Genomic DNA, 72,089 nt, shown 5'->3' with positions numbered 1-72,089 from the left:
TCGAGGATTGCAAGATCAATGTTTTTTCACAACCGAAGGTTTCAAGGCCAGCAAATTTTTAAAAACCTATGGAAATAGGGAAGGGGATGAGAGAACTATCCATCAGGATTGATTTCTCCAAAAAAGAAGTCCCACAACAAATGGAGGAGCTTGACATTCTCTACACCTGCTGACATCGTTTGGAGTTTTACAAACTTTTGCTCTCACTGTTGTTGGAAACAAAATGACTACCAAGGAGACAGAGAACCCATATACAGAGTATTTTGCTAACACTCCTTCTTGGCCCACTGGTTTTTCCAAGCAAATGAAACGAGCTGAATTCTTTATTAAATTATTTTTTTCAGTCTTCTGCCTTTTTATGAAAATAAAAGACAACACTTTGTCATTTTTAATCATATAAGCAGACAATAAATCTAATTTAGATATTGATTTTTTTTCTCTAGAATCAAGTAATTTTTGCAGTGTCTGTTATGTTTACTTTGGCCAATAAGAGCGGTTTTCTCAGAGACTGTGTAGTATTGGAGCTTTGTCTTTATTGACAAAATGAAGCCGGGCGCTGAACAATTATCAGAAATATTTGCTTGATCGGTGTGGACAACCAAGGTGAATGATTGCGAGGAGAGGAATTTGCTTTCCCTCCCCGCCTCCGCAGGAGCAGGTTGTGCGTGGGCGTGTGTGTTTGCGTGAATTACCCGGATAATTACCCCCGATGGATAACCACTTCAGTATGTCCATCGGATAATTCTATAATTCCTTGGTCCTGAAGTGGCTGATGCTTAGGTCTATTATAGTGAAGGGCAGTTCTTTTGTTTAAAAAAACAAACAATCCTCTTTATATTGTCAGAGATTAAAAATCCACAATGTAGTTGAGTGTTTGGGGATTTCAGAACAAAGCAGTAGAAGACTGCTTTAGAAGGCAAAACTCTCCCGCTCTCAATAAAGTTCTTCTAGAGCAAATGTACCAGATCGTCCACCTAAGGCAGGAATTCAGGAACGCTGAAAGTAAAGTTGACCAATTACCATCGAATTTAGGCAGCCTATAAGGCATCCCAAAAACCTTGCAAGAGAGGAAAGTAGCTCCCTACACCACCCCGAGTTCTCTCTTCGCTCCTCTCAAAGAACAGTGGGTGTTTCGGAATCAAAAAGATCTCTTTGGAATCTCGAAGGCTTCCAATCTCACTCCCATCCAACCCCCATTTCACAATTACCCCAGATTTCAAAAAGAAACCTGTTTGTCCGAATTTGAGGTGAGGTGCAAATGCCCTGTTTTGTTTTGTTTAAGAAGCTAGGTTTTCTGTTTTTCCAGTAATCCTAACCAGAACTTTCACTATATCGCTATCCTTGTACATATCCTTGAAGATGAAAATCAGGGCAATTAGCATGCCTTTTGTGGTGATTTTTAAAGAAATAGAATAAAAGAAAACTTTTTCGCGAATTTTAAAGCATCAGGGAGCAGAAACGAACACTTCTGCCTAATTGAAATGTTCTGAAGCCAAATGTTGACCAGTTGTGTTCCTCAATTTAGTTGCCATCACCGCCAAGGCCGTCTATTGCCTAGAGCTACAAGACCGGGTTCTGGTTTGGGTTTTGTTGTTGTTGTTGTTGTTGTTGTCGTTTTGGTTGTTTTTTGTTTTGTTTTGTTTTGTTGGGCTTTTCAATTGTTGTTTTGTTTTCGAGAGCGGCGATATACGTTTTGTTTTATTTGTTTTTAGATCTTTTTGTTTGAGTTTGTGAGAGGGGAATCTACATTGGTTGGCGTCAGGATGAAAGAAGAGAAATGGTGAACTCATTTTCCAAAGTTGGTGAATACATTCAGGTCCATCTGAGATCAGAACTCTAGGGATTAGGGTGTACGCTGAGAATCAAGAACTGGAGGCCACTGGAGTCCAAGGCACTGCTGGGGGAGGGGACCCAGCAGTGCTCTGGAGAGCTAGAAAGCAAGCGGTGAGGGGAGTTCAGGGGCCGCTGATGACCCCCTGGGTCTGACCTTTCCTGCTGTTCCTCTGGGGTCATTATTTAACTCTTCGTTCTCCACAATCCGCCTGCTTAGCAGTCAGAAGCCCTCAGGGAGAATACTGGGTCGATACTTGGGGTCTGCCTTCGAGGACAGAGGGCAAAGGGAGAGAAGAGTAGCTTTCGGCACTTTCTATGTAGGGAAAGAGGAGGTCTCGGGTTGCCAGAAAGAGAAGAGGGCCCTGGGATCTGATGAAATGGGACAGCGAGGCCAAACCTTTCAGCAAAAAGAGTGAGAGCATGTGGAGAGGGAACCATGAAAAAATAAGTCAGGGTTAGTGGGATCCGAGTTTCCAAGGCTCAGTTTAGCCAGAGTCCTGTGACCTTGTGAGGGAAGTAGGTTGTCATGGTGGACGAGCCCTGGGGAGGTTACCTCTTAATTTTCCTCCCTTCTTTACAATGGTGCTTCTTTTATCTATTTTTCTAATTATCAACAGTACTATCCCCTTCATTCGCCCCTCTCTCTCCCCGCAAAAAAACACCCTCAAAACTCTCCTGTGCAGAGAAGGCAACAAAAACCCGAAGGACAATGAGGAAGTTAGTAAAATCAGAGCCAAGGGGACTGGAAGAGGAGGTGCAGTTGCAGGGTTGAGAGGGGAGTCATCCAGGGATGATTTTCTTTTATCTGGTTCTAAATACGTGCTAATAACCCCAAAACTACTCCATCTGAGAGAGTAGCGCAGCTCCGAGAGCGGAGCCCAGGACAGATCAAAACGCTGCAAAGACTTCTAGAAAACGTGCCTCCCGTAGGATGATGTGGCACTGACGAGGCGTCTCTCTGCTCCCCTTTGGGGTCGCCTTCCATCTGCTAGCCCCGGCTTCGCTCCGCAGGCAGCACACAGATTTAAACTTAGCCGCGGGGTTGCAGGGCAGCTCTTGGGCCTTGACCCCGGCCAGGACTCCTCTGGAGCGAGCTCAACTAACTCTCTCCGTTAGCTTCACACTGTTACTCTTCTTCTAAAATGAGGGAATTGAAATCGGGCGCCAAGAGAAGGCTCCCGATCTGATGAGTGCTTCTTACTGTGAGAAAGGGGAAATAGAATGCCCTGAGTCCGAACTGCACCAGCTGACCGTTCCTTCTCCTTTTTTTTTTTTTTTTTTTTTTTTTTTTTACCGGCCGCAGATCTCCTGCTCAAACACACACCCCTAGGTCCCAGAAGGCTGGGATTTTAGTAGTCTCCCCAGCTGAAGGCCGGTCAGGGAGGAGCCGAGAGCGTAAAGTTCAAATGCATCAGACTCTGAAGTCATTTATCCGGTTTCATAAATAATTTTCTTATTACACTTAAGCCCCTTAATTCCTGCCCCTTCCCACTTTATTGCGGGGTTTCAGCAGATAAAAAGTTTCTAAGTCGGCTCGGTTGTTGTTTTCCTCTTTCCATCATTAACATCATTAATATAAGCTATCAATAACCCTGTCGTTTGGAGCATAGTTTCGCAGTATTGATCCACATAGCTATTCATCTCTGCCATGCAAGACACGGAATAATTTTCGCATTACAGTAGCTTGGATTTGCTTTTAATTCATATTTAAAGCTGCAACTGGCTCTGTGGAGCTCTCTGCGAAAGACTAGAGGCGCCTAATTAATAATAAGTTAGAAACGAAGGAAGGCACCGGCGAATAAATAATTAATACAGACATCTATGTCTCTTTGAATATTGCTCCTTTAAAAATTTAGACTTACCAGGACCATACTGTAAGTCTGCAATTTATATTGTGGGGATGATTTAAGAAAGCTATTTTTTTCCTTGAAATACAATACTAAATTATTTACAGTGTTTTGCAAACCTCCTAAGTTCCTTCATTACCTAACCCCTCCGGTTTGTTCCTTCCAGGTGGAAAACACCAATATAGAGGGGTGGGGTATAAACTCTCCATAAGAAACCCTAACTGGACTCCAGCTGTGTTCTGTACGAATCTAGAAAGCAAAGAGAACAAAATGAGAGTTGAAGGCAAGGCAGGATGTCAGGGTCCAGATATTTAGGCACCTCATCTTAATTAGAGTTCAAAGCTCAAATCATCAGATAGAGCTATTTTGTTTGTGGGCAGGGAGGCCAAATGTTGTGAGGGACCAGAATTTACTGACAATTGAACACTGCATAAGTCCTTTGGGTAACCTTGTTCTCCCCAAGAAAAGATTGAGGGGGGGAACTTAGAATTGAAGACAAACTCAGGGAAAATCCTAGAAAGAAAACTTCATCATAGGGAATTCAGTCCTTTCTATCGGGATGCAAAAATTCTTGGATCTCCCAAACTGGGTTGGGGGAAAGCTCTGTTGTAGGAAAAGATCCCTGAGGTCAAGGAGGGAGCATCAGGACTGAAGAAGAGAGATGGGCCAAAGAAAATGAAATAACCAAATAAAGGAGATGACAAAGAGTAAAAACATGGTGTTTGGGTTTTTCTTTCTTTCTTTGATTAGTTATTGTTAGCAATATTGATTTTTGTTGTTGTTGCTCAGATTAATATATGTTTAACATAAAAATACTGGCATTAGTCAAGTATATTGTAATCATCTTGTTGAAGGAGGCCTTTCTTAGTTTGATGACAATTACCCCAAAGAAATCTCTTGGGAACAGATGAGAGAACAGCAAAGAAAGCCCAAATTCTTTAAGATCAGAGGCTCAGATGAAGAATCAGCCTACAATGGTGATGATAGTGACAATGATGGTGATACGGCAGGGCTGATGTTCCTTTTTAGGTGCATCTCACTGAAAGAGAGCCAAACATTTAACCAACAATTTGTCCAAAGCTATCTGCTGTCCAAATTGTGGCTGTTCTAGTTTAAGTGATCATTACACAGATAATTATTGCTGTTCTTACCACCATCGTTGCCATGGTATTCCCTAAAGTTGCAACCAGGATTAGAGAGGAGGGGAAATTGGTCAGTAAATCAGTGTATTGCCTTGGAGGCTGTTACCAATAACTCAAATACAATAATCCCTTTTTTCTTTCTTCTCATTGTCATCCTCACATGTTTACCTGAATTCTTTCTGATGTCTGGTCATAATGGTACTGGATTGCAGTTTTAAAACTCCAGGATTTCAGGGATCAGAGCCCTGAGGTCCAAAGGAGTGATATCTGAAGGTCCTCATCTTATGTCTCACTTTTTCCCTATCCCATCCCATTCCCCCTCCACCTAAAGCACAGATTCATATTAAAGGCCTATGGCTAAGGCCTCCTAAGTCCCGCATTACCTACTCCTTTGAGGTGCTTCACAGGCACTGACCACACTACCTGTCATCCATCTAAAAGAATGCATGACTTAAGTCAAGGGTGGGAAATCCAACTCTTTTCTTCACCTAGGAGCTAAGAATTACAGAAATAGAAGGATGAGGTGGATAAAGAAAGAAATCGCAGAGTACAATTCTTCCACAAGGATGTAGATATAGGATCTATCTGTTTAGTCACATCTTCAGCCTTGAATATGGGGTGAATAAGGAAGACCTTGTGTATGAGAAGTCTTCCATATAAGGAAACCAGAAGAAAGAACTCAAATCCTCTTCCCATTATTTGTCTCTCTTAGAAGAAAAGCATAAACTAAGTATACTTTTTCCTATTGTGTATCATTAGGTATCTAGTTAATATAAAGATCCTCTGTGGTTAAATTGTAGGGTTCTGTTAGTCTCTTTGAACAAATGAGGTCAAATTGCAAGCATCATCGCCTTATAAGATTAGAAATACAGTACATGTAAGTGCAATCCATAGGTCCTGCTCTGAAAGACATTTATGGACATCAGTTTTCCTGTGTGAAGGTTAAAAAAAAAAACAGTCTTTCTTATGTAAGAACGTAGCTGATTGCTTTAGGTACCGGTTAAAGGTGCAGTCCTGTGCATTTTCTATCTCTCTCTTTCTCTCTCTCTAAATAAGGTCAGATCCTAGGTGGGCTCTCTGTGCTGGCCACCTAATTCTTGAGCTTGTAATGCTGAAATTCTGCTAGCCACAGAAGCCACTCTGGGACCCACAGGGTGTAGTTTAAATAGGATTGGATATACCACTTTCTGGGGATGCAGGCGCCAGGGAGTCCCACAGACTGAGTAAAGAGCATGGTGGGGGAGAGTGGAAGGTCGGTGAGGGAAAAAAAAAAAAAAGGAAAGGTAAGAAGAGTGAGAAAGGGGGAGACAAAGAACAACAGGAAAGACAGGAATGAAAAGTGGGAGAGGAGAAAAAAGATGAGGAGAGAATGAGGGGGGAGAAGAGAGGAGAAAGGAGAAAGAAAAGAAAAGAGGAATGGAGGAAGATAATAGAGAGTTACAAAACACAAAAGTTTCATTTTTAAATCTTCTAGGTGTCTGCGGGTCAAATAAAGACAAGGGTGGTTAACGATTATTCTGTTAAATCTATGGCACTTGACTACACAAACACTAATTGATTAGACACCGAAATGATTTGTTTAAAGAGTTTTTCCCTCCCTAGTGCAGCTCCTCCAAAGCTTCCCCTCTGCGTTACCAACTGAAGCTGCTGGAGATGATCACAGAAGGGAACAAACGCCCACCCGGGAAGAAGAGACAGGGTCTTTAAACACTGGAAGCTTCTGAATGGGGCGCCTTGAAACCCTCTCTACGTGAAGCTGATTGCCAGACGTTTGATTACAGCTGTGGACCCCAGTTTCTGACGTCCCAGAAGCCTCTGGGTCTATCTGGGAGGTAGCTCACACTTTGAAAAAACGTGAATAGCTTCCTACCTTCTCTCGACTTCATACCCCTTTTAATTCTTCCTTTGCTACGGGTTTTCTTAACTGTAGGGATTTCTGCCAGGGTTAATACCTCCAAGATCTCATTAAATCCAGGGATACTTCAGATTGTCCACCTAAACAGAAGTTTATATGAAGGCTAGATTTGAACAGGGTCGCGAAGGAGAAGGAAGAGCGGGAAGAGTGGACTGAGTGAGAATATATGGGGTGCGTTTCATCGAATCTATCGTTGACAGCAGGAAGGGAAAAGGTCGCTTTTTTCCAATATACAAATTTCTAACTATGCCTCAGCACTAGTCTTACCAGGTAAGTCCACAGAGATCAAGGCGCAGTCCTAGTAAACCTTACCACTGCTCCGGCTCCGATCCTGACCACCTTAGACTCTTACATCTTTAGGGCATCTTGGAGTCAAATTATAGATATTGAAAGGAGCCCAGAACACAATTTTCCTTCCTTCCTATTTTACTTACTTCAGTTCCTTCTTTCTTCCTTCCTTTTTTTTTTTTTTTTAAATAAATCAGGCCGGAAAAGTTTCCTCCCACTGGATCTATATCACTTTACAATTCAACTCTAAAGTATAACCCGGAAAAAAAAAAAAAAAAAGACATATTGGAAAACATAGTGTTGTCTCTAGAGTTGAAGGGAGCAGAGCTCCATTCACCTAACTCCTCGTCTTTATTGCTCTTTTACAGGAGAGCCACCTTAGAACATCATCTTATCCTTGGCAACATCAAGGCCATCGGATAGCCAATCAGATCTTGGCCATATAGTGTTTACTTCCAAACCTGAAAGCTATCTTAGGTCAAGAACTGAGAATGGTTTAACCTGGAAGTACAATAGATTAAACCTCAATTTGTCTTGGAGATATGGGAATCTTAAGCATCAGTATACAGAGAATAAGATCTCTAATGATAACCCTAAACAACCCTAGTTTGAACAATGTGTTCAGGCTTCTTCTTTGCCCCTGAGAGACAGGAACTTTCCAAAATGGTCAAGGTTAGGGAATAATTCTCTTAAATTAGCTCCCTAGCAGAATGGCTTTCTTGACCCAGATCAGGAGGTGAATTAAGAACTTTAAAGAAGATATTAGGTCTGTTTCCTTGAACATGAGGCTTATGACTTAATATGTATGACAATACCTCTTTTCTCACCACCTGAAAATGGAAGCCGAAACTTAAGGGAATTTGACTAAAATATATTCCCTTGCCTGGTGTTTTCAAAAGGAAGGAAGAAAAAAGAAAGAAAGGGAGGGACTAAGGGATAGAGGGAGGGAAGAAGAAAGAAAAAGAGAAGAGGAAGAAGAGAAAAGGAAAACAAGAAAACTAATAGAAATATTGATAATAAGTTAAAAGAAAAGGAAAAAAGTTAATGAGGAAAAAAGCTGGGAAAGATTTCATGTGCTAAGCAAAATGGAAAACAAGAAAAAGAAAAAAAATCAACTGAAAACCTGCCATCCTTCATTAATTGGTTTCTATTGCTCCTCTTTTCTATCAGAAGAAAAGGTATGTGGAATAATAGTGCTTTTCACTTTCAAAGAGAGGAAATAAATAATTTTGAACTACTTTTAAGGAATATTTTTACACTAACAAATTATCAGTGTTTTTCTCTTTACCTGTAAATTTATGTATTCTCTTTCCAAAATTTTCTGAATATCTACAGTAAACAGAATTGCAAAAATTTCAGAATAATTAGAAGAATTCTGGGTGAAAAAAGATCCAGAGATGATGGTATCAAGCTTTTAGACCACCATAAATTATCTCTCTCACACACACACATACACACACCACAAGTTTTACTGAAATGCACTTGACTCTCAAGAATAGAACCTAGTAAGGCTAGAAATTTGAATTCTTGACCTTTCTTCATCCCTTTCTCTCTCCCTGCCCACACACAAATATCCCTAACCACTAACAAAGTATGAAAGTAAATTTGCCCATTAAAAGAATAGTTTGTTTCTCTTTGGAAAAATAGCAAAAGCATAATAAAATCTTAGTTCCCAACATACCAATCCAATCACATGCTTAATAGTGATTACAGAGTAACATCTTAATGACTGCAAAGTCACTGATAACTTCAAAAGTAATATTAAAAAGCATCAATTCCCATCCCTTGATAATCAATAGTCATTGAATGAATGTTGTACCCTAGTCAGCTGTCTACTTTGCCCACCCTCAGTCCCTGTACTGCCCATGCGGCATTATAAAGAACACAAAGAACTGGAGTTTCTCTTAAATTTGCATTCTTCCATTGTAGAGAATCCAAGAACCCATGTGCTATATGATCTTCTCAGTTATTACCCTCAGGACAAGATTATTTTCTGTTTCTCTAAGTCTACTTCTCCTTTTGATGTCTCTATTTCTATCTGTGGCACCACCATCCACACAGTCTTCCATGCTTGAAATTCTGATGTTGTATTTTAGTCTTTTCTCTTTGGCCTCTAACATTCAATTGTTTATCAAGCTTTATTAATCCCTCCTCTTTAAAGTCTCTAACTTAGAAATCTCATTTCCATTAGCATTTCCAACACCTTGTGAATCTTTACTGACTTAACTGTAGCAGCAACCTCCTATGTAACACATCTCCTTGCCTCTACTCTCTCCTAATTCCAATTCATTCTCCATTCCTCTGCCAGAATAATCTCCTTTGTTGCTGATCTGTTCATATCATGTCTCTGCTCAGAAAGATTTAGGAGGCTCATATTACCTAATGAGTAATATTCATAAACTTCTGCTTGCTATACAAGTCCCTCCATCTGACACCAGTCTACCCTTCCATTCTTATCTATTACTACTCCCCTGCCCACACTCTGTGCTATAATAAAAATGGACTACTTGCTCCCTTTCATTCTCTTGCTTCCATATTGTTCCTTTCCTGCTTTTGTTCATGCTATTCTATATTATTAGAATTTCTTACTTTCTTCTGTTGAATTTCTGCCAATTCTTTAAAACCCATCTTTAGTAAACCTTTCCCTGATCCCTACCTCTAATAAGGTTAGGATCTTCACTCTCAGATCTCATTTATAACTTTGTTTTGTACCTCTCCCATGTACTCACTATGTAATGGTGTTAAGTATTCTTTTCTCTACTAATCTGTAAGCTCCATGAGGGCAGAAATCTATCTTATCTAAATTTGGTCTTCTCCATAGCCACCACTCAGTAATGGACTTTTAATATTACATATTTCTGTGTCTCTCTATTTGTTTGAATGAATGGATGGGTGCTTTAAAAGTCTGCCTAGCTTGTCTTTAAACTCTAGAGATTTCTTCCTTAACAATTATGTTTTTCATACATTCATATGAATACTAAAGAAACATTCATGATGGGGATAGATAACAACATTTCTTCTGAGATGTTCTGAAATTTGGCAGTCAAAAATATATTGAATCTCAATGAACTAATCTTCTTGGTCTTTCCTAAGGTAGAAAAAAATTGGTCATTTTCAGAAGGAATCAATGTGTGGTTATTATTTGGTGAAATGTTAGCCCCTTTATCAACTATTAACTCCTTCCTATTTTTCTCTTTTCTATTCAGGTTTCAGAAACATTGAGTTTACAATCAATTCTCATCACTTTCGTGACCTGGTATGAACACTGTGGCTTGCATATATTCCCCAGGAAAATTATCTTCTATTATTCACTAAATGTAAATACATAACTTGTTCTTATTGGTTCAAAACATAAACTGTGCTAGTATCAAGAGCTTAATCATCACAATTCTTTTTTTCTTTTCATGTTATGAATAGTTTTTAAATGTGGAGATAAGAAGGGAATTGTTGTAAAATATTTTCTTTTAATCTGTTTTGGTTATGAAAATGAGGTTTCTTCTAAATAAGATTTTACACTTACATAGTGCTTTGTCTCATATTCATTATCTCATTTGATCCTTAAAAACAGCTTTTTGATATAGATTTCTTATCTTTGTTTTATTGACAGAGACCCAGAGGCCAAGTGACTTGCCCAAAGACATATAACTAATCAGACACCAAGGTGGAACTAGGACCCAGATTGATAGACTCTTCCTTTTAAGTTAGCTGCTTTTTCTGAAACGTTTTGTTAACAAAAAATTCAGAGCCCTAGAAGACTTATCCACCTCAGGAGAATCAACAATAATATCCCCTAGTCACACAAATTTACAAATTTAGTTTTCATTATAGAAATTTTTCATCAGAAGAATTTGAAACTTATGGAAACTGGTGATTGGAAAGATATGGAGCTTCTAGAATAATAAATACTTTTGAGTCCCTTCTCCTTTTCTCTAGAAGGATTGCAAAGAGTATAAGGAAAAGATAATTTTAGGGTTCAAAGGATATTGAACTTTCAAAGAACATGTTTAGAGCTGGTAAGGAATTAAGAGATTATTAAGTCCAACCTCCTCCACTTAAAAATAAGGACACTGAAGTTCAGAAAGGGTAGTTGATTTGCTCATGATTATATAGATAGTAAGTGATAGAATCAGAATTCGTACACAGGACCATCAAATCCCAAAGCAGACTCTACACCACAATGCTTTACCAGACTTAGATAGACCAGAAAACATAGATTAATTTCCTCTCCTACCATTTTTTCCAGGTCATTTTAAGGAGAGATAGGAAGGACCCCCTCCTTATTCATCAGAAATATTAGTGATAGCTTCTCCTCAAAATTTGGAGCAAGTGATGGTTTTTTAGGCCTGGACAAAAAGTCCCTTATTCTCCTCTAACTATAGCATGTCAGTGATTAAAAGAAATATTTAAATAAAATATGACCAACAAAACTTCAAAAATGAAACTAGTCCTAAGCTTATAATGTGCCCTTTCAGAGGAGAAATCAAATTGAGTAGGATATATCCAACAGTTTAATTTGGACAGCCACCCTTATGAATATATCCTTAAACAAAATTTCATATATACAGGTATTGGGATAGGGTTTGAATCACATTGTTTCACACTTTTCCAGATAGCTCTGACTGAATATAATTGGGGGGCTTTGCATGAGTGTTTTCAGGATCAAATCTTAATTAACTATTCATAAAGAAAATTACAAACAATTTCTTCACTTAGTATTTGCCTTTTCCAAAACAATTTTTTGGAGGGGATAAGAAAAGGATTGAGACTTTCCAAGATACATGACTGCAACATTTGCCTTTAGAAATTCCTTTTCCCATAATGAAGTAAGGAAAACATACATAAGGAACATATAATTTTCAGAATGTATTATTCCACAAATATCTTTTCACCCACAATGTAGTTTGTCTGTAGATGGTTTCTGAAATGATTTCATTATAGCAAATCAGGAAACCTATTTCACACCTTGTCATTTGTTTCCAACAATAATCATGATTATATTGTGAGGGGCAGTGCTTTGCAAACCTTTAAGTGTTTTATGGGTCAGTAATTATTTTCCCATTAATATGACAACATTATTTCATTGTCACTTTTATTATTTGGATTTTGGATTATCATTTGTCACTATACTTCTATTTCAATAAGGGCCTGGATAACATTATATGGACAAGATGGGGTTTTCTCTGAGGTTCTAGCTCAGCAATCCTATTAAATCTTTGATTCTATTAAATCAACTAGAATGATGAAGCCCAGTAATTTCCAATATCGGAAGATTGACTGTCCCTGACAGAAACACATCACAAACTATTCTACCTGAGCACAGAAAAGAGGCCCACTACCTCTATGATAGGCTGTCTTCTGTTTTCATCCAAGTTTACTCAATCCTTGTGGTCTCGGGTGGGGTAAGGAGGGGGGAGTCTTATCTATGCCACCAAAAACCATCTACTACTCACAAAGCTTCCCACATCCCATCTCCTAGAACCCTTCCTCTCCCAGATGTCGGGCACATCTACCCTACACCTACAACGTGGAGGAGGTGATCTTTGGTGGGCTCTATCTCTATGTGTTCCAGCTTCGAGTGATTTTTCTAGCACGGATTTCAGATGGATCCTCAGTTTTAAATCTAAGGTCAATCCTAGGTCAATATATATAACCCAGAATGGAGCACCAAATACAGTAAAGGAGACGAGGATTTAGCTCGCACCCACGTGTTCCCAGACAAGATATAGGAATTCTGAATCTGGGTTCTATTTAAGTTCCACCCAGCCCCCCTCCTCACTATTGGGGGGGGAGAGGGCGGGAGTGCCTTGCGTCCCTAGTGAGGCCTTTATTGTTCACAGTCAGACAATGAGCACATCTGTCCATTCTCCAGGGGATAAAAGCACCTAAGCGGACACAGCTCTGCCTTTTGTTTTGTGACACCCCCCCCCCTTCCCTTTTGTAAACGAAAGAAAACCTCGGCATGTGGTGAACTGGCGTGCTTCCAGCATCTGAGCCAGCTCTGTGTTTTGCTCCCTCCCCCTTATAGAGTCCCCCACACACCTCAACTAAAGCCTAGATCTATCTCCACAGTACAATTGAAATTGGTGTAGAAGAAGAGAGCAAAGGCTCATCTGAACTATCCTATTCGTACAAGGATCGGATTCCTTAAAAGATCTGAGCTTATGGGGAAAGTTTAGGGAAAAAACTGGAATCTCTTTTCAAATCTTCACTCTCTGAAGCTCCTTTCAGAAAAAGAAGGATGACTTTTTCCGTTGGACTTGGGCGAGGTCTGGCCTGGAGCAGAGACCGGGTCAGGCAATAGTAACTGCTTAGAAGTGAAGACTGACTGGCACCCGGTCCGAAGTCCTCCACTGTCTCCCTTTTTCTATCCTTGAGCTCCACGGAATCGCCCCTTTGTGAGGACATAGGCTAGCCCAGCGGTCGGGGGAACGGGACAATAGCCTAAGGGACTGCCTGGATCTCCCGCCAGAGCAACTGAGGGTTTGGTTGCCTCGCCAGGACCCGGAAGTTAAAAATGAGAATTCACCGGGGGTGGGAAACCAACACCCTTCCCACCCCATCTACCCCCGAAAATGCCAAGTCATTGGAAGGGAAGGAGACACCCAGCTGTCTATAGTGTTAATTACTGAGAAAGGGTGGAAAAAACCAGACGACTGGGAAGAATTAGGTGCGTAAAGACGTCCTGCAACCCCACACTCGACTCCAGCCACCTGAGTCCCCAGGGCCTGGCGCTCAGCCAGTCCTGGCACTGCCCCCCCAAGGCCATCTTCAGGAAAACTTTGTCCCACTTTCCTTTCACCCTTCCCTCCTAGGGCTGAGATGGGGATTGGATGTGGTAGAAAAAGTGGATTGCCAAAAGTCTTGGTTAGAGGTAAGGAAGCTGAAACCACCGACTCCTTTCTCTCTCTGCCTTCCACTCAGCACTCTACCCCCAACCCATTGTCAAGAAAAAAATCTGGCAGATTTTAGGATCAGTTCTCTATCTGCACTCTCCGTCCGGCTCCATTCTACCATCATCTTCCCCACCACCATCACCACTACTACCACCACCCCCAAATCCTTTGCCAGCCCCGCCCTCTCCTCCCTTACAGTCTAAGGCCTGGAGGCTGCTGTGATAAGAGGGGGCGGGGTTGACGCGGCCTCTGGGCCCAGCAGCGGAGCACAAAGGTTGACTGCCTGGCCCGGCCTCCCCTTCCAGGAGCTGGGAGGAGAAATCCTTTAAAGCCAGGATGCGGGCCTGAGCCCATCCAAGAAAACAGAGCGGGACGCGCATCTCCAGCTGCAGCTGCAGCTCCAGGCTCCTCTCGCGCTTTCCCTCCTCGCTTTTTTGCATGTGCTCGCGACTTCCCAGCCGGACTCCGATAGGAAGGCGCCTGGCCCCTTCCTTAATATGTATGGGGACGTCACTGGCCCGGCCCGGAATGGGGGTGGGGTGGGGGGCCGTATCAGTGCGCATGCGAACTCTCCTCCGGTAGCAGCAGCGGAGCGGTGGCCAGAGACTCTGAAACAGTAAAAGAGACATGGCTAGAGATGGCGAGGGACGCAGCCAGACACCAACTACGGCTGCTGCGGGGGCGATTTTAAAGGAACCGGGGGCCTTATAATTATAAAGAGAAAGGGGGAGAGAGAAGGAAACAGGGGGTGGAGGGACAGTGTTTCCAAAGCAGCTCAAACATTTTTAAAATTAATATTTAAGGAAGAAAGCAAAGAACGAGAAAGGGAGGTGGGGGCGAGGGAGAAGAGAGAGACAAACACAGCGAAACAACCCGCAACCATCAGATGTGAAGACTTCCTACACCGTTCCCACTGCCCGGCCAGATAGATGTTTTGTCCGCCGGGTCGCACGAATCACAATGAACGCGCAGCTGACGATGGAGGCGATTGGCGATCTTCACGGGGTGAGCCATGAGCCGGTACCCGCCACAGCCGATCTGATGAGCAGCAGCCCCCACCATCGCAGCTCTGTAGCCCATCGCAGTAGCCACTTGCCCGCTCACCCCCGCTCCATGGGCATGGCGTCCATCCTGGACAGCGGCGGGGACTACCACCACCACCACCGACCCCCCGAACACGCCCTGGCGGGGCCCCTGCACCCCACCATGACCATGGCGTGCGAGACCCCTCCAGGTATGAGCATGACCAGCACATATACCACGTTAACCCCTTTGCAGCCTCTACCTCCCATCTCGACGGTCTCGGACAAGTTCCCACATCACCATCACCACCACCACCACCATCACCATCCTCACCACCACCAGCGGATCGCCGGCAATGTGAGCGGTAGCTTCACTCTCATGCGGGACGAGCGGGGACTAGCGTCCATGAATAACCTCTACACCCCCTACCACAAGGACGTACCCGGCATGGGCCAGAGCCTTTCGCCCCTCTCCGGTTCTGGTTTGGGGGGCATTCACAACTCCCAGCAAGGACTGCCCCATTACGCCCACCCGAGCGCCACTATGCCCGCTGAAAAGATGCTCACCCCCAACGGCTTCGAAGCCCACCATCCAGCCATGCTAGCCCGGCACGGGGAACAGCACCTCACCCCCACCTCCGCAGGCATGGTACCCATCAATGGCCTCCCGCACCACCCCCATGCCCACTTAAATGCCCAGGGTCATGGTCAGATCCTGGGCACTGCCCGGGAGCCAAACCCTTCGGTGACCGGCTCCCAGGTCAGTAATGGAAGTAATTCAGGGCAAATGGAAGAAATCAATACCAAAGAAGTGGCGCAGCGGATCACCACCGAGCTCAAACGATACAGCATCCCTCAGGCCATCTTCGCTCAAAGGGTGCTGTGCCGCTCGCAAGGGACCCTCTCTGACCTGCTGCGCAACCCTAAACCTTGGAGCAAACTGAAATCTGGCCGGGAGACCTTCCGGAGAATGTGGAAGTGGTTACAGGAGCCGGAATTCCAGCGAATGTCAGCGCTCCGGTTAGCAGGTGAGCTGGGAAGGCAGAGAAGTTAGTAAGGGTGCTGGGGAGATCGGAACAAATCATCGCATTTGATCCGGTAGAGTTAGTTGCGTCTCCGCCTAGAAAAATCAGTTCAGAGACAAAAATACACCCGGTACATGGCCTCTCAGGTCCGGCTGCTTCCCTTCCATTTTTCTGTGCCCTTGTCTTTCTTTCCTCGGGACCCAACCCAGGCAGTCCCCATCAAAGATACCACCGAGGCTCCGGCTTCCGGAGGTTGTGTAGGGAGACAGGTCTGAGGGCAGGTCTGGCAGAGGCTCGAGAAAACCAGCGATACCTGCCAGAATCTTTAGCTGCACAGTTTACCCATAGCTTACTCTTGTGTAGTGTACACGCGCGTACACGGGTGAGTATTATTTTAAATGTGTATTCATATTGTTCACACGGAACTCATGCCCTGGGCTCCGGTCCTGTACGAGAAACTCAGGTTTGGGGAATGGAGCATAAGCGCTCTGGGTGAGATTCGTAAAGAACTTTACTATCTGGAACTTATATTCATTTACGTAGGTGAATCGCCTCCTGCTTGGGAATCTACTTCGTGTGGCCAGAATGTATCCTATCCTATTGCTATTTTAGATGTCAATGTGTCTGTGAATAATGAGTTTATGTTTGTAGCTATAAATGCCCACTGTTTTCATCCTTCCTTCTTTATCTCCCTTGGCTCTCTCTTGCCTGAAATTAACCCAGTTATAGAGGACTTGAATGTTTTCGTAGAATGAGAAGTGGAGGAGGGGGAGAAAGAAAGCAAAAAGGGAGGGGGAATATGCTTGTGTCCGCCGAGTTTCTCTAGGTGCCTGCCTCCTTAGGACTTCATTTCACTTTATTCTGCTGCTTCTTTGAAAAGCTACCACCATATCTGGAGGAGGGTCTGAGAATTCCAAATTTGGTAGGGAGGAAGCCCCACCGCTAGCTTTCAGCTCCAAGCTGAAGTAAAAAAAGAAGCGAGAGACTGATTGACCCGCGCTGGTTACCAGCTTCTGCGTCCTGGCAGTTTTGGTCAGTGGCCTGCTGGTTTTGTTATTTCCACAGTGATGGCATTGGGGGGAAAAGCTGAATGATTATTCTTATAATTTTATGGTAGAACTAGAACTAGAATCTAATTGTCTATTTGGGACATTAAAAAAAAAAAAACTAACTAAAAGGAGATGCGAGGCAGAAAAACGAAAGGAGTAAGGGGTCCAGGTGCTGGCTGTAGCTGAGGGAAGAAATGGAAATGATTTTTTTTCCCAGGGATCAGAGGCCGAATTGTGACTGCAGTTAGGTTAATTTAATCCTCCCGCCCCCTTCGGCCTCCACACCTCAGACCCTGCTCCCAGGCTGAGTGAGTGGCTTGAATAGAATGGTAAAGGCCTGAATGAGGGTTTGTTAATTAACTGATCGTTCTCCATTAATTCGTCCCTGGAGAACAAGAGACAGTCAATCCGAGCCAGAGCCGGGGGCACTGAGCCGTTTCACAGGCTAAAATCAAAGAGAAGGCCAGAGCTCCCTATCTCCCTCCCTCCCTTTCTCCGGGGTCGTCCCACTAACTCCATAGCCTTCCAATGAGAAGAGAGAGACATGCCAGGTGCAGGCAGGGCTAAAACTTAAATATGAAACCCAACTGCGAGGTCTGTTTGCTTTTACTTTTCCTTCTCTTGCTTCTTCCCCTTGTCTGACTTCGCTGTTCCAATCCCAAGATTCCATCCCGATGCCTGGGGTACTCCATTGACTGTATTCACTGGCCCCTCTATTTCTATATGTTTCTTTTTTTTTTTTCAGCACTGCTTAGATGATGCCTTCTCCACATTTACTACTTCAACTTCTCATTCTGGAAATAGGAAGAGGTTGAGGAAAGAGGCTACTCAATTACAGACTGTTATTTGTCCCCATGTCTTCTATAGGGAGGGCAATGTCTTCATTGAGGGGGGAGACAATGTTTTCATTGAGGGGGGAGGACAATGTTTTCATTAAGGGGGTTATGTTTGTCACACTCTTGTCTTTCCCTAAGGTGGGGGGGGCGGGGGTAGAAGGGGGAAAGAATGGTATTTCTGATTACAGAGGAGCCTGTTCCACACACTTACTCCACTGCCCTCAGGCTGTTGCTAGACCCAGGTTTCTAGCATATACATTAATTCCTCTATTCCTTAGAAAAGAAGTGTCCTTTTGCTAATGCTGGACTCCACTAGCTACCTATTTATTTCCCCAAAAACCATAATTTTGGGCCTCCTGTTAAGTTGGAGGAAGAGGATGATATTGATTGGCTTCAGTTCTTGTCTGGGAAGCTTGACAAGTCCAGACATCAGAGGAGTGAAGGTGATCACTTGGACATACACTGGGAAGGAGCTGAAGTGGTGAGGAATGGTTGGATCACCAACTTCCAGGGTTGGGAGTCCTTTCACCACACTCAAATGCAAGAACAGTTGGGGTCCTGGACTAGTTAACAATAGAAACAAGGTTTTGTCTTTTTGGAGAGAAGACCTTGGCAGCTCCAGTTTGCTCCTAAGCATTTGTGAAAGGTCAGGTTGAAAGGAATAATTGAGATACTCCTCTTTGCTCCTAAGGTTTATGAGATCACCAGAGGTTGAACCCCAGGTAGCATCTTTCCAATTTCTGTTTTCTCATCAGTTAATCAAATGACCCATAGCAGCCTAGTCCATAAGCAAGAATTAATGTTGACCATAATGGCTTGCCCTAAAAGAAAAGAATAAGTTGTTCTCCTCTGGCCTCCTATTGATGGCAGTAATTGGAATAGGACTTAGAAGGATCCTCTAGAGGGAATGGGTTTCTAGAGTTCTTTTGAAGCCTTTTTCCTAATCTAATACATACCTAGAAATCAAGCAAAAACAGGGGAGCATTAAGCTTGTTACATATAGATGGTATGTCAGGGTACTGACCAATCACATTCTCTCAGAAAGAATATGGTCACAGAACTCTTTCCTCCCACATCCAGTCTTCCTTGAGAGTTTAACCAGCAATTGCCCTTTCTTTTCTCCCATTTATGTCTTCAATTCTCTTCTGCTGCCTCCTCTTCCTCCTTCTCTCTCTCCTATTCTCTTTGTTTCCCTCACTCTCTCCACAATCTAATTTATTCTACAGTTCCACAAAAATTTAATAGTTTGTCTCCTCTTCCCCAGCAGTAGAGCTACCTTGGTAGTAGAAATGGAGAGAATCTATTGCACACACACAAAAAAAATTGTAATTATTTAAAACAAGTAAAAGTAAATAGAAAAGGAGAGTTTGCTTTGCCCCCTCCCGTCCCTTTATATGACCAAAAAAATTTCTAGAGGGGAAAGGCTCTAAAACAATAATGAGAACCTGGAGGCTGGGATAGCATAGGTTGACTCTAAAGTTATTTTAGTAATGATGTAGTAACAGTTAATGAATAAAAAATTCAGAGAACAACCAAAATCATGACCTGGATGGAATTAGAGTGTAAACCTTATGAGATGTATAACCTTCCAATAGCCTTCGGCCTACTTTGTAAAAGGTTGTGAAATACAGGAATATTTTGAAACTATGCTGGAACTTTTATTTAAAAAAAATCTGTAAGCATAGCAGAGGAGTAATTTGATTTTGGAATCCTTAAAAACATAATTGAAGCAGAAGATTAGAATGAATCTTTAGCATTTCTCTTCCCCTTAATCCTTCAATCCTTTCCCTTTAAGGCAAAGAGCAGAAGCTTCCTGCAGATTTATATTTTTATGGAAGGAGAATGTTATCTCTATGCACTGTTTAATATGCGTGCTGCTTATGGGAGCATACTATGAATGTGAAGAAAGCACCGGGTTTGAGCTTCTGACTGGAGAGAGCAACGGAGAAGGGATCCAGTAAGGACCTGAAGAGGTCTCAGTTGAATTAGCAACTGTGGGAGAAAGGAAGCTGGGCCACATGGGCAATTGATGATGTACTCCAAATGCTTACTTCTTCTTTTTCCACACGTACAAATCTAACCCCCTCTCTTCAGCTTTACTATAACGTGTTATGTGTTTTCTGACAAAAATAGACAGAAAGGGCTAGTATGAGATGGGTAACAGAAGGAAGTTTCACCGAATTAGATGCAAGGAAAAAATCAATATTTTTTCCTCAAAGTAATAATCGCTGCTTCCCATTAGAGATGCAGCCCAGCAGCTCTCGCGCAGCTAGAGTGTTGTGTCCCGGGTGGGGTGGGGTGGGGTGACATGCCTCTGACGTGGACGCCTATCAAACGGAGGAGGAGATTAGTTTCCAATTAGAGATCCCATAAATGTGCTTGGCCGAGCTGCTGAACCCGTCTGGGCGGGAAGTAGAATTCTATGTGGAGGAAGCTTTTTGCCTTCATTCGCCCTTCTGTATTTAAATCTGTTTAAGCAGAACTTGACTAGCAAAGCGCCGTTCTATATCTGCTTGGATTCAAACACTATCCGGGTATACATCTGAGGTTTCGGAAATGCATTACTCTGGTATCTGGAGGGAATCAATAGAAATGAAAAGAATTCATCCTAAGCTAACTGTGAGGGAGGAAAGGGAATGGACTTCTAAAGTCACCAGGACTGGCTCAGATTCATTCCAATCTTGAGCATCTGGAGTTTCCCCAGTGATTCCCCTTCCAGGTCCTGAATTTTGTTCGATCTTGGGGAATTCAGAGGAGAATGGGGGAGTTTGGACAGAGAAAGTGACCTCGCCTTGGAACTACAGAAATAATCTTGTCTTCATCCAGAGGTGCTGAACCCGCCGCATGGTCACCCGGAATCTGAGAAAGTGTCGGCGGGGCCAACCTGGGGCTTGTTTGCTGTAAGTGGCCTTGTGGCCTGGTTGATTTATAACTGAATCCTGCATAACTCCATTTGCTTTTTGTTAATGTTTCTCCAAATTGGGGGAAGGAGGGCAAGAGAGAGCCAAGGATCATTTCCACAGGTCCCTTCGTTTCTTCTGTGCCAAGAAGCTAAGGATAGCTCGCAACCCGGGTCCAAGGTAGTAGGAGAGAGGGACATAGTTAGTTCCACTAGTCGGGCTACCTAAGTGGGCCAAGATCAAAGGCTCAGGTGGGAAGTTTCCCTCAACTCTGAGGCGAAAGGGATTTTTGACCTACAAGTGGTCCATTCAGGAAACGCAGGATATTTTAGGAAAGAGCCTCCAGATCTCCTCTAATACACACACACACACACACACACACACACACACACACACACACATCCCTTTGGCCCAGGCTCAGCCAGTTGCAGCTGCTCTTTGAGTAGGTCAGAGCCGGTGAACAAAGGGACCGCGGGGGAGGGGCAGAACTGGCCCAGCTGGGAGCCCCCTGGGGATTTATTTCCCCTCACCCCAAGATTCTCGAAACAAACATACATTAACAAAACTCACACGCACTAACACTAACTTTCAGTTTGGGGGGCTCAACCTGAATTAAGGAGTTTCTTTCCCCTCAGTCAGATGACCTTCCCGCTGCTACCAGTGTTAGTGTCCGCCTTGTTATTGTCTCTCTGACAGTCACCCACAGTGACCGACGCGGGCAGTAACAAAACCTACGCTGCCATTCATAAAGTCTTCGTATCAATGTCTGCAGTTGCTCTTAACGGACTTGTGCTTGAGCTCGAAATTATCCTGACACTGCGTGAGTCTCCAAACACTCCAACTTTTATTTCCCTTTCTTTTCTTTCCCGCCCTTGCTTTTCAGGAAACGGGGGAACAGTTTATTATCTGGTTTCTCCCGTCATTTGTGGCATTATTGTCCGCAAACAATAAAATCCAGGAGAAAGATTACACACTCAGGAAAGAGAAATATTGGGAAGGAACTACCTGTGTGGTTAGTAGACAGAGCTTTTCCCAGCCTTCTGGGTACTACCATTTTGCTGAAACGCCCAACTTTGCAATTTAGGAGAAAATCTCTTCGGCCATTACCTTCAGAGGCTTTTCCCTCTTCGAAGAAAAAAAAATCTGTTTGGATGAAAATCAAAAGCACTGCTCAACCAACAGGCCCGACTCAGTTGTCTATAGAGTTCTGGGCAGAATGATTTGCTACTCTATCTCGATGGGTTTTAGGTTACAGAAATGTTATTACTATTCTTTATGGTAGACATCTCAGCTTTGCTACCTCCTCCACCACCACCTCAACAAACACATCTTTGCTCCCCCTCTAATCATCTCTTGATCTTATACTTTCAGGGTGTGTTTGCAGCAGCAAGTACAAATCCTAGAATAGTCTTTGTCCTCCTTTCTGCTGCTTACAAAAACATCCAGAAATAACAGGACTTCTGTAGTGCACTACGAAATAACTGGGAAGTGTCTACACTATTGACATGCTACCCTACATTTCTGCCGACCTTCAATTGCCCAGCTGCTACAGCTTTTTTTTTTTTTAAGAAGCTGGTCTTGCCCCCTACTGGCCAATGTAAGGCAGATTGTTAACTGGAGGAATTCTTCCTTCAGCAGGCACGTTAGAGGGAAAGGATCTTATTTCTATGGTTATTAAAATTTTCTAGTTGTTATGATAATTAATATTAATAATAGCACTAATAAAAAGGAGATGGATTGGAAAAGGCGGAAGGTGATGAGCCATAAAAGCATAGCATTGTTGAGTTGGATGTTACCTCAAAGGTCACATCCTTTGATGAATCAGATCAAAGTTCTCAGATATTTCAATAGGAATCTCCATAGCATTCCAGACCTAAGACATCCAATTTCTGCTTGAGGACTTCAGTGTTGGAAAATCTACTACCTCCTAAAGTAGTCATTTCTATTTTGGGCAATTTTAAATGGACAAAGATAGAATCACAAATAAAAACTTTAAAGTCTCAGGCTTGGTATTGTGATATAAAGAGGGATTGTATTGAGGCTTTCTGAACTTATGGCTGAAAAATTCCCTAGTGAGGAGACAACTTCAATCATAAATTTGCAGTTTTCTTAGAGCATTAACCTCCACCCTGAAACAATTTACTCAGCATTTAGATTTCAGGCACATTCTTTTGTTGTGGTACCTATTTGGCTATATCAAGGTTGGAGTCATATGACTAGAAAACATGGTTCTCATTTGACCCTAGGCTTGAGCAAGGAAATGTTAGGATTTGTGTTTGCTTTGTTTTATTTTTCTTTCTTAAAAAACAAAACAAAGCAAAATCCTCCTAAGACAGAGCCAGAAAAAGTCGGTTCTTTGTCTAAAACATGTTGCATTCAAATTTATCTCTAGGAAAGATGGGGGCCACTAAATCCAAAATAACCATCTTAAGAACAAGTTTAGACTGTATTGTTTCCCTGGCTTTCTTGGTTGCATTGTCCCTTCAGTACCCTGGACAGGGCTTCTGAGGCCCATCAGTGCTAGAGTGGATTTGATTCAGGCTTGATCTCCCCCGCAGGGCCTTGCTTTGCAATTACAAAGGCGCTAAGAATCTTTTGAGGAAATAAAGATGGAAATACTTGTTAATTGAAAGGAGATAAATTATCTAGGAATCCCGAACTCCCAAATGGAAAGGTTTGCACCCACTGAAAAGTAAACGGAAGTGTCAGATTTAAAGGACTGATATTCTCTCTCTCTCTCTCTTTCTCTCTCTCTCTCTCTCTCTCTCTCTCTCTCTCTCTCTCTCTCACACACACACACACACACACACACACACACACACACACACGCTGCTGTTTTCAGCAAGTGTCTGAGTTCACTTACACACCTGCTTCTTAGAATCTAAATGTGCGTCCCTGTGGGTGTGACATGGGTTGGATCATTAAACTAAAACGTTCAATTCAGTCCCTTTGATCCGTGCTGAGAAAAATCTATAGTGATCTCTAATCTAACTGGTCTTTAAGGAGATTGTTACGATAGTAACACGGAATACGTTTTGATGTCATCATTTTTACATTCATGGTGATTCAGCTAATGAAAGGAACACTACTACACACAGATGTCGGGTGTTTTGTTGTTGTTATTTTTTTTAATAGGGAATAATTCCAACTCTTCAATTAATGAAGTCAGTAACTAATGAGGATTGTCACTGATATAGCACTATTCAGCCTTGGTAGAAAGTGACTTTGTCCTTGAAAAAGCAATCCTCCCTCTTCTTTGCCCGTAAGCATTGATTGTTTAAATATATATAATATATATATTAAACATATATTCATTTGATATCTGAAATCAACCTCAGAGTCTTTTGTGAGTAAGAGGAGGAAATTATCCATTTCATTTGAACAATATCATTTCATAAATTCATTTGTGCTCTCTTAATTGACAGAGAGTAGAGAACCCCAAACCACAGTAATAGCAATGTTCTAGGGATCTGATTGAGACTGAAACTGTTACATTGTGGACTTCTTGTAAAACTGTTTGAATTCATATGGCATTGATATAAAAATTGCTTCATTTTTCCAAATAATAAAATCATATTATAATTAAAATGTATGTACTACTACTAATTATTAATAAGCATACCTACTTTGCCATTTAATTTATTTTAAAGTTATTTTTCATAAATTCAAGTAAAGAACTTAATTTCACCATAAAATGCATTCTGTATATATTAATGGGCTCGTATCTCTGAATATACAGCTAACAACTACAGATAAATATTTTAATGTTTCCTTAAAAACCCAAACTTTAATTCTCCTCCCATATTGTGTCAAGGAATACTTTAATGAGAGTATTCAGATTAGACAGGAAGCTATAATTTACATTTACAAGCCAGAAAATGGTGCACCCAGAAAGACCATTGAATTTGAAGTCAGAGAAAATGGCATGAATTTCTGGCTTTGTCAACTATATGATCTTGGATAAATCACTTACCCTCATTTGTAAAATTAGGCAGTTGAATTAAATTTTCTTCCAGTTCTAAATCTATGGTGTTAAAGAGAAAACTTAGATTAAGTCTGTTTATACACAATGTGACTGGATGAATCTTTTAATTCTCCTTTCAACTTTAGTGAGGCTTTTTTTGAGTTTATTAAATAACCTTGTTGCATGTTAATTAACAATGAAAATTAACACAGACTCACAGCACTAAGATAAAAAAAAAAAAGTTGCAGTCCAAAAAGAATTCTAATTAAAATGAAAATGATTAGCCCTGCCACTGTCACCTTTTTTTTCTGACTATTGATATTCAGTGATATTGGACATCATCATTGTACTGATAATTGTGGAAAGGTGTAATAAGTCAATGTAAAGCAACTGATCAGAGCAATCACTGAAGACCTCTTACATTATATTGTTCAAATGAAATGGACTTCATAAATAAGCATTTATTGTGTTCCTTAAATGTTCCAGGCACTGGGCTTACCTTGTGTTTATATGGTAATATATTAAAACATTTAAGTCCTGACTTCACATAGGCTATCTCATTTAATTCCTACAATTGTGTGAGTTGAGGAAGCATTGTTATTCACATGTAAAGTAAAGGAAATGCATACCCAAAATGTTTTTCATTATTTTTTATGAAAGGATCACAGATTTAGAGCTAGAAGAGTTGCTTTTTTTTTTTTTAACAAATGGGGAAACCTAGGCCAAAAGAGGTTATGACTTGCCCAAGCTAACACAAATAGTTAAATATTATTAACTAGAATCCATATCCTTCAACTCCAAATTTAGCATTCTTTCCACTTCACCACACCTGTTTGATGATTATCTTCAAAGAAAAATAACACTTCTGACTATTTCCATAACATTGGTATCCAATCATTTTATAAAATCTCTTTTTAGGAAATGCATTTTTATCCTTTAAAGAAATCATGCCAATAAAAAAAATCTCTATGTGACAATACTTGAATTTAATTAGGCCCTAACATTTACTATATCATATTAATATGATTTGTCTATATATAGAAACTAGATGGTAAGTAACCAGAGATATAATCTGCCACTTGTATAGGTGAATCAAATAGATGTAATGTTTGTCCTATATCTACAGGCCTAACTTGAAACATCTGTGAAAAATAACAATAGTGCCTTAAGCGTAGAACACAAATGCCTTTTCTCTAGGGATCTCAAAAAACTTCACATCTCTTACCTCATTTCTCTTCACAACATGCCTGTTAGAGTTATGTATTATTGCTTCCATTTGTTGAAACTGGAGAAAGAAAGCAAAAGACACATAGCGAGGCAGTAAAGGAACCAATTTGCCAGGTCATTGTTCATCCTGCTACATGCCCTATGTGTGTGCTATAAGTAGTTCTATTCCACCTGGAATCACTGACTGCTGGGACCAAGCTGGGGGTTACCTTTGTAAATCTAAAGATCTAAAGAGCATATTTGGTCCCAATTCTACTTCTTGCTTTTGAGCTAATGCTTGCCACGTATAATGGCTATGATTTGCTTATTTTTTCAGGATTTTATATGTTTTAGATAATGCATAGATACACAGATTGTATCTGTAAAATATCAAACATCATGATTTCGGTGGATAGTAACTATGCCTGTGATTTCATTAATACAAGAAACTCCCTGCAATCTACAATACCAGAATCACTTAGAACACACAGAGGTTAATTTGGCCTGGGTTACATAACTAATATGCATTAGAGGTAGACATTGAATCCAGGTCTTCGATATTTTGCTCTCTATCCAATGAGCCAAGCAGTTTTTCATGCGATGTTAAAAACCTAAAAGATTCAATTATTCCTTGCATGTCTCCAAACGTCATGTAACAGAAATTTTATTTCTAATATTGTCCTAGGAATTGCCATTTCTGAAACGACGGCGTTCCTTTTCCACATCGTGAGAATTCCATAGCTCCCAAAGGAGGTTAGCCAAAGAACAGTGACTGTGGGCCACTTTATTTAGCTTTTTATAATAAAACATGGTGAAAGCGCGCCACCTAGTGGTTTCAGATCTTACTACTACTTCTGCTGACTATAGTGTATGATAGGAGTGGCTAACCCGATTAAAGTATTGATGTAGTCACAAAAATCGTTCATTAAGGCAATTTAATCTTTGCTATTAAATGTCCTTTCAATTCATTTGGGGTAATTAAGATGCAGTTAAAGTGATTAAATTCTAATTACTTATGCTAGACAAAGACATATTTGTCACACTAATGTGGTTAACTAAGGACTCAGCTGAAAGAAAGTTAACATTTACTTCAGATGATGCAACTGGAGAAATCAGTTCCTCTTTTCATCATTAATCCAGTGAACTGGGTGATTATGTAATGATACTTCAAGTTCATTAAACAGAATAAGTGCTCATCAAAATGGTTTGGGGAAAAAGAAATGGCTAAAAACACCTTGGTACTTTAGCAGTTAGTCAACATTGTTGGACAAAATTGCCCTCTCTTTTTTTCCATTTTATCCAGACATATTGAGAAATCTTTGAAGAATTAAGACCCACATTTATATATTGTGTGCCTAGTATCTGGAAAACAGTTTCACTAAGTTTGGAAAAACTCCTGGCTAGAATATTGGCCACCTGATGTTTAATTCTTTTGACCACAATAATTCATTAATCCAGTCCAATTCAGTAAATATCTATGCAGTGCTTACTCTCTGTCAGGAACTCTGCTTAATACTGAGGATACAATTAAGAAAAAGATAGTTCCTGCTCTCAAGAAGCTTATACTCTAATGGGGAAAACAACAAAGCAGGGGAGGGCTCAGGTTAGAGGAAGACCAAGCAGAGGCATCTGGTTCCATGGAGTTGAAACTAGGTAAAGCAGCACATATAGAGTAGAGTGAACCAAAAAGTCCAATTTCTGCCCTCTGAAAAGGAAGGCAATGGGAGGAGTTTGGTATTCCACCCTCTAGTTCTCCAATCAGTAGGAAAAGGAAACTGAAAGGGTGCAGGGAGGCAGTGTCAGTCAAGGTTTGAGTTATTGAGATTAGGCATGTTGAGATTTGTAGTTCTGACCTGGCAGGGGTATCTTATTCCATTGATTTGATACTAGACAGAGCAACAGATGCAGCATAAAATGAGTAGATTATCATTAAAATAATCTACACAGAAGGATTATAATCTACCCTGACATATAGAATGGACATAGATGAAATCACAGGTGTTTGAAGTATCCAAATAGGCACAAAAATGCCCCTAGGCAGCTAGCTAGGTCTGCTGGGTCAGGAAGACCCAAATTCAAATGCCTTCCTGAGGTATTTGTTAGCTGGGTGTCATTTGGTAAGTCATGAACTTCTCTTGATTTGTTTCTCTATTTCTAAAATAACACTCACCACTCATAATTGCTGTTGGGATCAAATAAGGAAAATATATAGTGATTTCATAAAAGTGAAAGCACTATCTAAATGTTAGTTCTGATTACTTTGATCTTGATATTTAAAGGAAGATTCTTTTTTTAAAAACTTTTTATTTTAAGAACCCATGCCAGGGTAATTTTTTACAGCATTATCCCTTGCACTCACTTCTGTTCCGATTTTTCCCCTCCCTCCCACCACCCCCTCCCCCAGATGGCAAGCAGTCCTTTATATGTTAAATAGGTTACAGTATATATCCTAGATACAATATATGTGTGCAGAACCGAACAGTTCTCTTGTTGCACAGGGAGAATTGAATTCAGAAGGTATAAATAACCCTAGAAGAAAAACAGAAATGCAAGCAGTTTATATTCATTTCCCAGTGTTCTTTCTTTGAATGTAGCTGCTTCTGTAAAGGAAGATTCTTAAGAGGAAAATTTTTGCTGCTAATATGCAGGTGCAAAATTGACAAACTAAAAGACAATTTCAAAAATATTAAGAGCAGCTATTAAAAAGGAAGAAAAATCACTTAAATAGCTTTTGGTTAAAAATATGAAATCACATCTCCAGATGTTTTAGATTCATTAAAACACACATTAACTATTCCTTTGTTTTAGTCCTCCTCTCTCTTCTATTCAGACACCATATACTTTTGTTGCCTTTGATTTTGATGGAAAAAGATTCCTCTGTCTCACATTTTATACTATACTGACTATTCTGACATTTATATAGAATTATAAAATTTGCAAGGTATTTTACACACATCATTTCATTCAGTCTTTACAACACCCCATGATGAAGTGAGACATCATTATTTTCAGTTTTCTTACTTATGAGGAAAATGAGATTCAGGACTTGTCTATGGTGATAGTTAAAAAAAAAAATCAAGGATAGGATTTGGATGTAGATTAAGCCAGGAAAGATCAGAATTTCAGAGTTGGATATGATCTCAGTCATGACCTAGTCCAATCCATACCTGAATGATTCCCTCTACAACACATCTGACAAGAGGTCATCTACCCTTTCTTTAAGACTTCACTAAGAGGTAACTCTTTCTCTGATGGCAGATTTCACATTTGGATAGCTTTAATGGTCAGGAATTTCCCCCATAAAAGCCTAATTTTGTCTCTTTTGAACTTTTCCCACCAATTTGTTCCTAGTTCTGTCACAAAAGCTCACAAAACATGAATGCCAGATCATTCACCAATCTAGTTGCCTTTTTCTGAAAGCTCTCTAAATTATTCGTATTCTTCCTAAAATGTGATACCCAGAACTGAAGACAGTGTTCTAGATGTTGTCTGTATAGTAGAACTTTAATAACTTTATTCATCAAAGATATGTCTCTTAATGCAGCTCAATATTTCATTACCTTTTTTTTAACCACCATAATACATTGTCATATTGAGTTTGATGTCTACTAACCCATGTACTCCTAGAAGTTTTTCAGATGAATTGCCATAAAGAGGTGCTGTTCTGGAGTTATATTTTATATTTATAGCACCTCTTCACTTTCCCCCTAACACACATGCATTATCCCCGTTACCATGCAAACCAGATGTTTGGGCACAAGATTCTGACCAAACTCTAAGACAGAGATGGGAATTGTCTGCAGATGATAACTTATTTGACTGTGAACCTTTTGATTAGTTATTAGGAAATGTCAATAACTGTATTATACTATGTCTGCTCTCTGGATAACATTTGCCAAAAACCTGAGCCAAAATGTACAAAAGGGCATCAGGAGAAAAAGGAAAATGATAATTAAGTAGGTCCTTTTTTGCTTTGATAGAAAACAGCCTACTTTTAATTTTTGTCTTATAGTTTAGAATTCTGTTATATATGCAATTTTATGTCCCCAAACAAACTATCACCTTAGAAAGAAATTTTAGCTTATTATGATAGTGAGGGGGGTTTTAAAGGATAATCTAGTTTTTGTAATAATTGCACAGTGTCTTTTTTCACCACCCTCTTGATTGGAGCTCTTTTGATCCAACTATCACAATTATAACCTATTACCTAAGTCCACAAGAGTCCCTTCTTTTAATAGATACCTTGTGTCAGAATTGCCAAAGGTCCCTGTAGGTGACTTTGTAGTTGAAAAGAATATGTCTTATTAGCTGGATCTTTTTAAGCTGTTTAAAGTTTTTTCAAGAAACCGCAAAATTCAGCTCTGCTTGTTTTTTCCTTAGCAACCTTAAATTCCTTCCTCTTTTCCTTACAACTTTTAAGTAAACAGAATATGCATTGCTAAAAACAAAAATAAATAAAATGAAAATATAAATAAAAAACAATTTCACTAAGTAATGATAGAAGGATTTACTCATCAATACACCTATTCAAAGATGATAAGCAAGGAAATTGTTTTTATCTTCATTAAGTTACTATATGATAGTCAGAATTTTGAACAATTTAGTTTCCACTTTCTTTCTGTTGCAACAATTGAGTTTGTTTTTTAGCTGCACATCTTAATCAAATATAAAGCTGTGCTGACTCATGGTCTTTGGGGAATCTCATTATCATTTCAAAATGCAATGTGCCCTAAATAGGAATTCAATAAATTCAACAACTGGAAAAACATTTATCAAGCACCTTCTGTATACATTTACTTTGATAGGTCCTGGGGATACAAAAATAAAATTAGACAAATCCTTCTCTCTAGGGAGAGAAAAAGACAAGTGCATAAACTGTTAATGAAAAATAACATAGTAGTTCTAAGGAACATTCCAGATAAAATGTGCTAAGGAATTTGAGGAAGAAGAATTCACTTTGAGCTGAATAATCAGAGGCTTCATGGAGGAGGTGTCATCAAGTTTGTTTTTAAAATAAGGATGGAATTTCATCAGACAGAGGTAGCAGGACAGAGGACATGAAGAGGAAACCATTCTGGCCATGGAAAATAGCATGAGCAAAGTTGTTAGAGAGGCAATATGACGTAGTTCAAAGAGTATTAGACAAAGTTAGAAGGACTTCTGCTTGATATTCTCTTTTAAATTATTTTATCTTTATTGACATCTTTTGTTTTCATATCACATTTTTTCCCAAGTATATCTCTTCTGTACTGTCTCTGATCCATGAGTTATTTATTATAACAAAGAATTTTTGAAGGAAAAAAATTCATCACAACTGAATACATTGACCATTTTGATGATATGCAATACTGCATACTCAGAGTCCCTCACTTCTTTAGTAAAGGGGAAGAAAAGTGTATTTTCTCAACTCTTTTCTGTAGCCAAATTTGATTATTATAATTACATAGTATTTTCATTTTTGTATTCTCTCCATTTACTTTGGTGTGGTATTTGTGTTTATTGTTTTTCTAATTCTGCCTGTTTTACACTATTCAGTTCCTGTAAGTTTTTTTCTTATGCCTTTCTGAATTCTTCATATTCATAATTTCTTATAGTGTATTAATATTATACTATATTCATGTGACACAATTTGTGTACCTTCAAATCCAATGAGTATCTATTTCATCTCTAGTTCTTTGCTACTTCAAATAGTGTAACTATAGATATTCTGATATATGAAATATATATGTCTATTCTTTCTTTCTCTATCTTCCTCAAGTTCTTCATCTGCAAAATGAAAGGGCTGGACCAAATGACTTCTAGAGTCCCTTCCAATTTGAGATCTATGATCCTATAATATAATTGAGAAGCAGCATGTCTAGGAATAAGAAAAGTGATAGAGTTACTGTTCTCTGTCCTCATTAAATCAATTCTGGACAACTGTGTTCAGTTCTGGGTACCACATTTTAAGAAAGACAATGGTAGTGTATATCCAAAGCAGAAAAATCTTGAGATGAAGTCACATGATAAACTTGGGGCATTTAAGCCATAAGAATAGCTAATATTTATAGAATATTTTAAGATTTCAAAGCACTTTACATGTAATAATCTCATTTGATTCTCAGAGCAGCCTTGAGAGCTAAATGTTCATTTTACAATTGAGAAAAATGAGAAAAACAGAGGTTAAATGACTTGCCCAGGTTCACACAACTAGTATGTGAAGCAGTAGTAGTACCCAAGCTTTTCTGATGACAAATCTTGCATTATATTCATTATGTACTTTACTGTCCAAGAAGGGAAAGCTTGGATTAGAGAATCTGATAGTGAGATTTGCTTATTTGAAGAGTAGTCATATACAAAAGTAATTTCACTGTTTGACCCCCGAGGGCAGAACTAGGAGGTATTCAGTTCAAAGAACAACTTTGGAAATAATGCATTCTCCTTCCCTAGTCTTCAAGCAAAGGCTGGATGACCACTTACAAGGTATGTTGTAAAATCAACTCTTATTCAGTCAATACCTTATTTCAGATATGGAAAGGACCAGATAGCCACCAAGAATCCTTCAAATCTGGAAAGTCTCTGGTTTTTTTTTATTGAAAAATGAAAAATCTACATGTATAAATTCCAATAATGCCAACAAAGATTCACCTACTCAATGAAAACACAATAATAGGAAACATACTTATAGTGCTAATTACTTAAGAAAATGAAAAATGAAATATCTTACCTTGAATATTTTCTGCTAGACACAACTCTAATTATAAGTAATCGTATCCAGTACAATTCAGTAGTCAGTTAGAATCTGGATTTGGATTCTACTTTCATCATCACTTTGCTCTCCAATTTTGATGTATGTCCAATTGATGATGATGTATATTTGATGATGATATATATTTGATGCTTAGAAGCTTTAGAACAGAACAAGTTAGTCCAACACAGACATCTGCAAACACAAAATCCACTCACCACAAAGGAAAACATAAAAAGAAGACTCCAACACTAGCAGTCAAAGCTGTATTGCTCCCATCAGCCTTGACTGCTCCTTTTGCCTAAACTAAATGACCTCAGAAACTCACTACCTATGTGATCCTGCACAAGTTGGTTAACTTCTATTAGCCTTGGTTTCCTCAACTATAAAGTAAGGATATAATAGCACCTATCTTGCAGGATTGTTGTAAGCATCAAATGAAATAATTTTTGTAAAGTATATTACCTGGCACCAAGCACTATAAATGCTTATTCCTTTCTCTTTCCCCCAATGATATTTGCTATCATGCCATATTCTACTCAATGATGTACAGTTAGAGCTGTCTGAACAGAGATATATCAGCTCCAAGGATACTATGATGTAGCACATTCCATTTACCTATTTCCAGAGCCCTTGCAAAGTGCTAACAGGTACCATCTGTATCTTCTTCCACCTCCTAATCCTACACTGCCTCATTATCTTTATTAAACTAATTTTAACTGAAACCTTGTCCCTAGCAGTAAATTAGGTTTTCTGGAAAGACTTTATAGGAATTATTCATTAAAAAATTGGAAGATGGAGAGGATATTGCTTCTCAAGAAGGAATTAGAAACATCTTAGACTGCATAATGACATAATGAATAGAAGCTGGGACAAAGAAGAAATTATTATATTATAGATTATTATTAGGTAGCTCAGTTTAACAGGTAACATAATATAATACAGAATATAGAGAGCTGGTCTCTGAACCAAGAAGACTTAGATACAAGCAATTCGTGCTGACTATATGATCTTAGCCAAGTCATCTAATCTTTTAATGTCCAGACAACTCTCTAAGGCTACCAAGTGTAAGAAAAGCTACCAATTTGCATTAATAGGAGATTCCTCATCTGAGAGTTTTCTATATCAGTGAAATTATAGGTTCAATTCCTGTCCCTGGTCCTGCTTAATAAAGGAAAGTGATAATAAGGTCAAAATTGGGAATTTTACCCTGTAATTAATATTTGCATAGCACTTTGCATATATAAAATCTCATTTGACTATTGAAGTAGATAATGTAAATATTTTATAGGTGATTTTATAGGTAAGAAAATGAGAAGTCTCAGGTCACATAGTAAAAGATACTAGGCTCAAACTCAGATTTTTTTCTCCAAATCTAGATTCTTTTTTAATACAGGAGACTAGTTCTTAGTTTTGTTCCAATACACATTCACATTACCATTGCTCATTCCAGTCAATGATCTTGCAAATGCATTCCACTGGTCACAAAGGGTCTAGGATGAAAGAGTGTTGAAGGATTAGCACAAATCCATCTTCACTGCTGCATAAACAGAATGAATGCCCCAATGAGTAGCCTCATTACCATTTACAAAGAACACTGTAAGATGATAAGACAGTATATTAGTTGACAGATACATTCAAGGCATTCTTCAATAGACAATAATATGGTTCTTTGCCACAATCTTAGTTTTGGTTGCCTTATAGTCAGAGACTACTCTAATAAAGATTATGTCTTCTAAGGCTTAGAATTTCACAAGGAAAAGAGTTTTACTTTGGCTTTCTTCTAGAGTTCACTGTGACAATGAGACATAAAAAATGAATGACTTTTTAAATAGTGAGTCAGCTTGCATCTTTGAAATCTGCTCATCAAATAGGGAGAAGGCTTTGTCCCCAGTGTAAACCTGCCAATTATCTTCAACCCTAGTAAGATGGCAAAGAGGAGAGAAGGGAAGATATAGCTCTTCTCACAAAGGAGATTCCAGTGCTCCTGCTTATTGCTCTAGGGATAGGTTTCTCATTCAGGGTACAAGACATCCTGTATTCCAATTGTAAGCAATCTCATTTGCTAAATGTCTTATCCCTGTTATGCCAAACATTTTAAATAATATCTTAGATAAAGATATAGATGGCACTAGCATTAATGGAGATCAAGAAAGACTTCTTGCAGAAAGTTGGATTTTATCTGAGCCTTACAAGGAAGTCAAAAAAGCAAAAAAAATACAAAAAACAAAAGGAAAAATATTTCTGTCCTTAAGGAGCACTCTATGGAGGAAGATAATACATACTCTATAAACATATATATACAAAACAAATATGCACAGAATACACACAAAGTAAAAAGAGAAGAGATAACACCAGCAATTGAAAGGAATCAGAAAAGGAATGCAGTATTTCATGGTTTAGAATATCATCTCCTTGAGGGTAAGGGTTATTTTCACTTCTCTTTTTTCTATTTCCTGTGCATAAGAGTAGAACCTAGTAAGTAAAAGGTTAATGCTCGTTAATTTAAGTGATAAGAGATTAAATTTATTATTCTTGGCCCCAGGGAATGAAAAGAAAAGAACCGATAGAAGTAGGAGAGAGACAGCTTTGGAATTACCAGAAAGACAAACTTCCTAACAACTGGAGCTATCTGAAGGTGGATTGGAGATTATAGGTTTCTCCTTAATGTAAGTTTTAAAGTGGAAATATGTTGTCTACTTGTGATATAGAAGAGATTATTGATAAAGTCCAGATTGGGCTAGACTTCTTGTGGTTACTTCCATCTAACAATGCTGTGATTTTGTGGAAGAGACAAGAAATGATGTTCCAGAACAAAGAACCAAAAGGAAAGGGTAAGGATGTACAAGAATTAGCTGCTTTTGGTTCCTGAAAATCAAATGTAAGGTTTTCATTTTGAGCATTTACACTTTGGAAAGGATGGCAAATGCTATAACTTGGGAGTTTGAGTAATCATTTTGGTGATGATCTAGATTTAAGAAAGTAAGGGAGAAAATGTTAATAATTCAGATTAAACTTAAATGTGTGGTTCTGTGTACATTTTTTATTTAAAGAACTATTTGTTAAATGTTTCCCAGTATATCACTGAGTAACATGCTCCTTCAGTATAAGGAAAAGTGTTCCTGATTCTTTAAAACTGTACTTATTACATTCTAATCCCTTTACAAATATCTATTAACTAGAATATTATTCAAAATGTAAGTTAATATTGCTTTTTAAGGAAAATGACTATTACAAAATAAATAATTATTATGAATATTTAAATGACAATTTTTTGCCAGTTTTTCTTTTTTTGTTTTGTATTTCTTTAATGCCCTTATTGGGGTTTTTCTGTCACAAACATGACCAACAAATAAATTTCCATGTTGGCCACATCCAGAAAAGAAGTCTGAGTCCTTCACCTTTTAAGAAGTGAGTAGCATGTTTCATCTTGAGTTTCTGAAATTTTAATTGGTCATTACATTATTCAAAATTCCTATGACTTTGTAAAGTGTTTTTATAATCAATGCATATATTGTTCTCCTGGTTCTACTCATTTCACTCTTTATTTGTTCATCCAAATTTTCCTAGGTTTTTCTGAAACCATCCCCTTCATAATTTCTTATAGCAAATTTGATCACATTTATATACACATAATTTGTTCAGCAATTCCACAATTGATGGACTCCCTCTTCGTTTCCAGTTTTAACACCATCAAAAAAGTGGTTATAAATATTTTTGTACATCTTTAGAATAACCTGCACTACTTATTTCTTCCTCTTTTTTCTCCCCCATTTCCTCCTTTTTTTGATTAATTTTATTTCTGTAACCAATAGTGTGTGTTTTCCTCTTCTTTAAGTAGTTGCAATGAGAGTGGGATTCAAGTAGCACCCACTCCACAACCCCTTCCTCTTTGTAGAATTCTTCTTGCATATTCTTAATTATGTGTGATTATTTTTTCTATCCTAGCACCCCTTCTGCCTCCTAGTGTAATCCTCTTCTCTTCCCTTTCAATTTTTTTTAAAGATCAAGATATTATATAACTACTCCTAGAGTCTTTATTTTATAATTGTTTTATCTCTTATAATTATTTATGTTTAACTTTTTTACTTCTTTTTACTCATGTTTTTATATTTCAAAATTTCTGTGCAACTCTGGTCTTTTCATCAGGAATGCTTAGAAGTCCTATATTTCACTAAGAATCCATTTTTTCTTCCCTGTAAGATTATACTGGGTAAGTTTTTTCTTGGTTGTAAGCTATATCCTTTGCCTTCTAAAATACTATATTAAAGCTTTCCGATGGCTGCTAAATTCTGACCATGACTCCTCAGTATTTAAATTCTTTTTTCCTAGCTATTTGAAGTATTTTTTCTTTGACCAGGAAACTGGATTTTGGTTATACAATATTTTTGATTTGGTTTCTGTAAGGAGGCTACTAGTGAATTCTTTCTATTTCTACTTTTCCCTTTGTTTCTAAGAGATCCAAGCAGGGTTTTAAAAATAATTTCTTAAAATATGATGTATAAGTTCCCTTTTTGGTTAAAACTTTTAGGTAGTCCAGTGATTCTTAAGTTATCTTTCCTGGATTTTTCCCAAATCTATTTTTTTTTTTTTGCTAAAAGATGTCTTATACTTTCTTCCATTTTTTCAGTCTTTTGACTTTTATTTTAAAAGTTCTTGTGATATTTTAGAGTTATTAACTTTTATTTGCCCCATTCTAATTCTAATTTTTATTTGAACAAGACGTTGTCCCTCTTATGTCAAAATGTCAATTCCCTTATCATTTCTTTCTACCATGGCCCTCATTCCTATTTTTCTCCAGCTCTTCCATTTCATTTATCAAACCTTTTTTATAATTTTCTTTTTTATTCTTTCATCATCTCTTCTAGGAATTCTAATTGAACTTGTGTCCAAGCTATGTTTTTCTCTGAGCTTTTGCTTATAGATATTTTGGAATCATTTTCTTCTTCTGGGTTTGAGTCTTGAGCATCTTTGTGACCATAATAGTTTTTTATGTCAGGATTCTTTTGTTTGCGTCTTCTTCCAGTCAATTTCCTGAGTTCAGACTTGTTATTTAGGGTCAGACTCTGCATACTTCTAGAGAGAATATTCTCTAGTTCTACAACTTCTTTCTTAACATGTTGAACATTATATTATTCCAGGATCTCAAGAACAGCTTAGCCAGGGGACTATAAGCTTACAATGCTCCCCAGTGGTTTGATATATGGTGAATTCTAAGTACTGCCTCCCTGGTCTGAATTGTATGCATTCTTGTCCTAAGTTTGGGTCTGAATCACATGCATGTAGTTTACTGCATTTGGAACATTAGTGTTTTGTTGCTAGACTCAACCATTATCAACTAGCTGGTTGCTTCAAAGTAATAGAACTTCAGATTCCCCTCACTTGGGATCCCTGCCCTGGTTATTTCAAAGTAAACTTCAAACCAAGCTGCATTGGAAATGAACCCATGTTCTACTTCTGGAGTGCAAGTCACACAGCTGCTGCTTGCTTCTGAAATTGTTGTTCAACTAAAACAGATTTTAGGACTTGTGACCATTCCTCACCTTAGAAAGCCACTGCCAACACCAACAACAATAGCAAACATTTATATACTACCTACTATGTATATAATATAGTACCTAATATATATAGTACTTAACTACTAAGCACTGTTAAGTGCTTCACAAATATTATCTCATTTAATCCTCACAACAACTCTAGGAGGTGTATTATTATCCCTACTTTATAGTTGAAGGAACTGATTCAAATAGAAGTTAAATGACTTGCTCAAGATCACAGAACTAGTTAAATATCTGAGGTGGAATTTCAACTCAGATCTTCCTAACTCCAGGTCCAGTGCTCCAGCTACTGTGATACCATATATAGGTATGCTCTTCATTTATCCTTGGATCTATAATCCAGAACTGAATAGTGGGCAAGAGAGCTACCAGCTTGAACTTATTCCTGTACCCTGCACAATACTTGATCTAGGGCCTTTTCTTGCATTATTGCCCAGTGCCTCTTTGCCTTATATTATTCTGTGAAGCAGTTCCATGACATAACCTACCTCCAGTATCCACAGACTTCTCTATCTCCCTATGATGATCTATGCTGGGAAAATTACTCATCCAATTTTTTTCTTGGATTTTCCAACTAGTTTTCAACCTGATACATTTTCCAGATGTGTTTGTTGGAGTTAAGGAATAGAGAGAGCTTACTCTATTTCTTCTTTCTACTCTGGCATCTTATCCACACTCTTGATATGCTTCAAAACAACAAATATTTATTGAAACTAGGGTAAGCTTTTCAATGGCTACTAAATAAAATATAGAACTTTTAATTTATGTTTGCTGGTCTTCTTCTCAGGGTAAGAAAGGGACAGAAAGAGTAATTACCTGCATCCCCAATCTTTGCATGAAAATACTTTAATGATAAAAAATTTTATTGATAGATTTTGGTTTTTTGTCACCTTCATTTCTGAATTTATCTTTCCATGTCTCTTACTCATTGATCCATCTCTTGAAATAAAGAAAAAGAAAAAAATCCAGTTCACCAAAATTAATATATAACATGTCTCACAGTATTCCAAGTCCTCCTCTACAAAGGAGGTCAGTAGATTGCATTTTCTCAAATCTTTTCCAAGGTCAAGTTTTTTGATCAGTATAATTACATTTATCCAATTATCTGGCTGAATTTTAGACTTACACCATGATAGTCATTTTGTGTATTGTTTTTTCTGAAAATTGCTTTCCTGTTGGAAAATGCTCCCTTCATAAACTTCAACCAATTAATAATGAATTTGCTTTTGAAATACTTTTCACATAATAAACTCCATCTAGGAATTAGAAGAGTAAATACTAGAGAAGTTCTTTAATTTAGGATTTCTTCCTGTACTATCAAATATTTGTTCCAAGGTTCCATAGTTTTATAGTCCCAGGTTAGAATCTCAGAAATTTAAAAATCCTAAAAATTTGGAATACAAAGTGTGATGACTGCATATTTAAAATCAGTCTTAGTCAGGAATTTAGATTAAGGGGAAAATCTTCAATCTTTATTCTCAGTAGAGGTGAGGGGGGATTGTGTTAGCAATATGGGCAAGAAGAATTGTGATAGCAATGTGGGCAGCTGCGACAGGAAGCCCAGCCAGCAGAGGGAGATCAGAGCTGAAGGGCTGTCGCAATGGCAATGCGAGCAGCTGTGTCAAGACTCCAGCCAGCAGGCTCTCCTTCCGCTTCCCTTTTCAGTCCCTTGCTTCCACCCACCAAAAACATCATTTCCTATACAACACATCAGGACTTGCACAAAGAGTGGGCGGGGCCATTCTTTCTCCAAGCATATATATTAATAGAGTATGGTCCAATTACTATTTAGCTTCACGTGCTTGGGACCTCAGTGCATCAACTCAAGCCTCAGCCCATTACAACAAAAATCTTCTAAGATCTCCAATGTTTCTTGCCATATCTAAGATCCTTCAGGTATATCACTAACATTTGTATTTTAACAAAACAAAACTACCAAATAAAGGAAATAAATTCTCTGACACTCTAAACCAATCAGGCAGATAACAGGAACCTGGATGAAAAAAACATTTTTCATCCAAGCACATTGGTGTCTTGAGTCAGAAATGAACCAACATCCATAAAAAATTCATTTCATACAGTTAAAAAGGACTAATTGGTGGGGAGGGGAAGAGTAAAGGTGAAATAAAAAGACTAATTCATTAGCATCCCATATTCATCTGAATATGACTTTAGTCACTATCTCAATGTTTTGCCATCATATACACCCTACCACCAATATAGAAAGACATATATTTTTATGTGATTACTCAATGAATCTTTTAAGGGACCAATTTGCACATAATTAGTTAAGATTAACTCTTTTGGTTTTGCTGGGTTGGTGTCAGAGCTGTGATTTTAATAGCATAGGTAGTTTCCAGTAAAGTGAGTCCTTCTACCAATGATGATCACCACCTGTACTACAATTCGTTGTCTTTAGAGTTTTGCTCTAGGCATTAAGATTTGCTCAGGATTGTGTGGTCAATATGTATTGGAAGGGCAAATTGGACACAAGTCTTCCTGAATCCAAAGTACACGGTCAGTGTCTAGCTCTATATCAACTATGTCGTGTCGCCATCCAATTAATCTAATATGATCTTTAAATGCTTTTTAATCTACTATTTTTCAACCTGGTAGACCTATTGAATGAAAACAAAAGATTTAGGATTTGAAGAAGAATGGAGTACAAGAGAAAGGTTTTCAAGTTGAGTGAATTTTAAAAAGAAAATTTAAGTTTCATTCTATTTGAAGTGAATAACTTTTTTCTTGCTTTCTACACTTCATTTTCTCTTTTTTTACCTTTCTGCTTCTCCTGTTTGTGAATGTTGGTTTTTGAAAGGAGAGAGAGAGGAAAAGGAATATTGGAAGAAAATAATCTTTCATTTCAGTTTTATCATATCTGAACCCTAGCTCAAGATGTATAGCAACAGGGGCAGCTAGATGGTGCAGTGGATAGAGCACCAGTCCTTAAGTTAGGAGGACTTAAGTTCAAATATGGCCTTAGACACTTAACACTTTAACACTTGGGCAAGTCACTTAACCCCAACTGCCTCAGCAATATATATATATATATATGCATATATATACATGGATATATATATATAATATATATATATATATATATATATCAACAAAAATAGATACAACACAGAGCACAGCACACATATGTGTATAGAGCACACATATATATCACCTAATTCTCACTATTTTTGTTCTACATGGATCTTAGTTATTTTCTGGCTCGGTTCTCTAATATAGCAAGAGGATCCAGTAATAGGTGAGATTCCAAAAAAAGTTTCCAAGTCATTTCAACAGACCCCAAATGTTTCTGGGATGACTGTGCCCTCCATTACCTTTATTTATTGAGTTTTTTTAACGACAAAGGAATCACAAAATAGCAGCTCCCGTCCAGCTTCCCGCTCCTGGAAAAAAGGGAGACCACAGCCTTTTGTCTACAGCAGCAGTAACATTCTTACTTCTTACAGATAAGAGGGAGCTAGGTTAGGAATCGGGCACTTTTTTATTTATAGGACATTTTGCTAGGCACCTTGTTTTGATAGTTGGAAGAGGCATAATCATCACTAGAGTTTTATTCATCTATATCCATTAGGTTTTTGTATGCTTACACTTGCTGCAGATGAGTGGTGTCCAACTCCAGAATGATAATAGAGCTTCAGGGCTGAGCTTGCTCTTTGGCACCTCCAGAGCTATAATTAGGGCTAAACAATCAGGCCTTTACAGCCCCCCTCCTCACCACCCTTCTAAACCAGTGTCAAATATAGAGGATGGTGAATTTATAGCTCTTAAAAGTCCTTGAGAAGCATAGAAATAACAAAGTTTAGCACCTACTTGGAAAGAATGACAGTTTTAAAAAGGAAAATAATAGCTGGAGTGAGCTCCTTAGACCCTTTCCCTGCTCACTTTGTCATCATCTACTTTCTCAAACTGGCCTCAAGACAAAAAGCACCAAACTTTCCATGTAACAGGTTTGTGTAGCAACCCCACTTTTACACTTTTAGTGTAAAAAAAAAAAAAAAGATACTTTTAGTATCTTGCCAAAAGCTGGGTTTATAGTACTTATCCCCAGTGCAAAAATTCCTGGCTATAGCTCTGGGCCTCCGCTATGGGTTGGTGTTTTGTAGGTCTTCAGTGACAGGTAATGACAAGGGAAGATAGTAAAATGTAAAGAACAAGAATTAATGTTAAAAATAAATTAAGTTCCTGAGATCATAATTATAAGCAAACCTTAACGCCAATCTCATTTTGTAAATGAGAAAACTAAGTTACATAGGTATTATTAATTTGTCCAAGAACAGAATATTAAGTTATAAAACTAGGATTCAAGCCAATTACTCTAAGATCACATCCATCTCTCTTTTCATTGTACCACATTGTATGATTTGAATATCAATGATATAATCAGCCATAATTTCTCCCATCCTTTTTCTCATCCCACACCTCCCACATTGCTATTTGTCATTTTTTAAACCTTCATCTATTGTTATCTTAAAAAAAAAAAAGTTTCCTCTGTATAAAATACTGGAGAGGAAGGGAAATGAGAAAGGAAACAACTTGAGGATGATTTGTCTCAAGGTCCCCCCCCCCCCCTGCCACCATAGTGCTCTGCCCTGTCTGGTTCAGAGAAGAAAAGAGGGGATTTTTAGCTACACAGCTGAGATCATTGAACAGTGTCCTAAACAAAAGTAAATCTCTCCTTCAGGTAAAAGATTCCAAAAACAAAGTTCTGTCAACAACTTTGTCTTCTTTCATCTAGTAACAATTAAACTATCACACATTGTGTCCTCTCTCTAAAACTCATATCAAAGCCCTTCATCCCTTGAATTTTAATTACTCTAAGTGTGTCCTATGGTGTCATCCCTAAGTAATTCATTATTACAGTTTCTACCATATTCTACATGTGAGTATTTGATGAAATTGGCCATAAACCTGACTCTTAGCGCATCAATATATTTAACAAATAGACCCATGGCATAAGCTAATCACCATTTACTATTTGCAAAGATAAAGATATCAATCATACCAGTTCTTCCTAATGTCCCTCCTATACATTTCTTCATCCTGACAAATATTGTATGGACTCACTCTCAGATGGGTCCCATTCCTTGATCATCTTATAAAAAAGCACAAGAGGTAGACTAAGAATAAGAGGATTTTTTTAAAGCCATGTTGGGAAAAATAAAAGAATCAAAGAAGGAATAAGATGAGATGGTGTTATCTAATGATAGAGAAAAGACAGAGTTGGCCAACAATTCTTTGGCTTCTTTTTTATCTGCTCAGAAGAGTTTTTTGTGTAGAACAAAAATAGCTAATAGGGAATTGGTATTCCAAGTATATAAGGATTTCATTTCAAACACTTTGCTGCCTTTCTGAGTTCAGATTATCTGACCCAGCTGAACTAAATCATAGAGCACTGAAAAAGGTCACAACTATGCCGTGGTTAACAACTAAGCCTCTGTCAATGATCTTTGAAAAACTGTGAAGATTAATAAAGATACCCCAAGATTGGAGAAAAGCAAATGTTACAATTTTTAAACGAAAGGAGTCTAAAAACAATAGGTCAATGAGATTAATTCTGATTCCTGACAAAATTTTTAAGCTTTCTAGATATTATGTAAATGTCTTTAAAATAAATAAATAAATTATCATAGAGTCAATATGACTTCATTGAAAATAGATCATGCCAGACTAATCTTGTTCTCTTTTTTTGATAGTATCATCAAATCAGGAAACTAGATGGTTAACAGATACCTGGATTCAACAAAGCATATAAGGAATCCTCTCTTGCTCTTTGTGAAGAAAGTATGGAGAGATACATACTAAATATTAGTAAAATAAAGTGGATTCCAGAATAGTCAACTAGTCCCAAAGAGTAGAGTTACAAGGTCTATAGCTGGAAGAAGCCATTTCCTCTAATCCCTTCATTTTATAGCTAATTAAATTCACATTCAAAGAAGCAAAGCAGTCATTATTTGCAATATTGTATTAAATTCCTAGCAACGTATTTCAGGAAGGATAGTGATAAGTTACTGAGTATCCAAAGGAAATTATAGAGAAGGTAAAAGGCCTTGATATACAATGCTCAGCCAATATTTAATACCCAAAGGAGAGGCTTAAGGGGCACATAACACTTATTTTCAAGTATTTTAAAAGGAATTAGATTTGTTCTCCTTGCCCAAAGAGGTCAAAACTATGAATAATAGGAAAAGTTTCAGAGTCAGAGTTAAATAATCTTTAGGGGAAAATTTTCTAACAAATACAGACATCCAAAACTGGGATGAACTAAATCAAAAAATAGTGGCTCACCTTTCCTTAAGGTTTAAAATTATTTAATCAGCAAGGAGCAGAGAGAATTTCCCTTCCCAAGTATAAATTCAAGGAAGTGGCCCTTAAAGTCCTACTCAACTCTGAAATTTTATGATTTTTTTTTGAAGTAGCTTAATCTTTGACCTTAAATTACTCATTTGTCAAACCGGGCTAATAAGAGAGCTACCATATTTACCTTTATGTCTTTTAATCTTTAATCATTTCCCACACTTTCTTCATTTTGAGAAGAAATATTTTCTTTGTGTAAGTAAAATACAGTGTTGAGATTGTCACAACTTCACTGGTTCATTACTCCAGACTCTCCCACTAGTTCTCATAGGGTCCTTAATAAATTGCCTTGTCCCCCCTGTGAGGGGCAATCCCCACTTCCCCATTTCCACAGCACACGATTATTTTTTCCTTTGAAACAGAAATTATAGCTCCAAGCACAGGCCCTTCAGAGGGGTTATAAATATAAACTAACAAAACTTAGTTTATCTTTGCCAAGATTACACAATAAAACTGTCACTGTCCAGTTTGGGGGGAAGAAGAAAGTGAATCAGAAAACCTTCAGTTCTACCAGGTTTTTCTTTGTCCCTTACTTTTTATCTCTGTCTCCCATCCATATCTGAGATGGAGGTTCAATGCTGTCATTGCCAAATCTCCCTGGCACTGAACTATGCTAACTGCCTCTAAGCAAAGTCATCAGAGGACAAGAGCATTTGTTGAGGTTTGCATTTCCATTACTGGTGGAGTGAGCTCAGGCTTACTGGAGCCTATTAAAGTTCTCTTTCTCTGGACCAAGACTACTCTTACATGTAGGTAAAATATATGACAAGCCAAATGGTAAGATTTGGTACCCCAAAAAAACCTTCTACCACAATATAGAACTTAACCCAGCATCATTATTCCATAAAGCTATTGTTAAAAGTAGAACTATTAATATCTTAACATAATGTAGTTAATTCAATTTTTAGTAGTAGTGGCAATAGTTATAATTATCAATTTTAAAGTTTGCAAACTTTTTACTTATATTATCTCCTTTAAATTTTGTTGTTTAATTGTTTTCATTTATGTCCAACTCTTTGTGACCTTATTTGGGTTTGTTTTGGCAGAGATACTAGAGTGATTTGCCATTTCCTTCTCCAGATCATTTTATAGATGAGGAAATTGAATTAAACAGGATTCAGTGGTTTGCTTAGGATCATACACCTAAAATTTCATCTCATTACATAGTAAGTTAGCTTTTGCGTACTAGGAAAAATATTAATTACCTTTGGTGTCAGAAGAGTTGGGTTTAAATATGACCTCTGATGCTTATTGCCTATGCTACCTTAAGCAGGTCATTTCTATAAAGTTTCTTTATCTGAAAATTGGGAGAATTGGGATATATATTCTCTCTGAGATCCCTTCCAATTCTAAATCTATGAAATAATATGATTCTATGATCTCACTTATTTTGTGCCAAAACTATTAGGGAGAAATATTAGTGGAGTGAAACAAAAAGGAAAGTATGTTCTTAGGATATGCAGACAACTCCCATAGCCCTTTCATGGTGGCAACTGAAAGTTTATCAGCACCAGAAAGTCAGGAACTTTCTATTTTTGGGTTGCCCTAGATCTGTCACATGCCAGTATATGAGAGAAAGAAGAAGGTAAAGTGGAAGAAATTAGGAGGGAGAGGGACAAAATCTGCAAAGCTACTCAAAGATGATATTTAAATTTCTGGTTTATTGGCTTAAGAATCATTGATCTGGAGTCTGATCCTAAATCTAATTTAAACATTTGCCTCTAAGTGCCCAAGAATCTACTGGCCAATTCCCTCTCCATCTCCCCATCCTCTTTTAGAATGTAACAGGTTTGCTTTCCTCAGGAAATTCTCAGTATTCTGTGTTTTTTCTCCCTATTAAAATTTGTAGGTGCTTTTGTTCTACCACCACTACCTTTTTTTATTCAGCTATTTTATAGGTAACAGTTCATTTAAGTAGAGCCACTAGGTGGTGCAATGGATAGAGTGCCAGATTTGGAGTCAGAAAGTTCAAAATTCAACCTCAGACATTTTTTAGCTGTATAATCCTGTGCAAGTCATTTAACCTCAACTGCCTCATGATAGCTAGATGGATAGATAGATAGATGAACAGATGATGGATAGATGGATAGATAGAAAGAGAGAGAAAGAAAGGAAGGAAGAAAAAAAGGAAAGAAAGAAAGAGAAAAAGAGAGAGAGAGAAAGAAAGAAAAAAGAGAGAGAAAAAGAAAGAAAGAAAGAAAGAAAGAAAGAAAGAAAGAAAGAAAGAAAGAAAGAAAGAAAGAAAGAAAGAAAGAAAGAAAGAAAGAAAGGAAGGAAGAAAGAAAGAAAGAAGGAAGAAAGAAAGGGAAAAAGAAAGGTTACATACTTTATAGGATCATATAAGAAAAGTGATTTGTAAACTTTAAAATATTATACAATTGTGAGCAAGTACCAGAATTTCTTCTTAAAATGTCTGCTTCCCATTCCCAGTTCTATCATGTTAGATGGTAGCTCTAGAGCCGTGATCCTAAGACCTTATGACTCTACGATCTGGTCCTTTCCATTAGAGTTCCTGATCATGTTGGATCTCACTCAGTCATCAGAGGGTAGGTAAGGTTTCTTGGATAAATCAATCAATCAGTTCTTCCTTAGTATCCCAGGGAAGCCATCAATCCTAAAGATTAGCTACTCTAATTCCTTAAGTCCCTCTGCCAATACCCCTGCCTTTTCTCTCTTTCAAGCTTTTAGTTTTGCTACTGTCAGAAGCCATTAGCATGTATGGCAAAAAAAAACCTATTCCCAAATTTATATTGTGAATTTGTAACATCTCTAAGATCTATGATTTTTCTTTAATAATAGTTATAAAACAAATGCTTTTGCTATATTATTAATTGCAGTGAGTAAGAATGAATTATTGATCTGTCTATATATGAATTGATTGGGAAAAAGATGAAAAGAGAAGAGGAAGGAAAAGATCACAAAGAGAGAGCAATGAAAAACAAAAGGAATCATTTAAAAGAAATTTGTAAGAGGAGCCTCTCACTTTTCTTTTTTTTTTACTTGATTTCTTTTTTTTAATTATGAATTTAACAAACACTAATGTATTAATTTGCCTCAAACTCTAACACTGAGTCTACAGAGAAGAGATGCCATCTAAGGCTCTAAGAATAACATTCTGTCTACACTTCTACCACACTAACTCATGAGCCTCCATTGGTATGCTTCTATTAACAGGTCAGTAGATTCAATGAATAAAAGTTTGGTGGCACAGTAGAGTGGTGGCCCTGGATCCATGAGGACTTAAGTTCAAATCCAGCCTCAGACATTTATTAGCTATTCAACCCTGGGCAAGTCACTTAACCCTCATTTGCCTCAATTTCCTCAAATATAAAATGAGCTGGAGAAGGAAATAGCAAACTACTCCAGTACCTTTGCCAAGAAAATCCTAAATGGGGTCACAAATAGTTGGATATGACTGAAATAATTGAATGTCTAAGGAAAGCATAACTAATATAAAACACTGACAACTAAACAACCAAAGATTCAACTAGTTTTCAACAAAAGTATTTAAGTGTTTGGCATAACAAGAACAGTAATTATAAAACATTCCTTCCATAAACCTGGCACACCCTCTCCCACATTCCTTCTATAAACCTGGAGTGCACTCTCCCACTAATACACACAGCCTACTAAAGAAGAATAGGCTCAATCTCATAGTACAATTGTCATGAGTCAGGCAAAGCAATTTCTAACTCTAGGAGTCACACTTGTTAAGTTGATTCCTTCTCTGTATGTGACTGACTCACTGTGTATGTCTGCTAGAATATTTTCCTGTATTCCCTGATGGATGTAGTGACTCCTACAAAAGCTCTTTTTCAAAACATGTCATTTGAGGGAAGAGGGGAGAGGAGGCAGAAATTCAGTCCATATTCCACTATTAACAAGGGCCTCTCCTCCACAGGCATTTACTGCCTTGCAGTCTTCCCTACTGCTGAAGTTTGTCCAAGGCTTAAAGTCTCCAGGGGCATGATTAATTTGTTTGCTCAGCCCATCCCATTCCCTTCTTGACTCAATCAGCTAGGTATTATTTGAACCTCATAAAGGAATCACACTATAATACACCTTTTTAGCAAATTAAAACCTCATCATATGTTTTAAAATAATATAACTTGTATCAACTGAACAGTAGTGGAGAGGAGGTGACAAAGAATCCCACTCCTTTATACAAACTTTCCATATACTAGGAATAACAGAAAAGGGATTGTATATGAATCCATGAATATTCATTACATACAGCTTGTTTTCTTTAAACTTTAAACTTTTCTTTAAACTTAACATGAAAGCACCAACACCTCCCTTGCTTATCCATGTCCCTTTCTGAACTTCCTTTTGATCTTTTGTGTGTGTGTGTGTGTGTGTGTTTTTGTTTTATTTATACCATAGCAAAGCTATTCAAAGAAACGAGGCTGCGCTAAAATATCTGAATTCCAATGAATTTTTAGTCTATTTGCTGTGCCACTTGAATTTCTGTTTTTAGGAAAAGTAAATGAGAATCTGAAAGATTAATGAAGATTGATGAATTGCAAGACTACCCACATACTTGATATTCTATAATTCTCATGAACTCACCACTGCCTCATGTATACTCAATTTGGGAATGAGAATATGGGAGGAGAGGAAAAAAAATGCAAGTAGACATGGTGTATTATGTTTGTATCATTACATTTCTCTCTTGATTTTCTTGTCTTCACAAGTTCCCCAAGACAAAAATTGAGGTGAATTGTGTCTCTTTTTGTAAAATTGAAGAAACTGAGTTGTCACTGGCACAGAAGTGATTAACCAAAAGTATAATTCAAGAGATCCCAAGTGTAAAATCTGCTATCTCCACAGTATCTTTATGTGCTGTCCCCATTTTCACAAAATGTTCAATATAATAAAGAGCATTAAAGCAAATTTTAGCTCCAGATATTTTGAAGTTGTTTTAAAAGCTTCAATATAGGATAATTAATATCCATTCTGACAATTAAATCTATTAAGGCAAATATGCATAAAATGGGATAAAGAAGCACTTGAAACATTCTATCCTATGTCTTTAATAGAAGATTGGAAGTAAATATATTGTTCCTGAAAGTAAGTGGTCCAAAGTCCAGAAGTATGGTATTATCCATAGCCAGATGCTCATAGAAGCTTTTTTTTTTCCATAACTCTTGGGTTATTACAACAATGGAGAATGAGATAGTGACATTTTAGCATGCATATCTAGAGCTGAGAAAAATGCTATACTGTTGAATTGGAATTAACTGAGATGGAATTAACAGTCTCAGTGCTATAACCCAGAAACCTGTTATAACCAGACAGATTTGCATTAGATTTCAATCAGAAAGCCTTTTAAAGGGATAGACAGGGAAGAAAACTGAAATAGAGAAAAACAAAAAGGTATCATACTCTCAACTACAAAATTGTCCCAAACTGAAAGACACATAATCCCAGGTTTGCAGCCTTTTTGTTTGATCTTCCTTCAAATAAAAACAAATTTATAGCAATGAGGGGAGGCTACAAGAAATAAAATCTCAAGGAATTATGAAATACATTGAAACAGATTACTTGATATATTGGTAAATTCCCCCAGGCCTTAAAAGATAAGATGGCTCTGTTATGCCAATGACAGCATCAGATTTACCTCTCTAGGGGCTAAATTGGATTGTACCAAACCACATAGCTTGAAGTAACATAACTTACAATAAGTTTAGAAAAGAAGTAAGGGAAGGGAAGGGAAGGAAGAGAGGGGAAAAGAGATGCAGGAAAGGAAGAAAAGAAGGAGAGGAGAAAGGAAGAAAGGAAAGGAGGGAAACAGGGAAGTGAGGAAGGGAGAAAGAAAGGGAGAAAGAAAAAAGGGAAGAAAAAGGGAGGGAAGGAAAGAGAAAGGAAAGAAGAAAGGAGGAAGGGAAAAAGAAAAGTTATATGAAAAGTGATAACTTGCTAAATTATAAAAAGAATAATGGAATATTAGTCCTGGAAGGGGCCTAATAGATTATTTAATTCAATTATCTCATTTCACAAATATATAAACAGAGGTCCAGAGAGGTGAAGTTATTTGCCTAATGATATAACTATTTCATGTCAGAGTCAGTTTTAGAACTAAGGTCCTGACACAGAAGTTGGATTTTCATATTTAGAAAGCAAATGAGAGGGCAAGAGAACCTAGAATTGTAGTATCTATGATGTAGGGAATTCCTGGTTAGAAAACTCCTTTAAAAAAAAGCAGAAAGGCTGGAAGAAGGAGAATATCAACTCATAGTATTTAAAAAACAAACTTGAGACACTCTAAGACAAGCCAGTCCTCCCTGGCATTTGAGTGCCAGCTGCAGAAGTAATCATTTCCCCTGTGCCACTTTCAGAATTCAGTGGAATGAGAGGAAAAGGGAACTTTCTCTCCCTCCTCCTGTCAGCAATAGTGTTTTGCAGAATAGCAACTTACCCATCAAAATTCCCCATGCTAGGGGAAAATACAAAAGAAGATATGGAGTGCAATTCCCTCTGAATAAATTAATTGGTTTCTCCAACCCTCTTTGATCAGGGAACCCACTATCAACTTGTCTGAGTATAAGGTATTACCTCATATTATCTTAAATTATCAGTGGTTCCCATTCATTTATTTTTGACAAGCACTATTGGACACCTATTATGTGCTAGATATTAAAGGAAAGAGAAAAACAGATAAAAAATATTTCCTATACTTAAGAAGTTTATAGTCTAGCAGAACAGGTAAGAAATACATGCAAATAAATATAATACTGAACATGTGATAAGACTTATGAATGGTACAAAGTGATGTTGGATTTTAAAGGGAGAAGAGATCACTTCATAGTAAAGAAATGGAAGGTGGTGGAGATCATTTAAGACTTCATTAAAGAGACGTTTAAGGATAGACAAAGATGTATAAGAAATAGTGTGAACAAAGTTTCAGAATGTATTTCCTTGGTAAACATGAATAATCCAGTTTGGATGAAGTATAGGAGTACAAGAAGAGAAGCAATAAAAAATAAAGTTAGAAACATCAGTTGCAGACATATTATGGAGGGCTTCGAATGCCATTACAAGGAATTAATTTTTCTTTCATTGATTAATTTAAATCTCAGTTCTTAGCTTTTGCCGTTCTGATTTCTCTGCCTCTAACTACCTTTAGAACATAGTATAAGCTGAAAGAGAATTTAACACTATCAATTGCTGGCTTTTCCCATCAAAACCATCCATCCTTCTGTCCCTTCTAGATGGAAAATGAATATTTATGATTTTTCTTAGCCATGTCTTTTGGACGATATAAGGGTTATATACTTTTCCAACTATCAATTATGTATTTACTTAGCTAATCTAAATATCAGTTGATTTAATTTGTTTATTATTTATACTATTTGTTTATTAATTGTTTTCTACTTTAGAAAATCTACTTATAATAACTCTTATTAGCTAGTTTTTCTCATCCTTCCCCTACCCTCCAGTTATATTTGTCTCCTCTGTATCACATTTCATTACCCTCTAATCTCCTAACATAGATCAAAATTTCCTTCTGCTTCTTTCATTCATTTTCCTCCCTTGTTTTCACAGAAGAATACTTATCCTGTTGTTTTGTTTTGTTGTTCTTTTTTAAGGAATAATTCCTTCTCATTGATAACCTGGAAGTGGTAAAAACAAACATGCAATATTCCAAATGAGGTCTCAGCAAACTTTGCTTTCTGACCTTGTCACCTTGATCACTGGTCTCGATCTACATCCTTTATGGCTGAAAAATTCTCTATCCTTTGTCCCTGTTACTCATTCCTTATATTCTCAACTTCCTTGAACAACTTGTCTCTCCTGTTTCATATCTTCTCATCACTTTGGAACCTTAACAATCACATTGATCTTTCTTTTGTCTTACTGCCTTCTTCTCCAGCTAAGTCCTTCTCTTTCCTCCTCCTTCTCTTTTTTTATTCTATTTCTCCTATGTTCCTTTTGCTCAACTTCTTCCACCATAACTACCATTACCCCTTGTAAGTGCATTGCCCAGAAACAGTTAAACAAGAATGTGTCTGAGAGTACATGTCACTTTGCACTATTGTAATATACTGATTGCTAACAAAAAAGGAGGATGAACACTTTTAATTTTGATAACGTGTTACTAACATTGCTGGTTGTAGTTAGACTGCATTTAATAGCCTTTATATTGCCATAGATTGTGTATGTTGTTCTCTGTTGAGTGTGCTTTCTTCACTCTATATGACTTTTTAAGTTTTTCCTTGTTTTAAGTGTTACACTTCAATGAGTTCTTTGGATCCACGATTCTTTAAGGTATAGTCATATTTATTCCATTACTGTAATATTCTATGGTCTGTTCAGTCATTTCCCCGATCATTGGATATTAAGTTCTAGGTTTTGTTATTACAAATAGTGCTACTATAAATATATTTATACCTTATCTTCTTTTCTTCTATCTTTTATACCTTATCTTCTTTTCTTGCTATCATTAATCATCTTAGGGTATAAACCTATTACTGCAAACCCTGATAAACCCTGGACAGTTTGAGAACAGCATAGGGCTGTGAAAGAAAAGGGAGAGATTGATAATATGCTAATCACTTTAAGAAACTGTCTTCCTGGTCCTGTGTTAGTTAATTCCATTGTTAGATTTATTCAATTGAAACTCAACACAGTGTTTTCTTTTAAACTATGAAATAACAAAAACATTAGAAAGAAAATTGTAATTTGCCATAAGGCAAAGAAAGTAGAGATAAGAAAAAAAATTATTTCAAAGCAAAAATATAAAATTATTTCATTAGATGCATCTAGTTAGACAATTTCATTAGCCCAGCTTTATGGTCTCCATATTTTTCTAGGTAACATTCTAACATGACTATGTGTTTTATTGCAGCATGCAAAAGGAAAGAGCAAGAACATGGGAAGGATAGAGGGAACACACCCAAAAAGCCTAGGTTGGTCTTCACAGATGTCCAGCGTCGAACTCTACATGCAATATTCAAAGAAAATAAGCGTCCGTCCAAAGAATTGCAAATCACCATTTCCCAGCAGCTCGGGTTGGAGCTGAGCACCGTCAGCAACTTTTTCATGAATGCAAGGAGGAGGAGTCTGGATAAGTGGCAAGACGAGGGCAGCACCAATTCAAGCAATTCATCTTCTTCATCAAGCACTTGTACCAAAGCATGAAGAAATAACCACAAACTAAAACCTCGGTGGAAAAGCTTTAAACAAAAATTTAAGAAAAATTAAAAAAAAAAAAAAGACCAGGACTTCAAGATAGCAGGTTTATACTTAGAATTATTTGAAAAAAAAAGTTATTTATAGTCCAAAGAAACCAAAGACTGAACTCACCTGCATCCTGACTTTGTTCTGAGACACACACTTCAGCAGGGTGACGACTTGGCAGAGGAAGTCATGAGCAAGAGAACTGCTGGGTCTTACGCCGTCCATCCATGATCATTCTTGCTGTGCTTGGCTCTTTCGTGGTTTGAAGCATAGTGATTTTTAGCCATTGAATGGACATCTTTTCAGATCTGACTCCTTCATCTCTTCTAGCACACCGTGAAGGTGTATAGTGTCTCAGTACTGTGCGTGCACACACCCCCACACACACACCCACCACCAATGGTTAGGGATATAGGCAGGGTTGGTCTTCAGGAAAGGTTGTGCCGTGGAGCACAGCCAACATGGTGTGGAGTTGTCCGAGTTCATTTGAACAGAAGTGGGATTTCGCTCTTCTATTGTTTGAACCTGCCAGGCCTATAACCTAAATGCAGATTCAAACCCAGCAATGAAAATTTGAATGACTCCTAAACTAGTGCATTCTCTTTGTTTGTTAAGGAATGTTCAGATATTTTTTAAAAAATGAAACAAGATTCCATCCATTAAAAAAAAAATTCACCTAGGTACCAAAGAACACATTTAATATTATAGTGCAGGTATTTTATTGCAATGATTTTAATATTCCAAAGCTATTTTTACACAAAAATACTATGTAAAGTTATACGTATGAACTGACCTAACTGTATAATACAGTACACATATAATCATGACTGTTATTTAGGATTCTTGAAGCATTTGAAACATTAGTTTTCTTAACTGGCAAGAAAGAATGTAGCTTCAGGGAAGCAACTAATATCCCATCACAAAGGTTGATGCCATGTGTGTATCCTTCATTCAGTTGACACATGCCCATTCAAGTTCTATAGTCATCACTTGAATGGAACCCTAGACACTGAGTTAAGAAAAATATAATTTTGTTCCTTCCAAATTATTTCCATAGAGGTCACTCTGAATCTACTTTTAACACCATGAAATTGTAAAAGTGGCATCAGTAAAATTCTTTTTTTAGTAGGTACCCACTTCATCAAATTAGAGATTGCAAATTCTGGGAATTTGACCTAATATTTTGAATCATTAGATGCCAAAATACCTTTAAAAATTAACAACCAAAAAAGACTAAAGAAATTGAGTAAAAAAAAATGGAGGCACTCAAGAAAGATCTATCATGGAAAACATCGACTAAAAATAACCTACCCAGTATTGTTAACTCTTTAGATAAGTGAATCAAAGTGATTACATAGTCAGCTTAATCCTTGATGAAAATTGGGTGTCAAGAAACAATGATTAAATCTTGAATTGGGAGCATTGTTGATAGTACATAGAAAAAGGCCAAAAAGAAGAGTAGATTTTCAGTTCTGCAGTTCTTTAGTCTTTGCATCACTAAGCACAACCTCCATGGTATATTACATTCTTTCTTGCTACTACATCAAGCTGGATATTGCATGCTATAACTTCAGTTAAAAGGGGGCAAATCAAAACAGCACTAGACCTGACCTTCTAAACACATAGACAAAATTTTTCCATTTTGTTCAAGTCACAGAGACAGGGGCAATATATGATCATGAATTTGGGGTTTGGTTTGGTTTTGTTTTTTAAGATCACTAGGAATAATAGAAGAGACAACAAAATCAGATAATGATGGTACATTAGTGAATCATTTTCTCTCCCTTACAGAACTATGGAGATTCAGGTAGAAAATTCCCTCAGTTCAAACTACAATTGCAGATATCATTTTTATCATTAGGCTAAAAACTGGCTATCCTTAATTAACTTTTCTGTTTGAAATTATAAAACTAAGCAATGTCCCAATAACAAGTAACTAATTCAAATCTCATAAAAATGCTAACGATAAAGAAATTAAACAATTTCAACATACTACCTACCTCCTTAGGACCAAATTTGAGAATCTTTTCTAATTATCTGACAGAAGTCTAAAAAAAGTGAAACTCAACCACGTTATATCAGTTCTGATCCTCTTCCTGAGATCTATATTGAATGGGAAAAAAGGTATTTTTATTTTAGGATTTTCCATTTTACCCCAAATTCCAGATTTCTTTTTTTAAAAAGGCACAATTACAGTCCAGTTATATAAACAAATTTCTAAAATTATATACTTTCAAGTTTCCTAGAAATTCAATATTGTCAATTCCTCATGAATCAAAGGAAAAAACCGATTGATGTTTGCTCTCTCCAGAAGGAAAAGAAAACCTGCAATATAACTTATTTATCATGTTGGGAGGGGGAAGCCTTATTCATTTCAAACTTAAGAATATAAAATTCAGGGAATTTCAAGCTATATCTGCACACACATAGATGATTTTACTTGATTCCAGTAATTTTTTTTAAGCCCACCAAAAAACTGGTTGACTTCAAGCAACCAAGCTTATTTTTGTTATTGTTATTATTGTTGTTGTTGTTGCATGAATCCCAAATGACCAATTTGAATGCATTTTTAAACATTTTAAACATTTCAAACAGTTGTAGACACAACCCCCAAGTATGTCGCTACTTTTTTTAAAGTATTTCCTCTCATAATGTCTTTTGAAAAATAATCAATTAACCTATTTGCTGAAACCAAAGAGAATTTTCATACCAGCATTGAATTTGCACCCAGTATGCAATTTCAGGACCTAGAGATATATTTTCACATAAACAAATGCACAAACTACAGCCTGAAAAATAATTTTTTACTTACCTATTATGCATACTTAAGACCTTTAATTTTTAGAAGTCACAATCAACAAGCCCCACATTTTCACAAGCAATATGCTGATCACCTAGTTGTCACAGGCTTCATTTTCCTTACTTACCTTCTAAATATCTCATTGAAAAAGGAATGTCACCATTTCTGCTTAGTTGTAGCATTATTTTATGTCTCAGGTTATTAACCTAATACATTGAGCAAAGAAAATAAGCCATTAGTTTATTCAAGAAATGATCATTTTTTTTCCTAGATAAAATTCGACTAAAAAACAAATCTTAATTTTTTTTATTGTTAATTCCAAACCTGTACTCTAAGTAATCTTTATTATTTCCCTTTTTTTTTTTTCGGTGGAATTGAAGTTAGTCTGGTTTCGTCCATCCATCATCCAGGTCCTATTACCAGAGGAAATATTTTCCTGAAAGGGGCCGAGCATGAGGGTGGGAGGAATGATGCTATGGGGAAGGAAGCTGGTACCAAAGAATAGGAGGTAAAGCTTTAATCAGAGTTCAGGTAAAATAATTCTGGATGTCAGGGATTCAATCTCAGAATGCAGCTGGAATAGACCCTAAAGACCAAAGAAAGGGTGTGGTGGAATCCAGAAATTCTAACTGACCCATGTCATTCACTGCACCCAATCAAGAGTACCGTAATTCCTTTACCAGAACAAAAAGAAAAGCACTGTGTTACTTTGGGACTCTTCCTATTCCCAATGCTATCCCAGGTGAATAGCCTGTCTTCACAGGTTAAATGCAAACTGTTATACCAAAGAGTTCTAGGACACTTCTCACATGAATTATAAAGGCATTCTCCTCTAGAAAGGTCCTCCCTTTGTACATAAAGGATGAAAACTATGCATTTAGCAAACAAAGAGAAAGCACTTCTCCCTTTTCTATCAAGCCAAGTTTAGGGTGCATTCAAAGGCCGGGGGCTATTTTGAGACTTGTTGGGCCTTCTGGGTTATTATTGTGGTGTGGTTAGCTTTATAATACATCTGGTAACTATTTCCTAAATATGAAGGACAAAGAAGCAAAAGGTAAGAAATAGCTACTTCCACAAATGTAAAAAATAAATGTGTAAAAAATCTACTATTTATAGTGTGAACCAAAGACGCTACCTCACTCGATTTCCATTGGTGATTTTAATCACATTGATGATACCAAAGAATACCAAAGATTTTTTCATGCACGGCCTTGGTCTGCAAAGGGGACTCAGCCCCTTTCCCTTCCCTCACCTCTTTTCCCCTTTCTCAATCTTCACTCAGTGTATAAACTTGTCTTCATTATTGATAATAATAATAATGGTAATAATAATAATAATGACATTAGGAAATACTACTCTTACTACTGCTAATACTACTTAATAAATCTTTAGGCAAACATGTTGCAAACTTTGTAAACTCATAGGACGAGTGCCTTGCTTAAACCAAAGTGTTAAACCGCTGTTGACCTCTCTCACCTTATACTCTTTGAATACCTCAGCCTCTTAGAAAGGCCACTAATGGAAAAAAAAAAAAAAAAGGAATAATTATTCACCGTGGTGCTTTTTCCGTGCAACCATGCAATGAAACTTTCTTTGATACCAAAGGAAAACTTTTTTTTTCCACTTTCTTGCTGATGAACCAAAGCTCCTCCTCTCTCCCTTCCCATCACTGTTTGAGTCCCTCCACCAGGCAGGCCGTGCATCTCTTTTACCAATTCCTCCAAATACCTCATAGTAATGAAGCTTTAGGGTTATGTTGTATAGAGAGTCTATGTGATAAGGCAAAACTTACTAGTTTGATAATTGTTAAGATTACTTAAAAAAATCTTTATAATTCTTATTTATTTTGTAGTATGTATCACTGAAGATTTGTTCCCTTCAGTTTGGGGTTGGTTGGGTTTGGTTTGGTTTTGCTTTTTTGGTTGGCAGAACTGCCCTAGGATGCTCAAGGAAGACTTTTAATTTCTGGAAATGTTCCCCAGGTGGGTTAAAGATTATGTATAAATGCAAGAAAGGAACAAAAAAAATGACTTTCATTTTGATAGTTAAGACATTTTGTGTTTGGTAGTTGATTTTTTCACAGGGTAAAAAAAAAAAAGAATTATCTTTTTTGTGACACTGGGTTTTTCCTATTTTTTCCCTCTATGATGTGCTGTGATTTTTTAATTTAATTACATTTTGTATAAGCTTATTTAATCACTACTTTAATTTATGACTGTAGTTTTTTAAAAATGTATATAGTAGATTTGAAATGGCCAAAGCTTTATGTTACAATCTTTTTTGTTCTTTATGCTAAGATGAGCTGAAGTAGAGAGCTTCTCTTAACTGCAGGGTGTTATCTTTAGTCTTGTCTTAGCAGGCACTTCAGTGTGTGTTGTAAACACTGCCAGGTTTCCTCCCCGTCCCCCCCTTCAAAAACTTGTACATGCCAAAATGAGTGTTTCAAGATCGTCCTTTTTGTCACTTAGAAAGAAAAGCATTATTCGTGTGTTTTTTCTTTATTTATTCGTCTTTTTTAAAGAAAAGATTACTTTGCAGGTAAAACCTGCAGTTCCAAAGAATTTAAAACTTGTTTGATGTTTAAAAGCACCGGCATTTGTGAGATACTTTGCTGACTTTTTAAAAAATTTACCATTCGCACGGGTATGGGAAAGGAAAGAATTGTAAAAACTCTCGAAACAAGCTAACTTGAATTTGGAAATATTTCTGAGTTTTAACAAGCTTCTGAAGGGCTTTAAAGGCTGGAAGGAACATTTCCACTTCTAGAAAGATATGTATAGTGTCATGGCTCAGGGTCTCCAAAGAGAAAGTCACTGCTAAGGGCAGATGACTGAGCTGATGCTATTTTTGAGGCAACACTTATGAGAAAACAGGAGACTCACAGAGAATGATCTCAGTCCCAGCTACAAATTTAATTCTGTAAAAAGGAATTTTTTTCTATACCTTTCCTATCTAGCCTATTACCCTACATCCTCTCCCCTCTCCACTTCTCCCCCTACTTGGAAACTTTCTCACCACCCCAACCTCCCCATCTGCCAATTGGAATAGTTTCAGAGGCCCTGGAGAGAAGGAATAATGGCTTCCCCAAATTAAGTTTGTCCCTTCCCATACTTCACTTCCCACTGTTTTCTTTTTCCAAATTAGAAGCAACAAACTGAAATCGGGCCCCATTGATGTTTTTCAGATGCTTGCCATTATTTTGGGTCACTTCAGCCCAATAAATATAGATATATACACACAATATGTCCATACATGCACACAGTGTGGATGTATATATATGTGTGTGTGAATATGTACATATGTATACATACACACATTTGAAGAATTCTACAAACCTGAGAAATGGCATTGTCAGGGGAGACGATGCTCACTATTTTGCTTGAGTGATAATTTCTGTTTGAAATGAATGTCATCAATCCATATGATTTATTACCAATGTAAATATTTTCTTTCCAGACGCAATAGTTAAGTTCAAGGTGTACCTTTTCATTTTCAGGGATATACTATGGGGGGTTTAGGGTGGGAAAGGAAAGGGAGGGCTTAAGCTTTGGGACAAATGTTACATTTTCTTAGGTACATTTTATACTTGTTGAGTATTTAAATAGGGCAATAAAGCTGCTCTGAAATGCAGGATCATTCAATGGTCTATCATTGGTAAGCATTGACTAATTATTTGCTTTTAAATACATACTGTAATGCTGTGCAGTGACTTATGTATAACAGAAAGAAAATCCAGGAAAAAAAAAAGCAGTAGTTATTAACTAGTCTTTTACCATCAGCAATGAAACACTGAACAGAATTGTATCCCTTAAGAATTATGTTTTCTGTTTCTCCTTTAGCCTTTTGAATTTTTGTGGTATGTTCTGCATTTATTGCATCATCATTGTGGGATCATTTTAGTTTTGCATTCGAAACAAAACAACAGTATTAAAAAAAATAAACTTTCAAAAATTGTCTTTTACTTGCTTCAATAGTTGTGTTCCTATATCTGATGGTGTTGTCCAATCTGAAACCAGCCCACTAGTCTGTGTTCCCTGGGAATCTCCCTTCCTCTTTCTTGAACTTTTCCATTCTCAGCACACCTTTGACCTTAGCTATTGTTTGATTGTGTCTCAGTTTCCATGTTCAAGTTAGCTTGATGGTTTAATTATATAAGGAGGGTGCCTAAGACAATCATCAGGTAAAAAAAAAATTTAAAAAAAATAAAAAGATCAGTAGAGGTAGAAAATCTTCCAAGAGCAAGAGGGGGTTTTTCCTTAGCAATGAAAAAAAATGAAAATAAAAATAAAAATAAAAACCATGAGGGGCTTAGAAGATTTTTGATAAAAGACAAATGTTGCTCTTTTTTGTTTGTCAATTAGAAAGCAGTAGTAGTTTATATGTTGCATCTGCATTTCAGACTAAGTGATTATTGTACCCAATTACAGTTGATTGCTAATATTTTGTCAATTCTCTCTCTCTATCTATCTCTCTTTCTTTCTGTCTCTCTCTCTCTCTCTCTCTCTCTCGCTTTCTCTTTCTCTCTATTTCTGTCTCTCTCTCCAATGCTTCTTCTGTACTTTTGTGTGTAGAGACAAAAAGTATAATGCATTAGGCATTATTCTGGTTTGTTTATGGGTATCTCCTGTACTGCATTAAGGTTTCTTTCCTTTTTTTTAAGCTTCGCTACTGTTCTCACTTTATGCCGTGCAATATCATCTGCTGTGTTTGCTAAGCAAAAAAGAAAAAAAAGAGAAAAAGAAAAAAAAAAGCAAGTGATGATGCCATCATGCTTTTCAGTGTTAAAATGTTTCAGCGTTTATGTAGTCACCAAAATGTAGTCAATAAAATGTTGGATTTTCCAGCACTTTAAATTTAGACCTTTCTTGACTCCTTTTGTTTTCCCATCCACACAATCACAACAAATTAGCCATGAGCTTTGTTTTGGAGGGTGGATGAGGATGGGAGGGTGGTAAAGAAGCAGATGCTAATATTCACATGGAAGTCAATGAAGAAAGCAACCTTCTCCCCCAAAGATTTTCTGGATAAAACAAGAAGATATTTTAAAATAAAAGAGCAGCATTTTATTTCCAAAGGCAACTTCTACCAATCTGATTGCTATCTATCTGAAAATAGATTTTTTTATGTTGTGTATGTATGTGTATATGTATGGTTTGGGGGGAGGTTAAGCTCAAGGTGATTGAGACAGAAGTGGTGGACATAGGGTTGGGAGGCTGATACTAAGAATTATCTTTCGTCTTTGGCAAATATTTCCAATTTTGACTTTTAAGAGGATATATAAGATTTCACTTTTGATTTGTTACATTTTTCAAAATGAAAGCACCTCAAAAGAGGCTCTATATGCTATTTAAGAATAAGAAATCCTTATGAGAGGAGAACCAATGCTCTGAATGATATTTGTGTATGGAGGAGTGACCTGCATATATATCATTCAAGAAGATCTAGGAGGCAATCTGAATTCTTATCTTTATTTTATTCTTGTTTACATAGGAAGGGCCTACTATAGAGCTCCTTTGAATGTTGCCTAGGATGGGTTCAGATCAGAACTGGATTTTGGGAAAGTAGAATAATCTTTTCTCCATTACACTGAGCAAACAACTCCATGTTCTTCTAAATAATGTTATTACCAAGTCTAGGGTAAAAAATAAATAAATAAAACAAGTTAGGTCAGAGGACAGGGAAGTCACAAGGAACAAGAGGTGTTGGAGTAAGCTATTTGAATAGCATTTAATGGATGCTGAAAAGTGTTTGATTTTCTTATTAAAATCAATATTACTGAGTTTTCATTATTTATTACTCTTTAATTTCCAATTAAAAGTTATCCCTGAAGATAACTAATAAAAAGTGACATGATACTGAGCTTTTTTTAAAAAACAAAGAAAATCACCCAAATAAATCATCTGCAAAACAGAAATCACACTAAGTATTTATGGGAAAATATATGCTAGACAATACAAGATGAAGGAGCTCTACCTTTGGGAGAGAGATAACATATCAACCAAGAGAAAGATCCAAGATTTCACCCAAAGAGAAATTCCTCAGACCTTCTAGCATAGCAAGCTGGAGATAAGAACCAGATGGAGAATGCTTCTGTCAGTTTCTTCCTGGAGTCTTATTCTCCTTTGAGCAATTTGAAGTGAAGTCAGCATCATACATATTATCTCTCCAAATTGAAAGTCAGAAGCAGCCCAAGAGACTGTAAAATACAAACCAAAGAGCACTAAAAAAACAAAAACAAAAACAAAAAACCTCATGCAGGTCCCCAAAATTGATCTTTACAAATGAGAAGCAAGTCCCATAGCAATACACTTTGGGACTCAGGTTCCTTGCCTGGCCCAAACTCTTTGAAGTCTCCTGTAAGTGTCAGCTGGGGCAAGTTCAGTAACTGTAAATATATCATATAACAGTGCTTTAAAACATGATAAAAGTATGATTTTCATAGCATTCTAGCTAACCGATCTTTGTTATCATTGCAATTAAAATAAGCAAATGCACATTAACACTCCAAGCGATGCAGTAGAAATGGCACCATACAGAGCATCATTTGGATTAGTATTCAGTGATAACCTGTCTAACTGGCAGAGTAGAGAGAAAGGGATGAATGCAAAAGATTTGTGGAAATGAAACAAGACAGGATTTGGCAACTATGATGTGTGGAGTGAGGAATAGTCTTCACTTGAGTCAAACATCACGTTAGGGTTATGAAACTAAATGGCAAGAAGGATAACTGTGCCTTCGATAGAAATTGTGATGGATTTAGATGTATGATGGATAATGCATGTAACATTTCCAAAATACATGCATGTTCTGAGCTTTACATGTATATTTCCCTTTATATTAACAGGACTCAGAGCTTCTAACATAAGCTGGGGTTATTTTGACTGATGGTATCAAGAGCTGGGCAGACAAGCATGGAGGTGGTAATGGAGGATATATGTGGGTTTTCTTTTTGTTCTTTGAAATGTTTGAATATCTGAATCTCCTGTGTTTTGCTTTAACTAGCAGCCTCTGCCAGCCAAAATCCTAGAAAAAGCTGTCTGTCCTTATCACCTTTACTTTCTGTCCACCCACTCTCTTCTCAGCCCTTTACAATATGGCTTAAAACCTGAGTACTCAACTGAAACTGCTCTCTCCAGAATTATCAGTGATTTCTGAATGGACAGATGTGATAGATTTTTTCCCCCAATCTTCATTTTACTTGAAGCATATGACTGTTGGCCATTCATGAGGGATTCTTATTCCCCTTTGGGTTTTTTTGTTTTTTTTTTTTGGGGGGGGGCATTGCTCTCTATTGATTCTCCTATTTGTCTGGACATTTCTTCTTAGCTTCTTTTGGTGGCTCATCATCCATATCAGGTCCCCCAAATGTGGATGTACTATAAGGCTCTTTCCTGAGTTCTCTCCTCTTTACAGCTCTCATTCAATGACCTCAGAACCTCTCTTTCCCAGATCCATATATCCAGCCCCAGAATCCCAGCTACACATTTCCAACTGCCTACTGGACATTTTAAACTAGGTATTCTGTAGTAATCTCAAACTGTGCAAAATACTATTCATTGAGCTTTTCCCCTAAACTCACCTTTCTTCCAAATCCATCACAATTCCTGTCAGAGGCACAATTATCCTTCTTGCCATTTAGTTTCATAACTCTGGCATCATCTTTAATTCAAGTGAAGGCTATTCCTCACTCCACACATCCAAATTAATTATTAAATCCTGTCTTTTTTTTACCTTCACAACATCTTTTGCATGTATCTTTCTCTCTCTATTCATCTGGCCTTCATTCTCTATTGCAATAACTTTCTAGTTGGCCATTCTCAAGTCTTACTTCACTCTATTCCATTCTCCAAAAAGCTGCTAAAGTAATTTTTCCTAAAGCACTGATCAGCCCCCTACTCAAGAAATCCAATGCCTCTCTATGGTTTTCAGGATCAAATATAAACTCCTCTATTTGACTTTAAAAGTTCATAATAAATGGATCCAAACTACTTTTCCAGTCTATGAATTACTCTAAATCTAATATTCTATTACTATAGTATAATATACTGTACTCTACTATGCTATGCTATGCTGTGTTGTGCTATGCATATACTTTAGTGATATGTATTGTGACCAATGCAAAGGCAGAGTGGATAAAGTTCTTTCTGTTCCTGGAGTCAAGAAGACTCCTCACCCTGAATTCAGATGTGTCCTCAGACACTTACTCTGTGACCCTGAACAAGTCCCTCAACCTTGTTTGCCTCAGTTTCCTCATCTGTAAAATGAGTTGGGAGAAAAAAAATGGCAAATCACTCCATTTATCTTTGCAAGAAAATCCCATTTGGAGGTATAATCAGACATGAATGAACCTATTGAACAGCAATAATATCCTGTGCATTATTCCTAATTTACGGCCCACCCAGCCTGGCCCTCCAGCCTTTCCTTAGGTACAACTCCATCTCCTGTCACCCTGCCTTTTGTAATGACTGTCACTTATGTCTGGAATACATTTACTCTATAGCTCCAACTATTAAAACCCATCGTTTCCTTTCAAATAAGGCAGCAAGGTGGACAAGCACTGAGCCTGGAACTAGGAATTTCCGAATTTAAATCTAACTTCAAACATTAACTATATGACTGAGTAAATCACTTAACTTCCATTTATCTCAATTTCCTCATCTGTAAAATGAAGATACTCCCTAACACATAGTAAGCACCACATAAATATTATCCATAGTATTATGATTATTAAAAGTGACTTTAAATGTTTCCATCTATATGAAACTTGTCCAGATTCCTTCTGCTGCTATTGCTCTTTAAATTATCTTGCACTTATTTTGAATATACTTATACATGTATACATTATCTCTTCAGATAGAATATATATACTTCTTGGAGACAGAAATTATTTCATTTTTAAATTTGTATATCCAACACTTTACACAATCCCTGGTGTGTAGATTTTATTTAATAAATGCTTGTTGATTAATTGATTATTGATATAACACCATCTAAATTTCTCATCTATTTTTATTTAACTTACAAGTTCTAACCAGATGGATATTTAGACTGTTTCTAGAATTTCTGCTGTCTTAAGATTCTTCTTCCCACATGAAAAAAACTTATTAGGAACACTTAAATAGCAGCCTAAAATAATAGCTATTGAAAAGTGAGCTAAAAAAATTTTTTTTACAAAAGAAAGAAAAGTAACCTATTAAGAATAAGATGGCAAAAAACATCAACTTGATCTTGATTTTTCTATCAGCAAATCTAAGGGTCCTTTCTTTCCCTGTTGCTTGGCCTCTATTCTTTTGTTGTCTACAATAGTAATAGTTCTTATGTTTGTATGGCCAAAACTTTGAGAGTAAGAAAAACCCAGACTTTCCTGGGTTAAATAATGTTCCCTATAGGTTTTATAGATAAATGACAAAAGTGGTCTCTTTAAGTGATCAAGATATAGATCACTAACTGAGCTATGGATCAATCAAAACAGAGTTCTTATTTTCTTTTATTTTTTTTTGTTTTTATTATTTTCATGATCATTGGTGATCACTATAGCCAATCACATAGGAGTTTGGATGTTTTGCTGAATAATTAAAACTAATACAATGTCTATAAGTGCTTATCATCAGTCTAATAATTTCCCTCTTCCTGAATGGTTGCCTACCACATCAGAATTCAAAATCAAAAAACTCAGTACTATTTATGCAAGTAAATAGCTTGAATAGTGACTACAGTCAAAGAGAAACTTTTTTACCCTCCCAGGAACTAATAGTCATTTTATAGAAATACAGAAATCTAATTTCAACTAATTTTTCACCCCTTTCAGACTTCTTGCTTAATCTTTAGATTTATCATGGGAAATGAATAATCCTAAAGACAACAAAGTTAAAATGCCTGAAAACCAGGTCCAAACCAAACCAAAATCAGGAGCCAATAGCTCATCATATTATGTCTCTGATGAGAAAAAACTGGCACTATGGTCTTATAATACTAGATTTAGAGATATAAGAAATCTTAGAAGTCATCTCAATATACAGATAAGGAACTAAGGCTCAATTCTTTGGTTAAGGTCACATAAGCAGCATGTAGTCAAGTCAGAATTTTAACCCAGTTCTCCTGACTCTCAATTTACACCTCATTCTATTATTGGTGCTCGAATTTAGGACCACATTAAGCTCTTAAAAATTATTGAATTTTTTTCCCCAAAGAATTTTTGTTAATGGGGGTCACATGCATTAACATTTACTATTTTAGAAATGTAAACATTTCAATATTATTTTGAAAATAATTTTTTACTTCAAAGATTCTTAAAAGAAGGACCAGAAAGAGTCCCAGATCACACTTTGATAACCATTACACTATTCCCCATTCCTTTTTTCTCCATCAATGTCTTATGCTTATGTATGGTTGCAGAGATATTCCTCCAATCTTCATTTTGGTTAGAAAAAACAATCTCTGGGGAACCAGGTTCCACATTTCTAGTTATGTGATAAAGAATTATTAGGAACCAAGAGAGAGTCCCAAATAAATCATATGATCATATTTCTCATATATCTAATTTTTTCTTCTATGATAGGAAAAAATTTCCATTGGTCAAGCAACAGTCTCTGCGCTAAATTTAGAGATTTATTCTAATCTGTTTTGTCGTATAGTAAAAGAAGAGAAAAAACTGGATTTGAAGTCAAAGGTTCCAGGTTCAAATCTTTACTCTGGGTAACCCTACGTCACTTTTTTCTCAGACCACAGTTGTCATTTTTGTAAAATGAGAGTTTGGTCTAGAGGATCTTCTCAGTTTACTTTCAGGCATACTTGGAACTGATTTGGTTCATCTCATTGTTGAAGAGGGCCACATCCATCAGAATTAATCATCACATAGTATTGCTGTTGAAGTATATAATGATCTCCTGGTCCTGCTCATTTCACTCAGAATCAGTTCATGGAAGTCTCTCCAGGCCTTTCTGAAGTCATGTTGCTGGTCATTTCTTACAGAACAATAATATTCCATAACATTCATATACCATAATTTATTCAGCCATTCTCAATTGATGGGCATCCACTCAGATTCCAGTTTCTGGCCACTACAAAGAGGGCTGCCACAAACATGTTTGCACATACAGGTCCCTTTCCCTTTTTTAAATCTCTTTGGGATATAAGCCCGGTGTAACACTGCTGGATCAAAGGGTATGCACAGTTTGATAACTTTTTGAGCATTGTTCCAAATCGCTCTCCAGAATGGCTGGATGTGTTCACAATTCCCACCAACAATGTATCAGTGTCCCTGTTTTCCCACATCCCCTCCAACATTCCACATTATTTTTCCCTGTCATTCTAGCCAATCTTACAGGTGTATAGTGGTATCTCAGAGTAGTTTTAATTTGCATTTCTCTGATTAATAATGACTTGGAGCATCTTTTCCTATGGCTAAAAATAGTTTCAATTTCTTCATCTGAGAATTGCCCTGACAACATTTTCTATCCCTCAGAGGCTTTTACTATAATACATGCCATTGATTTCTCTCTTACATACTATAGAAATTGAAAATATATGGCATCAGAGTAGGTAGGTGGCACAGTGGATGGAGCACCAGTCCTAAGGTCAGGAGGACCTGAGTTCAAATCTGATCTCAGACACTTAACACTTCCTAGCTATGTGATCCTGGGCAAGTCACTTAACTCCAATTTCTCAGCAAAAAAGAAAAAAAGAAAATATATGGAATTGATTGAGTCATAAAGACATAAATTCAAATCCTACCTCAGACACTTTACTAGCTGTGTGATTCTTAGTCAGTCTTTAACTTCTCTTATCCTCAGGATCCTCATCGTAAAATGGGAATAATAATAACACTTACCTCATAGGATTGTTGTTAGGATCAAATGAGATAACATATGTAAAGTGCTTTGTAAGTCTTAAAGAACTATATAAATACTTGTTATTAGCAATGCCCTATTATTATTATATATATATATATATATATATATATTACAAGAAATATTTTTAAAGTGACCTTTGGAAAAATGACAGAGTAAGAAATAAAACAAAACAAAACAAAAAAAAAAAGGGAAACCAGCTCTGATTGATCTCACCAATTTGGAAACATTGACCAACCTTTCTCCAATGCACTACCAAGAGAGAGGGAGAGAAAGAGACACAGAGAGAAGAAAAAAGCAAAAACATTAAAAAGTTCGGAAGGTTGCTGAGCATGTCTTGTGTGGACTTGAACCAGTAAGAGGAATAGCAATTCTGGGGTGGCATTTGTTTGTCATTTGTTGTAGATGCTTCCTCTTTTTTTTAACTGAAAAACAAATTTATGAGCTCTATGACAAAAGTAGTGATGTATAGGAAATCATTTTGAGCCTAGATTGAGTGAAGAAAATGTACTATGACTTCTATTTTGGCAAATGTTATTCAAAAATGCCATGTGATACATTACTAGAATTTACATAGCTGATTAAATCAGCCACACAGATTGGGAAGCAGACTTCAAAGAGAGTATACAGTTTGAACAAGGAAGATCTAGGAACTAGGCATGAAATTAAAGTCAGAAAGACTATAATGGTGGGAGAGGTCATTATGAGTGAAAAAAATTGCAGTGATAGAAGGAAGGAAGAAAGAGAGAGAGAGAAATGGAGTGGAGGAAGAGGAGAGAGAGAGACAGGGACAGAAAGAGACAAAGAAAAGAGAAAAAGAAAAGAAAAAGAAAGGAGGAAGGAAGGGAGGGAGGGAGGGAGGAAGGGAGGAAGGAAGGAAGGAAGGAAGGAAAGAAGGAAGGAAGGAAGGAAAGAAGGAAGGAAGGAAGAAAAGAAGGAAGGAAGGAAGGAAAGAAGGAAGGAAGGAAGGAAGGAAGGAAGGAAAGAAGGAAGAAGGAAGGAAGGAAGGAGGGGGGAGGGAGGGAGGAAGGGAGAGGGAGAGGAAAAAACAGAAACCAAAAGAATTTTTTAAAAATGTTTTGATAGTCACTAAGAGAAGGGGAGAAGTTGGTGCTCCTGTCATATTCTTATACCTGTTAAATCTATGGTCCTGGAGCCTTTTCTGAACCTGACAACTCAAAGCAGTCCAGATTCATGAACTTCCCCTTCAACTTTAGATGGGAACCATCCCTTCTATCTCTAGGGTTTTCTCTGCCTGGGTATGTTTGAGAGCCTGTGCTATTGAGATCACATTGACCAACAATCTTGGACTCACCGACAGGTCCCAACCAAGTGAAAAGAGTGACCGGCTTTTTCTCTTATTTGTGCTTTTTGTTGCTGCTCTTGCTGTTTAAAATGGTCCCCAAGCATAGCACTGAAATGCTATCTAGTGTTACTATGCACGTGACGTGCCTTATGGATAAAATCCATATGTTATATAAGCTTCATTCAGCCATGAGTTATAGTACTTTTGACCATGAGTTCAATGCTAATGAATCAATATGGTACATCCTGAGAAGGGAGGTTTTCTATTAATGCAGGTTAGAACCTTTTCTGCAATTTATAGTCTTAAAGAATGGCCTCCTTTTTCTCATATTTGTGCTTTTTGTTGGCGATCTCACTTTTAAAATGGCCCCAAACATACCACTGAAGTGTGGTCTAGTGTTACTCTGCCCAAGAAGGCTGTGACATGCCTTATGGGTAAAATCCATGTTAGATAAGCTTCATTCAGGCATGAATTATAGTACTGTTGGCCATGAGTTCAGTGCTAATGAATCAACAATATGGTACATCCAAAAAAAGGAAAAAGTAATTAGCCACTCTGTATGTGAAAGTACTAAAATAAATATTGTAACCAGAGGCTTGGAAGACCTTAACCCTATATTTCTCCTTAGAGGAATGATTTGGTATCCATTAACTCATTGTTTATAATGACTATAAAATATAATTGCCACAAATGATGACAATGAATTTACTCTGTAATTCTCTAAAAATTAGGCATGATGGTCCATGTCTATAATCCCTGTTCTAATAGGAAACATGAGACTGGTGAGATGTCCAAGCTACAGTAGAACCAGAACCCCTCATTGCTAAGTCTAACACCAAGGAAAGAATCCCTGAGAGAGAAGTACTGTGGGAAAGAGGGGCAAAGAGTACTGAGAGGCAAAACAGACCAGGTTAAATATGGATCAGCTCAAAGATGATCAATTCCTCTAGCCTGAGTAAAATAGTAACGCTAGGACTCCAAATGTTTTTTTTCCTATATTATACATAAGGTATAGAGTTAGATGATAAATAGATAGATAGATAGATGGATGGACTGGAAAATGAATGGATGCCCATCAATTGGAGAATGGCTGGGTAAATTGTGGTATATGAATGTTATGGAATATTATTGCTCTGTAAGGAATGACCAGCAGGATGAATACAGAGAGGCTTGGAGAGACCTACATGGACTGATGCTAAGTGAGATGAGCAGAACCAGGAGATCATTATACACTTCGACAACGATATTGTATGAGGATGTATTCTGATGGAAGTGGATTTCTCTGACAAAGAGACTTAATAATAAGTTTCATTGGAGAAATGATGGACAGAAACAGCTACACCCAAAGAAGGAATACTGGGAAATGAATGTGAACTATTTGCATTTTTGATTTTCTTCCCGAGTTATTTTTACCTTCTGAATCCAATTCTCCCTGTGCAACAAGAGAACTGTTCGGTTCTGCAAATATATATTGTATCTAGGATATACTGCAACATGTTTAGCATATATAGGACTGCTTGCCATCCGGGGGGGGGGGGGGGAGGAGGGAGGGAGGGGAAAAAACGAAACATAAGTGATTGCAAGGGATAATGTCGTGTAGAAATTATCCTGGCATGGATTCTGTCAATGCGAAGTTATTATTAAATAAAATAAAATTTATAAAAAAAAAAAAAAAGATAGATGGATGGATGGATGGATGGATAGATAGATAGATAGATAGATAGATAGATGATATAGTAAAACCAAACAACATGCCAAGAGGCTTCTTTTACATATCTAGACAAAGTCATATGATAAAATAAGCAGGCAATAATAGTCTAGCCTAATAGGGAAACACTGAAAAGCTGATATCTTTTTTTAACTTTTAGATTATAGAACATAATTACACAGAAGTTATCCCTAAGTCTATCTGCTACTAGTCCAAAAAAAAAAAAAAAGAGAGAGAGAGAGAGAGAGAGAGAGAGAAATAAATCAATATAGTACAATTAATCCAACCAAATGTGTTCAGAAGATTAGCATTCGTTTGGCAAACCTTTGGAAAACAAAAACTGGGGACATGATTAATTATTTAACAAATATACTTTGGAATATATTCCTAAATCAAGGGATTATACAAGGTTACAATTGCAGAATATAGGGTTAGGTGCCATTAGCTTTTATTTTCAATTTGGCAGGAAAAAAAAATTAAACCCATTTTGTACACCATAAAGCTCAGTAAATTCCAGCTGGATGAGAAAATACATACTTAAAATTGAACTTTTGAAAAGTTGTTCACGGTCATATGGCCAGGCTATGTCAGAGGTGGGCTAGAATTCAAGTTCTTTCTGACTACAAGTGGTCAAAGCTTGGAGCATTTATTATTTGTCTACTATGTTCT

At 37.3% G+C, this 72,089-nt stretch overlaps 1 protein-coding gene across 2 annotated transcripts; it reads left to right on the top strand.

Moving 5' to 3' along the window:
* The first annotated feature begins 14,729 nt into the window (after positions 1 to 14,729).
* Positions 14,730 to 54,581, top strand: ONECUT1 (one cut homeobox 1). 2 transcript variants are annotated; one of them, XM_051980679.1, is made up of 3 exons: positions 14,730 to 15,968; positions 20,677 to 20,750; positions 53,426 to 53,687. In XM_051980679.1, the coding sequence occupies exons 1-3, from the start codon at positions 14,879 to 14,881 to the stop codon at positions 53,597 to 53,599; spliced, it is 1,338 nt and encodes a 445-aa protein (XP_051836639.1). In that variant the 5' UTR covers positions 14,730 to 14,878; the 3' UTR covers positions 53,600 to 53,687. The 2 variants fall into 2 exon arrangements, with proteins under 2 accessions (XP_051836639.1, XP_051836638.1); XM_051980678.1 differs by lacking the exon at positions 20,677 to 20,750 and having other exon boundaries at positions 14,755 to 15,968; positions 53,426 to 54,581.
* The last annotated feature ends 17,508 nt before the right edge of the window (positions 54,582 to 72,089 follow it).

Source organism: Antechinus flavipes, chromosome 2, assembly GCF_016432865.1.
Source record: "Antechinus flavipes isolate AdamAnt ecotype Samford, QLD, Australia chromosome 2, AdamAnt_v2, whole genome shotgun sequence".
Lineage (NCBI taxonomy): Eukaryota > Metazoa > Chordata > Mammalia > Dasyuromorphia > Dasyuridae > Antechinus > Antechinus flavipes.
This window is presented reverse-complemented; position numbering and strand designations above follow the sequence as displayed.

What these genes read in the sequence shown, in the direction of transcription:
- ONECUT1 (XM_051980678.1), top strand. Translation starts at nt 14,879, where the DNA reads ATGAACGCGCAGCTGACGATGGAGGCGATTGGCGATCTTCACGGGGTG. An exon ending in GTCAGCGCTCCGGTTAGCAG is followed by an intron (nt 15,969 to 53,425) that starts GTGAGCTGGGAA and finishes GTTTTATTGCAG; the next exon opens with CATGCAAAAGGAAAGAGCAA.